Source organism: Arachis hypogaea, chromosome 2 (genome assembly GCF_003086295.3).
Source record: "Arachis hypogaea cultivar Tifrunner chromosome 2, arahy.Tifrunner.gnm2.J5K5, whole genome shotgun sequence".
Taxonomy (NCBI): domain Eukaryota; kingdom Viridiplantae; phylum Streptophyta; class Magnoliopsida; order Fabales; family Fabaceae; genus Arachis; species Arachis hypogaea.
The window spans coordinates 31,339,701-31,411,789 of NC_092037.1; the positions used below are offsets into that span (position 1 = coordinate 31,339,701).

General features: G+C 34.2%; 1 protein-coding gene, 1 long non-coding RNA gene and 1 pseudogene across 8 annotated transcripts; 2 read left to right on the forward strand and 1 right to left on the reverse strand.

Moving 5' to 3' along the window:
• Positions 1-16,483: 16,483 nt before the first annotated feature.
• LOC140178954 (uncharacterized) lies at positions 16,484-20,751 on the forward strand. The gene is made up of 4 exons (XR_011872118.1): positions 16,484-16,875; positions 19,167-19,329; positions 19,710-19,799; positions 20,613-20,751. It is a non-coding gene; the product is annotated as an uncharacterized lncRNA (long non-coding RNA).
• Positions 20,752-38,549: 17,798 nt separating this feature from the next.
• On the forward strand, positions 38,550-49,888 carry LOC112718860 (uncharacterized; annotated as a pseudogene).
• A 10,922-nt stretch (positions 49,889-60,810) lies between these two features.
• On the reverse strand, positions 60,811-67,139 carry LOC112742330 (probable pectate lyase 4). Of its 7 annotated transcripts, none has more exons than XM_025791575.2 (9): positions 66,674-67,139; positions 65,215-65,566; positions 64,504-64,714; positions 64,316-64,384; positions 63,540-63,954; positions 62,632-62,983; positions 62,189-62,399; positions 62,008-62,076; positions 60,811-61,134 (listed from the first exon to the last, which is right to left on the reverse strand). In XM_025791575.2, the coding sequence occupies exons 1-9, from the start codon at positions 66,948-66,950 to the stop codon at positions 60,910-60,912; spliced, it is 2,181 nt and encodes a 726-aa protein (XP_025647360.1). In that variant the 5' UTR covers positions 66,951-67,139; the 3' UTR covers positions 60,811-60,909. The 7 variants fall into 7 exon arrangements, with proteins under 7 accessions (XP_025647360.1, XP_025647366.1, XP_025647354.1 ...); XM_025791581.3 differs by having other exon boundaries at positions 62,008-62,045; positions 66,665-67,053; XM_025791569.3 differs by having other exon boundaries at positions 66,665-67,051.
• Positions 67,140-72,089: the final 4,950 nt, after the last annotated feature.

Genomic DNA, 72,089 nt, shown 5'->3' on the forward strand with positions numbered 1-72,089 from the left:
ACCAAACCCAAAATGCAGAATTATTAGGGATGGAAACTAGAGCTTGAGTTTCAATTTCTTACCAACAAAGCTTAGCTAGAAATTAAGAGCTTGACGAGAGTTTCACATGGTCGCAAATGGCTTCTCATTCGGAGCTCCATAGCTCAAGATATGGCCAAATGAAGAAGAAAGTGAATAGTACCCTCTGTTCTTCTCTCATGCTTGAATTCTCACTCTTTCTTGGGGGAGAAATGAGCTGAATTCTCATTAAATGCCCTTATATATGTTGGACCTTGGGCTCAGTTTGGGTCCGGTCCAACCCGTTAGTATTTTTGGTTTATTTTGCCCGCTTTGGGCCAAAACCTTTAAGATTAGTGCCTGATTTTACATTCTAAATTATTTCTTTTCTTTTAAAATAATAAATTAAATTTTAAAAATTTTATTTTTCTCAAAACACGGTACTGGACATACTAGAGCCAGTATTGCCGGCTTAAGCACCGGTACACATTTTTACAAAAATCTTTCACAAAAGATACATTTTTCCACTCAGAAAAAAATTTTTGAATTCAAATTTCTCCTTTATACTTTCAAAATATCATTTCTATATTTTCGAACCTATTCCGAGTAGTTAAAGCTATTATTTTATTAAAACGGTTTAAAGTGAAAACTTCGGTTCTTACAACTACAATTTTGTCTATTTCTTCTATGGAATTAACTTTTATTTAGTAATGAATTTGCGACTATCTATTCAGTAGCTGAAAAACGTTCTGATGAATTAGCAACCGTTGTGTTTGCCTCACTGATCTGCGACTTGTAATTAGCGAGAAAAGCATTAGTTGTTAGGCGGTAGCTAATCCATCACAAATTATATTTTGTCAGATTAGCTATAATTTTACGACTCTTTTTGTAGTAGCTAATCGGTCATATTCTTGTAGTACAAGAAATAGTTGTGTCAAAAATTATGATTTGAGCTATGTTGCAAAAAGAGGTGCAAATGTTAGAAACCGGTTCATTAAAAGAAATGCATCTTTTTCAAAAACAGAAAATTTTCATAACCTTAATCAATTTCAGCATCATAATATTAGTCACTTTCAGCATCATGCAATAAAAAATCATTGTTCTAATTGCAATAAAAATGGTCATTCTTCCCCCTTAATATTTTATTGACAAAAGAATTGTGGAAAATAAAATATACAAGGATGTTTGTGATTTTAATGAAACTTGAGCAACCAAGATGGATTAACTTCAAAGGATCCAAACTTGTTTGGATATCTAAGGCCACTTAAGAATGATTGCAGATTTGCCTAGCGTCCAAGAGGAAGAAAGATCTATGGTACGTGGATAGCGAATGTTCTAAGCACATGATGGAGAAGTCTACCTTCTTTGTCTGTCTCAACAACTATGATGGTAACTTTGTGACCTTTGGAGATGACGGTAAAGAAAAAATAATTATAATTGGAAAAGTGGGCAAAATCTTTCTACCTTCATTGATAATATTTTCTTAGTTGATGGACTAAAACTTAATCTTTTGAGCATAAGTCAACTGTGCAAACTTGGTTATTTAGTTATTTTCAAAAAATTAGAATGCCAAGTTGTGTGTGAAAAATCAAATGAAGTGTTGTTTTTAGCTAAACGGTATAATAATGTGTATGGACTCACTCTTGATGAATTAAAGAGCCAAAATGTAGCTTGTTTTCACTCAAAATATTCTAAAAAGTGGCTATGGCACAAAGGATTGGGTCATGCTAGCATATTTCAGATTAACAAGATTGTTAAAAGGGATTTAGTGAAAGGTCTTCCTAAAATCAGATTTGACAAAGACATCACTTGTGATGCATATTAAATGGGAAAACAAACAAAGAGCTCTTTTAAACCAAAGGAAGACTAGTGCACGAAATTGTGATAATCAACAATGGCACCAACAGACTTGGTGCTCTCAAACGTGAATCACACTTTGTCACAATTCTGCACAACTAATTAGCAAGTGCACTGGGTCATCCAAGTAATACCTTACGTGAGTAAGGGTCGATCCCACGGAGATTATTGGTATGAAGTAAGCTATAGTCATCTTGTAAATCTCAGTCAGGCGGATTCAAATGGTTATAATGGTTTTTGAAAATATAAAGATAAATAAAGCATAAAATAAAGATAGAGATACTTATGTAAATCATTGGTAGGAATTTCGGATAAGTGTATGGAGATGCTATGTCCCTTCTGAATCTCTGCTTTCCTACTGCTTTAATCCAAACATTCTTACTCCTTTCCATGGCAAGCTGTATGTTCGGGTTTCACCGGCGTCAATGGCTACCTCCCGTCCTCTCAGTGAAAATGGTTCAAATGCTCTGTCACAGCACGTCTAATCATTTGTCGGTTCTCGATCATGTTGGAATAGAATCCAGTGATTCTTTTGCATCTATCACTACGCCCAACACTCGCGAGTTTGAAGCTCGTCACAGTCATCCCATCTCAGATCCTACTCGGAATACCACAGACAAGGTTTAGACTTTTCAGATCTTAGGAATGGCTGCCAATAATTCTAGCTTATACCACGAAGATTCTGATTAAGGAATTCAAGAGATACTCATTCAATCGAAAGTAGAACGGAGGTGGTTGTTAGGCATGCATTCATAGGTTGAGAATGGTGATGAGTGTCACGGATCATCATATTCATCAGGTTGAAGTGCGAATGAATATCTTAGAATAAGAATAAGCGTGAAGTGAATAGAAGACAGTAGTAATTGCATTAATACTTGAGGTACAGCAGAGCTCCACACCTTAATCTATGGTGTGTAGAAACGCCACCGTTGAAAATACATAAGTGATAAGGTCTAGGCATGGCTGAATGGCCAGCCCCTCTAAATGGCATATGAATTCAAAAAACAGGGAAAAAGACTTATGGTCTAAGAGACACATAATACAATAGTAAAAAGTTCTATTTATACTAAACTAGTTAATAGGGTTTACAGAAATAAGTCTAAGTGCAGAAATCCACTTCCGGGGCCTACTTTGGTGTGTGCTTAGGCTAAGCTTGAGCTTTACACGTGCAGAGGCTTCTTTTGGGGTTAAACGCCAAGTTGTAACGTGTTTTTGACGTTTAACTCTGGTTTGTGATGTGTTTTTAGCGTTTTACTCCAGAATGCAGCATGGAACTGGCGTTGAACGCCAATTTGCATTGTCTAATCTCGAATAAATTATGGACTATTATATATTTTTGGAAAGCCCTTGATGTATACTTTCCAATGCAATTGAGAGCGCTCCATTTGGCATTTTGTAGCTCCAGAAAATCCATTTTGAGTGCAGGGAGGTCAGAATCCAACAGCATCAGCAGTCCTTTATCAGCCTCCTATCAGATTTTTGCTCATGTCCCTCAATTTCAGCCAGAAAATACCTGAAATCATAGAAAAACACAAAACTCATAGTAAAGTCCAAAAATATGAATTTTGCATAAAAACTAAAAAAAATATCCCTAAAAGTAGCTAGATTCTACTAAAAACTACCTAAAAATAATGCCAAAAAGCGTATAAATTATCCGCTCATCAAAGACATTTCTACTAAAAGACCCCTTGAATTGCTACATATTGATCTCTTTGATCCAACTATAACTCAAAGTTTGAGTGATAAATATCATGGTTTAGTGATTGTGGATGACTATACAAGATTTGGTTGAATTCTTTTTCTAGCACACAAAAATGATGCTTTTTCAACCTTTGAAGTATTTTGCAAAAGAATTCAAAATGAAAAGGATTTAAAGATTGCCTCTATTAGAAGCGATCATGGTAAAGAGTTTGAAAATCAATTTTTTGAATCCTTTTGTGATGAACTTGAAATTTCACATAATTTTTTTGGTCCAAGAATACTACAACAAAATGGTTTTGTTGAGAGAAGGAATCGAAGTCTTCAAGAAATGGCAAGGGCCATGTTATGTGAAAGTGAAGTTCCTAAGATTCTTTGATGTTAACAGAGGAGAATTAGTCCTTCAATTGAATGGGGACTACCTTGTGTTTAAAGCTCAAGGACCCTCCTCTGCAACCATGGAGAGCAAGCATGAAAAGCTTCTCTCAGTACAGAGTCAAAAAGAGCCCCCACAGTCAAACTCTAAGTTTGGTGTTGGGAGGCCACAACCAAACTCTAAGTTTGGTGTTGAGAAGCCCCCTAATTCAAACTCTAAGTTTGGTGTTGGGAGGCCCTCATCATGCTCTGAATATCTGTGAGGCTCCATGAGAGCCCACTGTCAAGCTAATGACACTAAAGAAGCACTTGTTGGGAGGCAACCCAATTTTTATATATCTAATTTTAATTTTATTTTATTGTTATTTTGTGTTTTATTAGGTTCATGATCATGTGGAGTCACGAAAAAATTATTAAAATTAAAAACAGAATCAGAAACAGCAGAAGAAAAATCACACCCTGGAGGAAGGACTTACCGGCGTTTAAACGCCAGTAAGGTGCATCTGGCTGGCGTTCAACGCCAGAACAAAGCATGTTTCTGGCGCTGAACGCCAGAAACAAGCAACATCCTGGCGTTTGAATGCCAGGAATGTGCCTTGAGGAAAGCTGGCGGTGAACGCCAGTAATAAGCATGGAACTGGCGTTCAACGCCAGAAACATGCTGCACATGGGTGTTGAACGCCCAGAGTGTGCATCACTTCGGTGTTTAAATGCCAGAATGGTGTGCAAAGGTATTTTACATGCCTAATTGGTGCAGGGATGTAAATCCTTGACACCTCAGGATCTGTGGACCCCACAGGATCATCTCAGGACCTGTGGACCCCATAGGATCCCCACCTAACATATTCTCCCCTCTTCTCAACATTCATCCTCTCTTTCTAATAAACACACTCCCCAAAAAACCATTCACCACTCACATCCATCCACTCTTCCCCATAAACCCCACCTACCTTCAAAATTCAAAAATCTTTCCCACCCAAACCCACCCTAAATGGCCGAAACTCCACCCACTTCCCTCCCTATATATACCCTTCCATTCTACTCCATTTTTACACAACACAAACCCCCTCTTCTACACCTTGGCCGAAACACATTCCCTCACCCTCCTCCATATTTTCTTCTTCTTCCTCTTCTTTTCTTTTTTCTCTTGCTCGACAGCGAGCAATATTTTAAGTTTGGTGTGGTCAAAGCATAATCTTTTTGTTTTTCCATTACCATCAATGGCACCTAAGGCCGGAGAATCCTCTAGAAAAGGAAAAAGGAAGACAAAAGCTTCCACCTTCGAGTCATGGGAGATGGAAAGATTCATCTCCAAAAGCCATCGAGACCACTTCTATGACGTTGTGGCAAAGAAGAAGGTGATCCCTGAGGTCCCTTTCAAGCTCAAGAAAAATGAGTATCCGGAGATCCGACATGAGATCCGAAAAAGAGGTTGGGAAGTCCTAACCAACCCCATGCAATAAGTCGGAATCTTAATGGTTCAAGAGTTCTATGCCAATGCATGGATTACTAGGAACCATGATCAAAGTGTGAATCCGAGTCCAAAGAATTATCTCACAATGGTTCGAGGGAAATACTTAGATTTTAGTCCGGAAAATGTGAGGTTGGCATTCCACTTGCCCATGATGCAAGGAGATGAACGCCCCTACACTAGAAGGGTCAACTTTAATCAAAGGTTGGACCAAGTCCTTATGGACATATGTGTGGAAGGAGCTCAATAGAAAAGAGACTCCAAAGGCAAGCCAGTTCAACTGAGAAGACTGGACCTCAAGCCTGTAGCTAGAGGATGGTTGGAGTTCATTCAACGCTCCATCATTCCCACTAGCAACCGATCTGAAGTTACTGTGGATCGGGCCATCATGATTCATAGCATCATGATTGGAGAGGAAGTAGAAGTTCATGAAGTCATCTCCCATGAAATCTACAAAATAGCCGATAAGCCTTCCAACACGGCAAGGCTAGCTTTTCCTCACCTTATTTGCCATCTATGTTACTCAGCTGGAGTTATCATAGAAGGAGACATCCTCATTGAAGAGGATAAGCCCATCACCAAGAAGAGGATGGAGCAAGCAAGAGAGACCCTCCACGGATCTCAAGAGATGCATGAGGAAGCTCATCATCAAGAAATCCCTGAGATGCCTCAAGGGATGCACTTTCCTCCCAACAACTATTGGGAACAACTCAACACTTCCCTAGAAGATTTAAGCTACAATGTGGAACAACTAAGGGTGGAACATCATGAGCACTCCATCATTCTCCATGAAATAAGAGAAGATCAAAGAGCAATGAGGGAGGAGCAACAAAGGCAAGGAAAGGACATAGAAGAGCTTAAGGACATTGTTGGTCCTTCAAGAAGAAGACGCCACTAAGGTGGATTCATTCCTTGTTCTTATTTCTTTCTGCTTTTCGGTTTTTATGTTATGTTCATTTATGTTTTGTGTCTCTACTTCATGATCATTAGTAGTAGTAACTATGTCTTAAAGCTATGAATAACTCCATGAATCCTTCACCTCTCTTAAATGAAAAATGTTTTAATTCAAAAGAACAAGAAGTACATGAATTTCGAATTTATCCTTGAATTTAGTCTAATTATATTGATGTGGTGACAATACTTTTTGTTTTCTGAATGAATGCTTGAACAGTGCATATGTTTGATCTTGTTGTTTATGAATGTTAAAATTGTTGGCTCTTGAAAGAATGATGAACAAAGAGAAATGTTATTGATGATTTAAAAAATCATAAAATTAATTCTTGAAGCAAGAAAAAGCAGTGAAAAATCAAAGGCTTGCAAAAAAAAAGCAAGCAGAAAAAGCCAATAGCCCTTAAAACCAAAAGGCAAGGGTAAAAAGGATCCAAGGATTTGAGCATCAACGGATAGGAGGGCCCAAGGAAATTAAAATCCAGGCCTAAGCGGCTAAATCAAGCTGTCCCTAACCATGTGCTTGTGTCATGAAGGTCCAAGTGAAAAGCTTGAGACTGAGTGGTTAAAGTCGTGATCCAAAGCAAAAAGAGTGTGCTTAAGAGCTCTGGATACCTCTAACTAAGGACTCTAGCAAAGCTGAGTCACAATCTGAAAAGGTTCACCCAGTCATGTGTCTGTGGCATTTATGTATCCGATGGTAATACTGGAAAACAAAGTGCTTAGGGCCACGGCCAAGACTCATAAGTAGCTGTGTTCAAGAATCAACATACTTAACTAGGAAAGTCAATAACACTATCCAAAATTCTAAGTTCCTAGAGAAGCCAATCATTCTAAACTTCAAAGGAAAAAGTGAGATGCCAAAACTGTTCAGAAGCAAAAAGCTACAAGTCCCGCTCATCTAATTATAATTAATATTCATTGATATTCTGAAATTTATAGTATATTATCTTCTTTTTATCCTATTTGATTTTCAGTTGCTCGGGGACAAGCAACAATTTAAGTTTGGTGTTGTGATGAGTGGATAATTTATACGCTTTTTGGCATTGTTTTTAGGTAGTTTTTAGTAAGTTCAAGCTACTTTTAGGGATGTTTTCATTAGTTTTTATGTTAAATTCATATTTCTGGACTTTACTATAAGTTTGTGTGTTTTTCTGTGATTTCAGGTAATTTCTGGCTGAAATTGAGGGATTTGAGCAAAACTTTGATAAGGAGGCTGACAAAGGACTGCTGATGCTGTTGGAATCTGACCTCCCTGCACTCAAAATGGATTTTCTGGAGCTACAGAACTTTAAATGGCGCACTCTCAACGGCGTTGGAAAGTAGACATCCAGAGCTTTTCAGCAATATATAATAGTTCATACTTTATTTGGGAATTGACGAAGTAAACTGGCGTTGATGTTGCTGTCTGGAGTAAAACGCCAGAAACACGTCACGACCCGGAGTTGAACGCCCAAAACACGTTACAACTTGGCGTTCAACTCCAAGAGAAGACTCAGCTCGTGGATAGATCAAGCTCAGCCCAAACACACACCAAGTGGGCCCCGGAAGTGGATTTATGCATCAATTACTTACTCATGTAAACCCTAGTAGCTAGTCTAGTATAAATAGGATAATTTACTATTGTATTAGACATCTTTGGTCTCAGTTTTATTTTATTCTTCATCTAAGGAGACTATTGATCACATTTTGGGGGGGGAGGCTGGCCATTCGGCCATGCCTGAACCTTTCACTTATGTATTTTCAACAGTGGAGTTTCTACACACCATAGATTAAGGGTGTGGAGCTCTGTTGCACCTCGAGTTTTAATGCAATTACTACTGTTTCTATTCAATTCTCTTTATTCCTATTCTAAGATATTCGTTGCACTTCAACTTGATGAATGTGATGATCCGTGACACTCATCATCATTCTCACCTATGAACGCACGTGATTGACAACCACTTCCGTTCTACCTTAGGCCGGGCGCATATCTCTTGGATTCCTTAATCAGAATCTTCGTGGTATAAGCTAGACTGATGGCGGCATTCATGGGAATCCGGAAAGTCTAACCTTGTCTGTGGTATTCCGAGTAGGATTCCGGGATTGAATGACTGTGACGAGCTTCAAACTCCTGAAGGCTGGGCATTAGTGACAGACGCAAAAGAATCAAGGAATTCTATTCCAACCTGATTGAGAACCGACAGATGATTAGCCGTGCTGTGACAGAGCATTTGGACCTTTTTCACTGAGAGGATGGGATGTAGCCATTGACAATGGTGATGCCCTACATACAGCTTGCCATGGAAAGGAGTAAGAAGGATTGAAGGAAGAAGTAGGAAAGTAGAAAAAGAAAGGGCACAGTATCTCCATACGCTTATCTGAAATTCCCACCATTAATTTACATAAGTATTTCTATCCTATGTTATTTATCTTTATTTCCTGCTTATTATTTATTATTTTTCGAAAATCCATAATCAATTATAATCCGCCTGACTGAGATTTACAAGATGACCATAGCTTGCTTCATACCAACAATCTCTGTGGGATCGACCCTTACTCACGTAAGGTTTATTACTTGGACGACCCAGTACACTTGCTGGTTAGTTGAATGGAGTTGTGTCCACACATAGCAAAGAGCCATTATAATTATTTCATACAACAACAAAGAGTACAACATTGATGATCACAATTTCGTCCACCATGCTCCATTCAGAAAGCATGTCAGACGGACACTTTCTGATCAATTGTTTGTATCTTTTCCAAGCTTCATAGAGGGATTCACCTTCCTTCTGTCTGAAAGTTTGGACTTCCACTCTAAGCTTACTCAATTTTTGAAGTGAAAAGAACTTTGCCAAGAAGGCATTGACTAGCTTTTTCCAAGAGTTCAGGCTTTCTTTAGGTTGTGAGTCCAACCATATCCAAGCTCTGTCTCTTACAGCAAAAGGGAATAGCATAAGTCTGTAGACCTCAGGGTCAACCCCATTAGTCTTGACAGTGTCACAGATTTGCAAGAACTCAGCTAAAAACTGATGAGGATCTTCTAATAGAAGTCCATGGAACTTGCAATTCTGTTGCATTAGAGAAACTAATTGAGGCTTAAGCTCAAAGTTGCTTGCTCCAATGGCAGGGATAGAGATGCTTCTCCCATAGAAGTCGGGAGTAGGTGCAGTAAAGTCACTCAGCACCTTCCTTGCATTGTTGGCATTGTTGTTGTTTTCAGCTGCCATGTCTTCTTCTTTGAAGAATTCTGTTAGGTCCTCTACAGAGAGTTGTGCTTTAGCTTCTCTTAGCTTTCGCTTCAAGGTCCTTTCAGGTTCAGGGTCAGCCTCAACAAGAATGCTTTTGTCCTTGCTCCTGCTCATATGAAAGAGAAGAGAACAAGAAAATATGGAATCCTCTATGTCACAGTATAGAGATTCCTTGAGGTGTCAGAGGAAAAGAAAAATAGAAGGAAGAGGTAGAAGAATTCGAACTTATCAAGATAGAGTTCGAATTGTGCATTGAGGAGGAGTGTTAATCCATAAATAGAAGGATGTGAGAAGAGGGGAAGAAATTTTCGAAAATTAAAGTGAAAGATTTTAAAATGATTTTCGAAAATTAAAGTTGGGAAAGAAATAAAGTGATTTTGAAAAAGATTTTGAAATTAGAAATAAAAAAGATATGATTGAAAACTATTTTAAAAAAATGTGATTAAAAAGATATGATTGAGAAACAATTTAAAAAGATTTGATTTTTAAAATTAATGACTTGGCTAACAAGAAAATATATGATTCAAATATTAAACCTTCCTCAACAGAAAAGGCAACATACTTGAAATGTTGAATCAAATCATTAATTGTTAGCAAGTATTTTTGAAAAATGGAAAGAAATTGATTTTGAAAATATATGATTGAAAAGATATGATTTGAAAAAGATTTGATTTTGAAAAATTATGAAAACTTGAAAAAAAATTTTGCATTAAAAACAAAATCTTCCCTCTTGTGCCATCCTGGCGTTAAACGCCCAAAATGGTATCCATTCTGGCGTTTAACGCCCAAAATGCTACCCTTTTGGGCATTAAACGCCCAGCCAGGCACCTTGGCTGGCGTTTAAACGCCAGTTTTCCTTCTTCACTGGGCGTTTTGAACGCCCAGCTTTTTCTGTGTAATTCTTCTGCTGTATGTTCTGAATCTTCAATTCTCTGTATTATTGACTTGAAAAGACACAATTTAAAATTTTTTTTGAAGTTTTAATGATGGGGAATAATCAAAATGCAACCAAAATCAAATAAACAATGCATGCAAGACACCAAACTTAGAAGTTTGTATACTACTGACACTAACAAATTGAGAATGCATATGAGAAACAACAAAACACACAAAACAAGAGAATTTAAAGATCAGAGCAAGTAAATCATCAAGAACAACTTGAAGATCAATGAAGATACATGAATTAATTCAAAAAATGCAAGAAGAATAGAAGCATGCAATTGACACCAAACTTAAAATGAGACACTAGACTCAACAAGAAACATAAAATATTTTTTGGTTTTTTTTATGATTTTGTAATTTTTTTTTTGGATTTTTCGAAAATTATATGGAAAAGAAAATAAAGAGATTCAAAATTTTTAATAAGAATTCCAGGAATCATGCAATGTTAGTCTAAAGCTTTAGTCTAAAGAAATTAGACATGGCTAGCCAAGCTTCAGCAGGACATTACATTCAAGAGCTAAATTGATGAAGATCAATCAGCTTTGGTGATGATAAGAACATCATCTTGAAACTCTAGAATTCATTCTTAAAAATTCTGAAGAAAAATACATAATCTAAGCAACAAGATGAACCGTCAGTTGTCCAAACTCAAACAATCCCTGGCAATGGCGCCAAAAACTTGGTGCATGAAATTGTGATCATCAATGGCGCCATTAACATGGTACGCTCAATTGCAATCTCAACTCTTTATCACAACTTCGCACAACTAACCAGCAAGTGCACTGGGTCGTCCAAGTAATAAACCTTACGCGAGTAAGGGTCGATCCCACGGAGATTGTTGGTATGAAGCAAGCTATGGTCATCTTGTAAATCTCAGTCAGGCAGATTCAAATGGTTATGGGTGATTTATGAATAAAGCATAAAATAAAGATAGAGATACTTATGTAATTCATTGGTGAGAATTTCAGATAAGCGTATGGAGATGCTTTGTCCCTTCCGTCTCTCTGCTTTCCTACTGTCTTCATCCAATCCTTCTTACTCCTTTCTATGGCAAGTTGTATGTTGGGCATCACCATTGTCAGTGGCTACAGTCCCGTCCTCTCAGTGAAAATGTTCAATGCGCTCTGTCACAGCACGGCTAATCATCTGTCGGTTCTCAATCAGGTTGGAATAGAATCTAGTGATTCTTTTGCGTCTGTCACTAACGCCCAGCCTTCAGGAGTTTGAAACTCGTCACAGTCATTCAATCCTTGAATCCTACTCAGAATACCACAAACGAGGTTTAGACCTTCCGGATTTTCTTGAATACCGCCATCAATTCTAGCTTATACCACGAAGATTCTGATTAAGGAATCCAAGAGATAAACATTCAAGCCTTGTTTGCTTGTAGAACGGAAGTGGTTGTCAAGCATGCGTTCATAAGTGAGAATGATGATGAGCGCCACATAATCATCACATTCATCATGTTCTTGGGTGTGAATGAATATCTTAGAACAAGAATGAGCTGAATTGAATAGAAGAACAATAGTAATTGCATTAACACTCGAGGTACAGCAGAGCTCCACACCTTAATCTATGGTGTGTAGAAACTCCACCGTTGAAAATACATAAGAACAAGGTCTAGGCATGGCCGAATGGCCAGCCTCCCAAAGAGGGTTCAATCATAAAAACATGATCAAAAGATCTAAAGTGATCAAAAGATGTCAAATACAATAGCAAAAGGTCCTATTTGTAGAGAACTAGTAGCTTAGGGTTTACAAAGATGAGTAAATGACATAAAAATCCACTTCCGGGCCCATTTGGTGTGTGCTTGGGCTGAGCATTGAAGCTTTCATGTGTAGAGACTTTTTTTTGGAGTCAAACGCCAGCTTTTGTGCCAGTTTGGGCGTTTAACTCCCATTCTTGTGCTAGTTCCGGCGTTTTACGCCAGAATTCTTGAGCTAACTTGGAACGCCTGTTTGGGCCATCAAATCTCGGGTAAAGTATGAACTATTATATATTGCTGAAAAGCCCAGGATGTCTACTTTCCAACGCAGTTGAGAGCGCGCCAATTGAGCTTCTGTAGCTCCAGAAAATCCACTTCGAGTGTAGGGAGGTCAGAATCCAACAGCATCTGCAGTCCTTTTCAGCCTCTGAATAAGATTTTTGCTCAGGTCCCTCAATTTCAACCAGAAAATACCTAAAATCACAGAAAAATACACAAACTCATAGTAAAGTCCTAAAAAGTGAATTTTAACTAAAAACTAATAAAAATATAATAAAAACTAACTAAAACATACTAAAAACATACTAAAAACAATACCAAAAAGCGTACAAATTATCCGCTCATCAACATCCAAACCATATCATAATCACACAACTCAAACACAATTAATCAAGATTAAATTCGTCAAACTCTACCTGGTTTTGCTGCTCCAAATTCGGTTATACTTTCAGATTGTCCTTAAGCACTTTTTCCTCCTAAAACACATCAAGAACAACTTTGAATCCATAAAACCTCAACTGACCAAACCTTAATCAACATGTTAGGAAGGAATTCCTCACCTTATAAGTGCTGGGAATTGAAGATTCTTGAGTCACAAGTCAAGCTAAGCAAGAGATCTAAGGAAGAACATCAAGAAAACACATGTTTAAGCATGTTTCCTTGAAAACTGAATTGAAGAGGGAGGGAGACAGTCATCTCACCTTATTTTCAGCCATGATATGTTACATGGTTATGTAGAAAAATAAGAGAGGATCATTTTGGTGAAATAGGAGTTTTAATTTGAATTTTAGTTCAGAAGAAATCAAGCTTTAAAGATTTAAGTGTCATGAAAGTTTCTCTCTTTTCTCTCTTATAATTTTCAGCCAAAATGAAGAAATGAGACAGCCTTGGAGTATCTTGGGGGTATAAGGTGAGTTGTGATTGGTTGGCTTGCAGATGGATTAAAATAATATTAAAATATCTCATATGTATAACTACTAAAACTAGATGTATCGGAACACTCGTAAAAATAACTATAAAAATTATTTTCTGAGCTACTAGCATAAACGACACTAGTAACATATTTATTATGAGAATAGAGCATGTATTATGAGGCATTAGCATTACTAAAGTCATCAGAGAGTGCTGGTGCTAAGCTGCACCAGTAAACTGTGAATCCGGTTAAATCGATTTCCTGTTTTTAACTAAAACAGACCAGGTAAACTTATAATATCATTCAAGAATTTTCTAATACTAATATAATGATAATATTATACTATTATCTCTCTTCTTTCATGAATCGTGTCTGGTTCGTCAAACAGAGACTATTTACAAAAACTAAAATCAAAACTCCTAATCGATATGGTTAAAAAACAAGGTTCTTCGTGACTACGCGTCGAGCTTGCCTCAAAAGAGGTCCTAGCTTAAAGATGACATAATGACAATGGGGATTGAAATGCTTGATGATATAGCAGAGGTTCTCTTCTTACTGATCTTTCGGAGAAATCTGTATTTTCAGAAAAGATCTCAGATACTCGAAAATCGGGGTTGTTACACGTAGCCACACAACGTCCTGCAGGGTGATGGTGCACTCACTCCATAGCAGGTGGAACGGGTGCGTCTTCAGACACCAGTGCTCTACGAATATCGTGATCAACAAGTTGTCAAAGACGAAGTCCTTGAGAGGCACTGTGTCGTCGAAGCCAGCCTCCTTCAAATATGGGACGATGGCGTCCGGTGGTGCGAGTGTGTGACTCACTCGCCGACAAAGAAGTAGGCGAGACCTCTGACAAAAAATAAATGATCACAATTAAAAATATAAAGTCCCAATGAGCATTGATATAACAAATTGAGTTAACTATTATATATATTTAGTTAACAAAAATTTACAAATATGCATAGTTATCAGAACCAAACTGGTAATTGACCCAGTCATATGACGGGGTCACTGGGTCATTAGTTCAACCGATGAGTCACTAATTTACTCGGTTGACTCAGTCATAATTAAATAAAAATATAAAATTATAGAATTAAAATTAAAATTAAAAGTTAAATTCATATTTTCAAAAATATATTAATAACAATCAAATATGAATCCTTAGATATAATTTATGGTACAAAGAGAGATAATAAATTAGTCCTTAGTACAAAATACTTTCTCAATTTAAATGAACAAGTGAAAAAATAAAAGATAATATAATCAATATCAATATATTTATATATCATGTGCCATTACTTGTTTGGTATACACGTCAATCCATGCTTAGAAGGATAAAAAAAATAAAAATTCATTCAGAGTTTGTTATATATTAATTTTTTTGTCACTTAAATTATTAAGAAACAAAGTAGTGCAATGACAAGGAAAGTGTGTTGCATACAAGTTGTCTTCGGTTCAAATCTCATTGTCCACATTTTTTGAGATGTAGTGGACAGGAGCATCCTATGATGGTCCGGCGGCGCGCGGGTGTATCGTGAACTCGTGGACTCATGCCAGTCAACTACATCCTAAAGCGTGAATCATTTGGTTTTCAATGAATTTGACCATCGTTGACCAATTCAAATATAAGTCAGGTCTAATTTATTAACCGAATCGACCAACCCACCAGTTAACCGATTTTTTAGTCAAATCGGCCGATCCAATCCAGTTCTAATAACTATGCAAATATGTACTAGCTGGATTTATTTAAATAGAACCTTTTATGTTAATAGTTACTAAGTTAACTAATAAACATCTCCTCAATATATTAATTAAAATAAAAATATTTACTAAAGTAATTAATAATCTAATTAACAAAATTTTACTTAATAATTTAATTTAGGTAAATATAAAATTACATAATTATTTACTTAAAAAATAATTTTTACTTGGATAGTTAATGACTAAATTAATAAATTAAAAAACATATAATTAATAAATTAACTTCAAAAAAAATATCTACCACAACATTTAATATTTAAATTAATAATTATGTATTTAATAACTTAATTATAAAAAATGAAAACAACATTCCTAAAATCATACTCTATCAGTGACCTGTTGTTAATATCTATTTAGCCACCTAAATCATGAATTGTATACTAATTCTTGCCAAGTATCCTAACCATGGCTATACATATATGCGATAACATAAACATGAAGATAATAAAATTAACCGCAAAGTCGGCTGTCCTGACAACGTGCCATATCGCGTTTAGTCGATTGATGTTCAAATCACGTACATCTGTGCACGCCATCTTAGAGTCACTCAACAATATGGTCAGAAAAGGATAGACGAGAGAAAAAAGTGGTCGAAAGGTTGGAAATAGGACCCGGAACGTTGCTATCAACGACATGTATAGGCCGCGCCCAAACTTATCTCGTTTACACGAGATAAGACATGTTACATATTTTTGTAATTATTTTTAAAATTATTTATTTCAATAAATAAAATATTTTCTTATTTATTTAAAAAAATCCCATATTCTCATATTTACTTACTTGCCAAGATTCACTTCTCCAAATTTCCTGTGGTCTCGTGTCTCGCTCTGTCTAACATCAGAACGGTAGTCCACTTTTTTGTCCAGCTTTACTCCCATTTCTTCACTATGGCTGATACTACGTCTTCTCTCTCCACCGTCGTTGTAGCTATGTAATGTCTTTTGATATCTTGATTTCTAATTAATTGATTATTAAATATTAATTACTTGTTTTATGAATTAGTTCAATTTTTAAATTTCTATCATTTTTTATATTAGTTTTGGTCATAGCTATGAAAATTGAACTAACTGATCGTTTCAATTGAATAATTAGTCGAAAACTAATTACCAGGTCGGTTTGATTAACTTGATAAACTGTCTGACAAAAAATTAATAAAAAAAATCGGTCAATTCGATAATTAATCGATAAACCGTCAGGACCAATCGGTTTTTAAAGGATATCCGGTTCGGATACCCCCATCCAAACGGCGCCGTTTTTTAAAAAAAAAACCCTACATGGCTACCCTCGCAACCCAGTCCCTGTGCCAGTTCCACCCCTCTCGGCCTCCCTCTCTGAAACTGAAGAAAGTTTGAAATTGAAAGGAAACAAACCCTAGCCAACGCAGCCCCCACAGCCCCGCATCGTTGTCATCGCCGAACCCTTCTCTCCCTTCTCTCTCCGTCGCCCTCTTTGTGTCTCTGTCACTGCTTCTCGCCGTGGTTCGTCGTCGCCGCTTCTCTGCTCCTCGTCGTGGGTCGTTTTCGCCGCTTCTCCGCTCCTCATTGTGGGTCGTCGCTGCTTCTCCCTTCCTCGCCGGCGTCGTTTCTGCTTCTATGCTCCTCACCGTGTCTCGCCGTCGTTGCTTCTCTTTTTCGTGTATTGTCTCGCAGTCGCAGTTTATCTCCATAGCCAAAATTTTCAAAATTTCAACCCTCAGGTCTCAAGTCTCAGACTAACTCTCTCTGACTCTATCTCTCTGACTCTATTCCTCCGAAATTTGAAATTTATTCTGAATATGCATACGATGCATTTTTGATGATTCTGAGTTTTTAGATATTAATTTTTTGAATTTTTATTTGAACTCTGTCGCTGATGAGTTATAAATTCAATTGTTTAATTTATTAATTCTGCTGAGATTGATTTTTAAATCCAATCTGTTGTACTTGTTATTTTGGTGAATTGTTGTTTTGCTGTTATTGATCCAAAATAGAAACATTGCCACAATTTTATATTGAGTTGTTTATGCTGATTTTTTCTGATTTTGGATTGGTGATGCTGGTGGCTGATTTTCTGATTCTGAATTGTTGATGGTGCTATGGTGCATGCTTCATTGCATTGTGCTGGACTGCTGAAATTTGTCTGATTTTGAGATTTTTATGGTTTGATTCTGATTGCTTCGCTGCATTGTGTTTATGCTGGCATTTTTTTGTGGATGCTGTTTTTCTTTTTTTTTTTTTTTATATTTTGTTGTTGATTATTTGTGAACTTTTAATTATAAATTATGAAAAATTGTAAAATGTTAAAATTTATCAGCTTAAAAATTATTAAATTTAAATATTTAAAATTATATATATTAAATTCTTTATAATTTCATCATATATTTAATTAAACTGGTTAAAGTCCGGTTGAACCTTTGAACCATTGAACCAGTCACTCTACAGGTTCATTGACTGGTTCGGTTCTCACAACCTTGGTTCTGGTGTTTTGCCTCTTTATGAGGTGAAAATACAGTTTGTGATTAAGCTTGATTCATAGAGCCTTAATTTGCTGGTGTATGATTAAACCTTGTTAGTTTATTTAAGGATAAAATAATTAACATTCTGGAGTCTTAATTAACATTCTGGAGTCTTCGGAATTGTCAATATTTGAAGAAAATTGTCAAGTCTTGTTACATTTTTCTCCATGTCTGGACAATACAATCAAGTTAAACATAATACTTAACAGGAGTATGAATGGATTAGTTTGGTCCTTGATTTGCTATTGTTATGTAATCTGGTGTTTTGATGAATTCAACTATTGATCTGTCATTTTTGCTTCTGAACCTTGGTTTGCAATTGTTGCATCTGATTCAATCCCATATTTCATACTTGATTTTCAATAATACAAAGGAAAAACTATTTGGATTTCTCACATACTCTTCCAACAACAAAGATCACACCATTCGGGCTATTAAAAAGAAAAAAAATAAGTTTCTCCTTTTTCAGCTTGAAGGACTCTCCTTTTATAGGAAAAGATTTGCATACTTGAAAGAATGTTATATCCTTGTTATTTGGTAATGTTATTGACTGAGAAAGAAAGTTTTACGGTTTTTTGCACCCTTCTTCCCTTCAAGTAGGAAACATTTAATGAAAGAATTTGAAATAATAAGTATATTGCGAAGAAAGAGAGAATTGAGAGTTGCTCAACTCTACTTCCTTTATATAGGCAGATTACTGATCCTTGGTTTGCTATTGTTATGTGATCTGATGGTGCTGATTATTATTGCTTCTGAATGTAATGGTATTTCTGCCCCTCTATATTCGCTGCATCACATTCTCTATTCTGAAGCATCAGTCGCCTTCTTCAACTTTATCACATCATTTTATAGACAATCAATTCACTTACAACTACTTGTTTGTGGTTCAATTCATTAACTCTCAAAGGAGTTGTACAATGCTTTTAGGTAGAAATATTAAAGAAAAATCTTTGCTCAAAGTTAAATTGCAATGATTAACACCACCTACTGCTACTATGAATTCAAAAAAAAAAAATGAATTAGACTAGTTACAAGAACATGAAAGCATGGATTAGGGAACATGGAATTAATGTAAGTTGAAATTGTTTGCAGCAGCCACTGTAGATTAATTACAGGCACATGAAAGCATGGATTATGGAACATGGCAGAATTCACATTTTAGATGAATTCAAACCATAAAGTCTGGAATTTTTTTTTACAAACCTCGACTTCTTGATGGTTCTGATGACTTAACAATTAACATGTAGTTTTGTTCCGAAAAAATAAAGATTGATAACTGCATGAGAAAAGACTGGCCAAATGGAATAGTAAGATATGTTCAAAGTTGATTTTGTGGACAGATCCTAAGTAAATTATATCAATTCTAATAATGTTTGTGCGCACACTGAATTTAACATTCAACACAATATACATAAGAATCAATAGTCATTGATACCTGCAGATAACGCTTATAAGAACCTAATAGCTTAACAACTAATCATTGATACTTGCAGATAATGATTTTGATTGGATTGCCATAAATCTTCTTCAATAGTCGCTTTGCCATTTCTCACAAGTTGAAAAATGAAGTTTCTTGATTGGTACTTGAAGATTGGGGTCGTTTCGGCTCTGGTTGGGGCTTCTATGGAGTTGTTCATGATCAAAACTGGTTTCTGTGTGAGAAACTTCCTTATTGATTATCTTAATACTTGCACTTTCCATTCCTTACTATTATCTTCTTTTCTCATTTTTCTTTTATGTTCATTTTCTCATTCTTATTAATACTGCCATTTTTAACTTATGATGCTCTCATATTCTTGTTAATTTGATTAGTGTGACCTTATGAATCATTGGTTTTGTTATTTGATAAAATTGCATCCGTTGCTACTATTTACAACATAAAACTACAGTGTGTGTCATGAGTTCTTTGACTATGATTTTGTTTAGTAGGTTCTCTGTTTTTTTCAGTTTGTAGAGACTTTCCAAAAGAAGATGATGAAACAGAACATAAATGACATATAAAACTGAGGCTGTGTTTGGTTATTGTCCAAGGATAGTGGGGGAAGGCACATGGAGGGACAAAAGACTATTGGTTGCTCCCAGGATGGCATGGACTTGGGTTGAGTTGAGAGGGAAGAATTGGAACAGTTAATGAAATTGCATTCCCAGTGTGCTTTCTTTCTTTTTTTCCTCCCTTGTATTGTCATTTTGCTCCTTTAAAATATAAACCTTAGAATGCCTCTCTCCCTATAACTAAACACTATGCATAGACACAAATTTGTGTCTCCGTCCCTGCACCCACTGTCCTTGGACATGCCAAATGCAGCCTGAGTTCCACTAGTTTCATTCTTTTCTCAACTAAACCTTGAATGAAAATAGGAAATGAAGGCTTAAACCACTGAGATCTTTAAATTCGAAAAGTATCACTGTCTTCCATGTAAGGAATTTTTGGGAAACACATGGCCAATTTCATGTATTTCTTCGCCTCAAATTTCTTGCATACTCAATGAACTGTATTTTTGCATATGAGCTAGATGTTAGAGATTTTTTTTCTTAGGGAGTGTTTGTGGGCTTTTGATTTTGAAGGGGAAAGGAATGGGAAAGGAGGGAAGGGCTTGAAATTGTAGGTAAAGTGAAGTCCATTTTACTTTTCAGACCCTTACGTTCCTTCCCCACCAAAACCCTTGTATCTGTTCACAATTGTGTGTGTGTGTGTGTGTGTATGTGTATGATGTGTTGTGTGGGCGCCCGTGCATCAAATATATCAAGTGAATGTTTTTCTTATGAATTTGTTGTTGATAGTTGTTTTTCTGAAGGATTTGATTAGATCTTGTGAATTTTAAGCAGTTAAAGGGTATGTGTGGTTGAGGGATAAACTTGGGGTGGTCATCTCCATAACACCATGAAACTATTTAACTTTATTAAAAGAAAATTGATTAATTTTTCTCTGCATCATACAGATGACAAGGTAACTGTTTTGGAGTCAGAAAAGCGAGCCTGGGAGAATTCCCCAGAGGCTCAGGCAGTTAGAGATGCTCTCAATCCTTGGAGACATGTTGAAGCAGAAGGAACAAAAAGGTCTTAACTCAAGTATGAAGCATTTTCTTAAAATTCATGAGTGATTTATCAAGATGTTGAATTAATATATTCTGGAATAAACTCATAGCATTTGAAGTTCCCATCCAGTTGTGGTTGCGGTAACTCCTTTGCCAGCCAACAAGTTGTGGGCAAACTCCGTTGATTGCTCCCTTCAATTTTGTGTTACTGCTATAAGGCTTTTCAGTCTTGGATTAATTCTACTCAGCTCTTGATGATGTTTTGAAAGTTATAGGTAGTACACTACAACACCAAGATGAGTGTAGCGGCATTCTCAATAATAATAAGCCTTGTATCTTAAATTGTGCACCTAATTTACCACTGTGACACAAATCTTCTAATATTGTGAATCTTATGCATTTCATTTGATGTTAAATTTTGCCAATCATTTCATTTTTTTACCCCTTCATATCCTATAGACTTCTTAGAAGGTGATAATTTCAAGAATTAGACCCTAATTCTTATTTCATTTTTCATATTAGGTTGGGAATATGTGTGGTATACTAAGAACAATTTTGTGATGACCTTAATTGCTCAAAGATGAAATTTTAATGGTAGCAATTTTCAGGCCTCAGAAAAAAAGGGATTATAATTATAGTTGGTATTTATTGACGTGGTATTGATTATGTGATTTAGATGGCTAAAGTTTATTCGAGTCTGAAGCTGATTTTCTTTGCCCTTGTTTCCCAATTGTGTTTGTATGCACAAATTCTTATTGTGTATGGGACGTCGCCCTCCAACACGGGAATAATCCTTAGCAAAATATTGTGAAGGGTCTTCTCCAGCATCACATTTTTCTTCTTTTGTCCCTTTCTTTCTAACCACCATACTTTTCTTCCTATGTTGTACTTTTCCTGAAAAGTTGCATATTCATTGAAAAAGAATGAGTTTTATCAAAGGATCTTGCCTGTATAAAATTTTTAAAGATTTTTTATATTCATTGAAAAAGTTGCATGCATCTCTAGTTGGAATAATTTTCATTTATATTTTAAAAATTTTAATTTTGATATACTAACTATAAATAATTTTATCTGGTTTAACTAAATTTGTGAGTAAATATTTTTTAAATAACAAATTTGAAAATTAATTATTTTTAATAATGTTACAACACACAATTGTATGTTTGTGTACAGTTTTTTTATGCTGTGAATGTATGAAAATTAAATTCTATCTTAAATGAATATATTAAGTTGATTTTCAATTATTATTAATTTTAGAATTGTATTTTGGAAGGTGAACTAAACAAACTAAGAGTAGAATTCACAAAAGTAAAGAGTTCTCTTCTCTATAAATGTTGATAAAAAAGAGGAAAAAAGAAAAACCAAAGAAAAAATGAATATCATAACCAATGTAACAAAAACAATTACCTTATTTGATGCATGAATAATTCTAAAAGGTTCGCTAATTATGAAGATGAAGTTTTGTGAGCTATACATGCATGTTGAAATTTCAAGTATCATGCACCGAAATATCGTAAATAACTTAATTAATTATAGGAACAGGTTAAATGAAGAGGCTATAAATGCAAGTAGCCAGTCAAACTTTAATTTGGACAATAGTTGTAAACATAATTAAGGCCATAAGACCTTCACACAATTTAATAAAAGTATATTAATCCATTTTTAATCAATGTAAGAATTTATTATCACGCTTGAAAACTTATATGATATAGTTAAAATACAAAAATAGAGTTGATTTAATGTGTATATGCTTATATTTTATTTTTTTGAGATGATCTTCTTTTCATTTTGGCAATAAGGAATAAAAAATTTAGTCAATACTTAACAACAATATCAACTGAACCTCAATTAATTTACAAATGAACCGAATTTGGTTCAGATTTAAACAAAAACTAACTAATCAACCCCACATGAACAAGTTCAACAAATTTAAGCGAAACGAAATCAAATGAATGTAAACTAAACTAAGAAATGAATTGAATTTTATTAAGGAATAAAAATTTATTCAATACTTAATAGCAGCATCAGGTGAACCCTCACTCAATTTATAAATGAACCGAAATTGGTTTAAATTTGAACGAAATTGAACTAAACAACTCCACATAAACACGTTCAGCAAATTCAAGCGAAACCAAACTAAATGAACCTAAATTAAACTAATAAATAAACCTAAACTTCTTAAGGTATAACAAATTTTGTCAATACTTAATAATAGCATCAAGTAAACCTCAGTTAATTCACAAATAAATCGAATTCGGTTCAGATTTGAACAAAAAGTCATAAAGACTCAATCAGCAAGAAAAACACATTCAATTCATTTCTGCATGCAAATGAACTCAATTATACTTAGAAATGAACTGAATTATTTATCAGAAGTAATAAACTAACAACACGTTTCTATTCGATGCCCTAGTTACAGAGAAAAACAAGAAAAAACTGAATCAGAGAAACTCAATCTACTAAATGAACGAACTCGATCTACTAAACCCTAAACCAAACTAGTAGAAATTAGAGAATTGTGAGAATATGCAAAGGAGAAAATTAAACATAATAACAAGTAGTTTTGTCAGTACCTTGAGGAATCGTTGTTGTTCTTTTTCTGTGTTTTTTGTTGATGATCTCAAACGCATCACCGGATTTTGCAGTAGTTTCCTAGAGAATTTGAAAGAATTTCGAGAGATTTTGATAGAGATTTAAAATTTCTTTGTTGCAGTTTTGAGTTAGAAGAATGAACGGTTTTTCATATTCTAGCGCGAAGAGAGAGGTAACGTGTGGGGTTTGGGCGCATATAACACACTCTCATTAATGAGAGTGGTTTTTTTTGGTATTGAGCCTGTTTGGTTGGACTTGGATGCAAAAATACTTAGATGTGTAGTTGGGCTCTTACTTTTTCATCGCTGATTTTGTAACCATTGGTCTAGCATCCTTTTTTCTCTCAATGTGACCAATGCAATCTATACCACAATGGAGACAAAAATATGAACAATGTCACCTTTAGAAGAAACTAACAAAGATACAACAAATCAGCCACAAACAAAATTACAAACCAAAACAATTCAATAAACTATCTTATCAATGATCTAATCATTGTATTACCTACAGATTGACAGTATCAATTGCTTCAATTTTCGGAAAGGAGATGAATCAGAAAGGATTCAATTGAAAGATCTCACTAGAGAGAGCATTAACGCAAGTTTTCATGGAAAAACTCAGCTTGAACTTGTATGCAGTTGTCCTCACACCTTTCTATTTGCTTGAACAATGAAATTCCTCATTGAGTAAATTCCATATTCATGAATAATAGCCTTAAAAACCACCATATTAACTGTCAAAATAGAGTAATGTATACGATCACCCTTAACAGAACAAAACAAAATTAACATGCATAAAATTCACAAATATAATATCACCATATTTTAGTTTAAGTAGTAGTAGGATACACACCATTTCATCCTGGTGCACCAACTCTAAGCTACATATAGATGTGGAATTCCATGAACTAGGAAGCTTGTATAAATGGATAACTCGAAAAACCAAATTCCAAACTAGTTTGGATGCATTTATGTTTGCAACACGATCAACCTTTTGATTAAAAGCATTAGTTAGAGCCATACCAATGACAGAAGTATTGAAAGCTCTCTCAAACGTGGGATAAAAGATTCAAACTAATAAAGTTATGGTAAAAAACAACTACCAACTTCTAATATATAAAGACCATGCCATCTGTCATATAAGAACAGTTATTCATCTATTTTTGAATTTCACCAAATTGCACAAAAATTAGGACATCCTTTAAAGAAACGAACTAAATTTTACAACGAAATAAATCAGTTGGCAATATGGAGTTAAGCCCACTCAACCAATAAGAGCAAAGTATTGTTCGTTAATCCTATCGTTTTGGGATTGTTGATGTTATAACATGCACTAAACATTAGGGATAAAAGGGGACTTCAGTTGCAATTCATCGTGAACTTTTGGCACTTCTAGCACGCGTCAAAGTGAAATTCATAGTGAACAGTTGCGATTTGTTACCATGTGCCAAGATTTTGGGATGGAGTTCATTGTGTTGCTAGGCTTCTTTATAAAAATAAATAAATTGGAGCCTTGGAAGTTTGTATGAGAGGTGTGAGAGAGAGACCACGTGGAGACCGTGTTGAATTGAAGGTATCTTTTTTTCAAATGAATCTAAACGTCGTTGTTTAATAGGAATTGGTCGGGTATTGGTTCGATTTGACTGGCCAGGAGTTTTTAAACAGTTTTTTCGAGTTAAGCTTCAAAGTGGTCCATGAACTTAATAGTTACCCAAATTCATCCATGAAGTTGCACTTCAAGATCCAAACTCGTCCTTCAAGCTATTTTCGTCCACTTGGCACCATCGAAAAGCTGATCTGGACTCTATCTTGACATGTTGAAAAACCCTAAAACGACTTAGTATTGTATGGGCGTGCAAACGTTGTGAAACAATGCCGTTTCACACTATATTGTAACTCTCCTCTCAAAGTTACATTAACACTTCTTTCTCCCTCTCAAAACACACACAGAAGCATTTCTTCTTTTGTTTATTCCTCAATGGCGATGATGTGATTGGTGTCATTGTAGCTGCTACCTCCGAAAACGACTGCATTCCAACATCAGCTTCATCATCGTCATCATTCAAAGAGTGTGTGCTGAAGATTATTTTCTCCATTAGAGGTAAGCAAAAAGGAAAAGAGGAAGTAGAAATAAGAGATGCTCTGTTTTACCTTAATGTTGTTAATATAATTTTTTTAGTAGTTAAATAGAATTATTTATGGTTGATTGTGTGGGTATGCATATTGATGGTTTGCTATTTTTGCTAGGGTTTCATCGGAACTAGTTTTGTTAGTGACCATGGTAATTTTTTTTTAATCAATGGTTGTTCGTTATGGTTGATAGCCACTTCATCATTTTTATAGCTTGATTCGGATGTTTTAGTGGCATGTGGTTTAGGGTTTATAGATGTTAGGTTGATGATAGAGGGGTTTATATTTTGGTTATAGAGGTTTCAAGGGTGTTGTTAATAGATAATGAGTTTGATCGTTCAATTTTGATTATTGAATTGTCAATTAATATTAATTTTGGTAGTTATAGTAGCTATCATAGGGTTTAATTGGTTTGTTATAGTAGTTATGACATCTATTGTGGTTGGATCTCTTTCTTCATTCTTTTGTACTATACATTGCCTCTAAAATATGGAAAGAAGCCATATTATGAAGTTACTTATATGAATATTAATATTATTTTTTATTTAGTACATGAAAAATTCTATGATAAAGATAAATTTTATGAACGATTGTTTTAACTATGAAATTACAAGCCTGGCTTAAAATGATTTGGAGCATACCATAACATATGTAATGAATTTGAATTAATGTTATTGATAGTAGCATTCTGAATTTGTTGACGATCCCATTGTCCTTCAAAAAAATATGTTGCTTGTCTAAATCCCGCTTAATACATGTTAATATTGCTTCTATAATTATTTGACAGTCAACTCTCCATGTGTGTGTAGTATTTTAGGATAATAGCCTGCCATGATTGATAATGATTTACATATACTAATTCCTATAAATGTCACCATACAATGTTAAGGGATATTGATGGGAGTAAGGCGCATAAGGCTCTGAGGGAGAAGTATGGAGACGAAGGGTATAAGGAAGGTGATGTTATTGGTTTCTATATCATTGTTTTTGGATCTGGGTTCTTGTGTAAAGTATGGTTAGTACTATTGCATCTTTGGTTCATGATACATTATAGATATAATCATGTTTCTTTTTGAATTTCGTAGACTGAATATCTGCTTATTGAAAATTAGGTATGCTTAATTTATCTACTTGTAAGAATTTATTGTACAAATGAATGAATCAACAACAAATTTGAATTTGGAAGATGCAATTTGCTTCTTTTTGTTGAGAAAGATAATAGGTTGGCAAAACCTGTCATCAAAGGGATGTTGAAGTACTGGCCAATAACGAATTGTCAGAAAGAAGTTCTTTTTCTTGGAGCTCTGTCTTGTTGGTTACTATAGTAACAAATCAGATTTTGTAAGTGTTATTGCTTGTGCTGTTATAAATCAAATTCCCTTGCCTATAATATAAATTTTGAATTTCCCTTGTTGTAAGTTGTATTCTAAGTGTTCCATGTTTATAAAAATCACCTGATTCCAAATATCATATTGTATGCAGGAAGTGAGATATCTTTCTTAAAAAAAGACGTGTACCAAGGTGTAGTTTTCAAGGATCGTTTTGGCAGTCGATACTATTTTGCTGCTTCAATGTATACTCTCCCTAATGAATCAAACTGCACGGTCAAGTTCAACTTTGGCCCTGACTGTGAATTCTTTCTCTTGAGGATTTCCAAGATCGACTAATTCCCAAGCCAATGATTGAAGTTCCTTACCATAGTTTTGATAATCGAAGCTACTGAGAAGAAACTGTGAAAAGGTTGATGCCCTTTAAATGAAACTTAAATTCTTTTCTGCATCAAGCTTGATAAATTCTTATGTTGCACATGCACTTCTTTGATTATGCTATCAAAGGGCTGATAAATTCCTATGTAACTACTTGATTAGTGTTAGCATTTAAATGATATTTTATCCTTGGGATGTTGCTTACACTTATGTTGCATCCTTAGGTGGTTGTTGCATGCTAAAAAATATTGTTTGGCTTTGAATATGGAGAAGAGAAGGTAAGAGAAGAGAAGAGAAGATAAGAGAAATTTGGGGATTAGGGTTTTTATGTTTGATTTAGGGACCAAATTGCCACAAAAAAGTTTACTAATCCACGTCAGCTAGCCATTTCCTAGTTAGCGTGTCAGAGATGAGTCCACATCAACTTTCCGATGGCGCCTATTGACGAAAAATGCTTGAAGGATGACTCTGAGGCCCGAAGTGTAATTTTAGGGATGAATATGTGTAATTATTAACTTCAGGGACTACTTTAAGTGTCGAGTGTAACTTCAGGGACCACTTTGAGACTTAACTCCAGTTTTTCCATTAGTGGTTTTCTCTATAGAATCAAATCAGTGATGCCACCAATTTTTCGTTGGACGATCCAATCGGTAATCCAGTCCAATTTTTAGAACTGTAATCTTAGTACAACGTGCCTATTAATACATTAGTAAAATATAAAAACAATATATATAAACTTTACTTTTTCTATCTTTATACAATTTGACAAATAATATATTTTTATTTTATAGAGACTTTTTAGAAACAATAACTGGGCACCAGATTCGATGGTCTCAGAACGTTTGGACCATTAAATGGTCCCATAACAAAACATATTTTTTAAGGCTTTTAATAATTGCTACATAGACCTTATTTAATTTTAATTACAAATTAATTCTTTATATATTATTTAATTATAAAATCTATTTTTTATTTTATAAATTATTATTTTATCATTCATCTATCATGTTTATTAATAATAAAAAATAAAACAATAATAAATTAGATCTTCCATTAATTGAAATAAATATTTTGGCAATCTTAATCAATTGAATTTTATCCTTGATCCGTTACATACGTATAGGGTTGTGAAATCGTGTTTGTTAGAAAATCCATTGATTGGATGCATAAAACAATTGATTGAATATTGGACGACAGTATGGTTTTCCCAAAAATCAATCAATTGTAATTGTTACACATTCGATTGAACCATGTTTAGAATTTGGAGTTTTTCTTATTCAATCGATTGTTCATGTTGCCCAATCGGTTGAAGTCTTCAAAGCAATAAATATTTTCACAATTCAATCGATTGACTTGTGCACTGTATTATATGTTATGCCGTTCTAAATTTTCTTGCTCGTGATTATAAATTATTATTTTATTATTCATCTATCTTATCTTTAAGATTCTATCTTCAATTTTTAAGTTTTTATTTTGATTTAGATACTCTAATATTATCTTTTCTTTAATATTAAGATTATAAATTAGAGAATAATCTATCATCAATTACTCAATCCTATAATTAGAATCATTTATCAATCTCTTTTATCAAATTTTTCATTGTTTTTGTTCATCATTTATCCATCTACTTAATATCCCATTTTTCTTCATTATTTATCCATCTCTTTAATATCTAATATTTGTTCATCATTAATTGAATCACTGTTGCAGCAATCGGCAGAGATCCAATCAATTTCTTTATTGTAGTGTTTAGAAAATAATCCATTATTTTGATTACAAAATCGAGGTTAGTGAATAGAATCTCTAATTTTGTAATTTTTTGTTTCGATTATTTATTCATGAAATTGATTGTGTAATGAAAAAATATATTTTATCTTTTAGTAATTCACATACATTACATTGAGGAATATTAGAAAGTAAATAAAATTTATTATTTTTTATTATTAATTAGATAGCAATATTTAAAAATGTGGATTTAAAATGTATTATTGGATTATTATACTTAAAGAATTTATATAGCTTATATTTTTTTTGTCATTGTGAGTCCTACTATAATGAACGCTCAACGTTTTGATTGTATTTATATAGCCTATATTCCATGGTAAATCGAATTAGATGAATTCGATTTATGAAATTGGTTAAGCGTCATAACAAATCGAATCAATTGACATTTTATCAAATTTTAAATCGAAACAACTAGCTACGAATTATATTATATATGGGTACTCACATTTGAGGACAAAGATGTTCAACAAAAAATATTTTGGGACCAACATAAAATATTACTTAAAATTATAATATTTTAAATATTAAATATTTAACTACCAAGTCTAGCAATTCAAACACTTCTATTGGATATATTTATTTGTGCTTCTTAGAAAAACAAATTAAAAAACAGTAGTAGTTTTTTCAACATTTTTTAATTTCTTTTTAGAATAAAAAAATGTACTAGTATGTAATCATTATGTGTATATATCAACAATTTGTATATATATTATTAAAATGAAAATTTGTTAATGAAAATATCATTGAAAAGATCACATAATTAGTATATTTTATTCAAAATTTATGTAGTTATCTCATTTTATACCAATAAATAAAGAGAATGAGTGCAAATCGAATTTGTTTGCTCAAAATGACATATTTATGTAAGCTTTTTGGATTTAGAACATTGGTGTAATATTGAAAGCTATTTATTTTTTTAGTATTATAGGACGTAGTGTACTAATTTTTTTTATTGTACATTTTTAAGATGTCAGATATATTTATGAACACTGAAATGGATGAGCAATACCAGGAAGACGATGACATTAACTAACAAGAAGAGCTAGTATGTGGCCAAGATATGATATATGAACAATATGAATCCAAACAAGATTTTGGAGACGAATTTACTGTGTGAGTGTATTTTTCTGAAACTGATCCATCAGAGTTACCCTTGATGTGGTTGACTCTGTGCAAGACATTACAATTTTGAATTTCACTGAAAATTATGTGGAAAAAATCGGTAAATATCACTTTTCTACTTTGCAGCTTGCATTTGATTTTTATTTGAAGTACTTAAAGTCTAAGGGCTTTAGTGCAAGGAAGAGTAAAACTTTCAAAAAATAGTATTGGTGAGGTATACAAACAAAAGTTTGTATGTTATCGGCAAGGATTCAGGGAGGATAAGTATTACACGATGAAAAAAAGAAAGAAGGAGCCTAGATTGGAAACAAGAACTGGGTGTGAAGCCCGAATGGATGTTAAATTTATATCTGAAACTCGAAGGTGGCATATTTTTTTATTTCTCTAACGAATACAACCATGATCTATTGGATACAGAATTCAGTGCTATCTTGCCTACCCATAGAAAAATGTCAGAGATAGATATTATGTAAATGATGAACATGCTAAAGTCCAAGATTAGCACTTCACAGAAGTTTGGTCTTCTAGCTAGTCAAGCGGGCGGGTATGAATTTGTTGGCTATGGTCCCAGAGATATGTACAATGAGATTGCTCGGCAAAGGCATTAAGTTCCTGGTGATGCAACATGAGTGTTGAAGTAGTTAGAGGATATGCAGTTGAAGGATCCACAATTATATTTCAAAGCATGTCATGATTCAAGAGGTTTGTTACGTAACTTGTTATGATTTGATGGGATTAGCCAACTAGACTACCAACTCTTTGGGGATGTTATTGCTTTTGATGTGATGTACAAGAAGAACAGGTATAGTTGTCCATTAGTCATATTCAGTGGAGTTAACCACCACAACCAAGGTAGTGAACTCGTAGTTTTTATCTTGATTTGTTAACCTAATTCAGAATCGTAATTCGTTGAATCATAAGACGGAACGTAAACGTGACTCGTAAAATATAAAAATTATGAAAAATTTGATAGCAAAAATTTATTTTACCAATAATAAAATAAATCTCAAATAAACCAAATTACCTAAAAGACTATAACTAATATTATACCATAATAAGTTAAAAGTCACAATTCATAAGTGATAACACAAATTCACAACTCAACTCACAAATCAAAACACAAATTCACAACTCACGAATTTATACGATACCAAAATAACTTCAAATAGCAAATAAACAAACCAAACTAGTAACAATGAACAACTAATTAACTAAAGTCTAAATAAGTCATTAAATAATCTTTCTATTCTTCATTAATCATAAAATCTTTCGCATTATCATCTTCATTTTCAGGAGCAGGAGGAGAAGGTCCTTGGAGAAGTTCTTCAAACTCATCATCATCAAGATAAGGAATTGCTAAAAGATCCTTAGAAGCACCAATAACTTTATTACCATTTGCTCTATCATTCAAATCAGGATCTGGAATTAGAACATCCAAATCTTCTTCTTCTCCATCCTCATCGGCAACAAAAATTATAAAATTATGTTTAATTTCAATTACAACCATTCAAGTTCAACAACAAAGTTCAACAATTCAATCTGAACAAAAACTATTAGAATAACAAAAATTCAAGAATTGTCTTTAATGCCACAACAACAATTCAACTATTCAATTAAAAGAAATACAACAAAAAAATTCAATAAAGAATTTTAAGTAATTCAGAACAAAATAGAGCAAAGCAAATTTTTTTCTAAAGTTCAACAACAAAGTTCAACAATCCAATTTGAAAAAAAATATTAGCATAATAAAAATTTAAGAATTGTCTTCAATGCCACAACAACAATTTAATCATTTAGTTAAAAGAAATTCAACAAAAAAAATTCAATAAAGCATTTTAAGTAATTCAACAAAATAGAGCAAAACAAAATAGAACAATATCTTATCACCTCTCACTTTTTATCTGTTGGTGCAAGTGTGCAACGGAAGGTTTCAGATTGAGTACTCAAAGTTTTCTGTGGAGTACTTTTCTCATCTGTTCTTATTCTCACTGTTTCTTATTTTTCTTTCAATAAAACACAATCAATCTAAATTCTGAACCTCTTATTTGGGCAAAATTGCTTCTCTTTTAGTTTATAGGTTATACTATTTCTTTTTAATTCACATAGTATCCTTTACATTTCACAGCTCATGTCTTTTATGTGTTGATACTTGATAAAAAAAAAAACTCTATCCTAATAGCAGAATTTTTCTTAATGGAATTGCACCTTTAACAAGAAATACTAAATTGGACTTCATTCTTTAATGCAAAATAGAGATGATTGAACTATCCTTAACTAAAAAATAACCAAGGTATATTAAGGAAAAATGAGCCTTGACTTTCACAATACGAGTTTCATGTTCCATATCTAAAATAAACCAACTAAACAAAAAGGAATTCAAAGATTATTTAATAGATAAAGAAAAAACAGCATACACTAATAATATCTTTAGATTACTAAATAATTAAAATTGTATATCTCAAAAGTAGAAAATTTCACATAAAACCATATTCTAAATTGAACAATATAATCAATCTGCAATATAATTGATAAGCCAACAAAGATAGGTAATATCAATTCAACCTGCAACATAATCAATAATAAACAAGCACAACAACAGATTGAGCATTGAAGAGGATAAAAAATTAAAAAAGAGCTTTTAACTTAGCTGAACTACCAGTGAATGAGAGGAGAAGAGCAGCAACAATCCAAATTCCAGAGCTAGAGAACGAGAGATAAAGAGGCAGAGCTAGAGAATTTCTTAAATCACAATCGCAAAGTGACGCTCACACAACCTAGCCACCACTAGTCTGATTCGACAATAACGATAGCAAACCTTACGTCGAGTCGGTGACACTCCAAATTGGGGATTTTGGTCACGCGAAATTCAAACTTTAGAGGGATAGAGAGATAGAGTCAGAGAGAGTCAGAGATTGAGAGACTTGAGAAAGATGAAATTTTACAATTTTTGCCATGGAGATAAACTGTAAAGTGATGAGAAAGGTTAAGAGATTAGGAAATTTACTGCTGGTCTGCTAGGGCTTCCCATCTTCCATAGTCTTCTATTCAGATTGGGCCATTGGGTTGGATTGGGCTGCAATCAGGGCCAAGAAAAAAGCTTCTTCCATCTTGAATGCAACATCATGGCAAAATCAGCAATTCTGGCGGCTCTGCATTTTTGCGCGGCGATTCCATAAGATGCAGGTGAGTTCTGGATGAAAAGCAAAACCGACACGGAGAGAAGATGCAAAAATGTGAAATCGTGTGTTTCCACGAGTTGAAACGCGATTTTGACTACCTTGACCACAACCAAACAATTATTATTACTGCTGCGTTAATTATAGACGAAACTATTGATACATATATTTTGCTTCTACATCAGCTCATGTTTGCAATGAAGGATAAGACCCCGACCTCAATAATAACTGATGGGGCCATGGCGATTAGAAATGCAGTAAGAGATGTATTTTCCGAAGTCAGATATAGATTATGCGCTTGGCACCTTATTTGAAATGCACTAGCAATGTTAAGAATCATTTTTATCTAAATTCAGGAAAATCATGTTGATAAACTACGAGATTTCCGTGTTTAAGCATAAGTGGGTTCAACTTATTGAAGAATTTGGCATTGAGGATAAGCCTTGGGTGAACAACATGTATGAAGAGAAGCATATGTGGGCTACCACATATATGAGGTAAGTTTTTTGCTGGTTTTAGAACTACCACAAGATGTGAATGTTTACACTCAGTTGTGGCAAGGTATGTGGGGTTACGATATAATTTGATAAGTTTTGTAGAGCATTTTCAAAGGTGTGTTGCACACTTGCGCTTTAAAGAATTTAATGCTGATTATGAATCTATACATGGGATGCCCGTCATGCAGACTTGTAGAGCTGCTAGAAAGATTTGCTGCTAAGGTATACACTCATGATTTAAAATATTGTATGAGTAAAATTGGTTGAATGATCAATATTTAAAATATTTGTCAAAGTATAAAAAGTTAGTCGGAGTGAGCTAAGGGACTATATATATATAAGGTAGTAAAATTTCAATTCTATCTATTTTTTAATTTTTAAACTAAGTGAGCAGTCCTAAAAATAATCATGTTATCTTATCTTTAGTTAAAATCAAATACAAATTGAATTTTATCTTGATTTTTATTTTAAAATTTAACCAAGTGAGTTTTAAATTAATATAATTATATCTCATCTATAATTATTTTTAAGACAATAAATACTCAAAATCTAATAATAATAATAATAATAATAATAATAATAATAATAATAATAATAATAATAATAATAATAATAATAATGATGGACGGATCACTAATAGTTAAAGAAAAACAAGAACAAAACAATCAATTAATATTATAAAAAAAAACGTGAGGAATCTAGTGGAATAGAACTATACCTATTCAAGCATTAACCAATCGATTGAATGCATAATTGAAGATACTTCAATCAATTTCATGTAAAAATAATAGATTGAATGCATACTATAGTGGATTTCAAGCATTCTTCAATTGATTGGTTTCCTACTTCAATCGATTGAATGCATATCTCAATTGATTTTAAGAACAATTCAAACAATTTCAAGCCCTTGAAACAGATTTTTTTCATTCTTTGACATATTTCCTTCATTATTCGTGCCTTGGGATGATGCCCCTTGGGTTCGTAATGCCTAGATTAGTGTATAAAAGATCAATTGCTTCCCCTTAACGATTGATAGCTTTAGTTTGCCTGTCTTGACGCTACCTCATCTTAGCAAATTGTCCCTCAATGTATAATCTTATGCTTCACAATTCATCCATCAAATCTCGCATTGTTGGCGAAGGAGGCGGTGATGGTGGGGATTCCTGGGATTGTGCTTGCACCTTAGGGTCTTGTGGTTGTCCTTGCACCTGAGGTTCTTGGGCATCCGGATCTCTTCTCATCTGTCTTAGAGTGTTGTCATCAATCTTAGCTACATTACCCAAAACGATACTTTTCTCTTCACTCAAGTCAATTCCAAGCATTTGAAAATCTTGGTCCATTAGCAAGCATATCCTAAACTAACACTTTTCCTCTCTTCATTTCAAGCATATGATGAACCATAAAATAAGGCCAGCTTATCTCCTTTCCGGTCACCATAGCCATAGTACTATAATATCTTCGTTAAACAAATTTTCATGATTATGTTTTCTTGAAATCAACACGTATGAACACAAATACATCAATATACGCTGCTCATTACCCAAACCACTGCAACTTATATTACCTCTAGCATCCATGTGTGGATCCTCATACTACAGACTCCGCAAACCAACCAATCTATCATATTTATCCCATTTCTCATCTGTCGCAATACCTCCAGTAAATTTTGCCTTGTGATAAACTAAATTCCATTGTTTAGCTAATTGTTCCCAAGTAACTCTATAATACCGTGACCTTAAATCAAACTCAATCAGTAGCATTACTTCCTTATCCTCTTCATCACTTTCAAGAACAATATAATTTAAAGTTCTATAAACAGCCCTAACTAAGTGGGGATAATATTCATCCTTAGTTTGTACAAAAATCAGTCAAGTGCTATGTTTGCAAAGCATTCCAGACCAAATTATAATGTCTATCATGAATGAAATCGGCTATTATATACCTAGGAGGAACAATTGCCCTTGACTCGAACTTCTCCATATAGTTGTTCAATGCCCTCAAAGATGGCAGTCACCTTGCGGTGTAATGGGATGAAGAAACTAGTCTGACATATGCATAACTTTCATCCTCAACACTAGTTCTTTTTGCGTGTTTAGTTCTGGCCATTTTGGGGATATTTGTTCTATGGATTTTGTAAAAATTTGGACGAGGATTAATAATATGTATGTAGTTTGGAATGGCTATTGATGAGATTGGAGAAGATGAAGAGATAAGTTTTCTGGATTTCGAGATAAGAGATGTTATGCAAAAATGGAGTTGTTATGTTTAAAAAAGCGAGGGAGGCTGAACACGGATAGTTATCCAGCTTAATATATTACAGATCAAAATTCAATCGATTGTATTATCATACCAATCATTTGAATACGGAAAAAAACTTTATTCACATCACATTTCAATCGATTGTATTATCATACCAAACGATTGAATTGGAAAATACCATTAATCACGTACAAACTTCAATCGATGGTATTATCATACCAATCAATTTAATTTTAATATATCATTCTAATAGCATAAGTCAATCAATTGGGTAACACAACCAATCGATTGAATTGTGAAAACTCATATTGCTTTGATGATTTCAATCGATTGGGTAACATGAATAATCGATTAAATAAGAAAAAATTCACACGCCTTGAAAAATTCAATCGATTGTATATCAATTCCAATCGATTGAAGTTTAAGAAACTTGAATTTCAATCGATTGTTTTGTGCATCTAGTCGACTAATTTTTTAACAAACACGATTTCACAACCCTATACGTATGTAATGGATCAAGGATAAAATTTTAATTGATTAGGGTTGCCAAAATATTTATTATGATTAATGGAAGATATAATTTATTATTTTGTTTTTGATTATTAATAAATATGATAGATGAATGATAAAATAATAATTTATAAAAACTATGTTTGAAATTAAATAAAAACTATTTAACCGTTATTAAAAAAATTTAAAAAATATGTTTTGTTAAGGAACCATTTAATAATTCAATCATTCTGAGACCATATAACTAAAATACAAACCAAATTCTACTCTCTTTAGTAAAAAAAAAAAACTACTCTCTTTTTTCCTAAAAATGTTTCAAAAATGAAAACCCCAAACCTCGAGTTGAAATCCATTTTGGCCTTTGAAATATTTGGTCAGCCTCAATTTTGATCTCCAAATTTTTAGTTACCCAATTAACACTTCTAAATATTGGATCGTGTCCCACATTTGCTCCTGTAGCTATCTCCGTTAACAGAGATCTGATGTGGCAGGTTAAGTTGACACGGTGTGCATCTACGTGACACCCAACTTGCCAAAATGAATGTGTGATGAGCCAATGATGTTAAAAAAGTTGAATTTACTCAATTTAACCCCTTCGTAGATGATAAAACCCTAATTTGCAGCCATCTTTTCCCAAAACGCTTGAGACTTTGCTGAAGAAATGATGAGTTCAAGAAGCCAAGGAATTTGGTTCAGAGGTGGGTTGGGATGGATGATTTGAGGTGGGTTGGGCTTGAGGTTCAGAGTTGGGTTGAGCTGGAGGTGCAAAGTTTGGCTGGCCTGAGGGTGCATAGTTTGGTTCAGGAGATGTAAAAATATTGTCCAAAATGTGTATTTGAGATATATAAAGATGGATTTGAGGTGGTGTTAGATACAGGGTTTTTTGGATTGGGGGTCATAGGGATCAGTTGTGAAACCTTATCACCTTCACGTTCAGAATTTTCATGCTCAAGGTATACATGCACCACACTTTCATTATTCTTTGCGTGAAATCACATCTCCAACAACTCCTTGTCATGAGAGTGCTCTTAATCCAGTCTTCAAGGGCCTCCCAGGGGCTAGCCACCAGCACTCCTTCAAGTTGTCATATCCAAGAACCTTGTAGTAATTTCTTATTGAGAACACATGCATTGTATTTTTCTCTAGTCCAAACAACTGTTCAATTGGTTTCTGACATACACTACTTCTCCATCTTCTTTCGTCTCAAAACTTCTTCTATGGTGGATGACAATTGTTATATCATCATACATCTATATTGCAAAATAACAAAAATCTCAATAATGATTTCAAAAATAAAGCATACTGGCTTAACTGACTTCAAACTCTAAACAACAAAATAGAGCATCATTGATTTTTAAGCAACAAATTTTTTAAACAGAAGCAACAACACACACATAATAACATTTATCCAAAGACAACAAAAGATACAATTGGCATTCTCTTCTCCAGTAAGGAAAACGAAAAACAAATCCTAGAATCATTCACATGCAACAACTTCTAATGCCCTAGATATAACCAACAACTTGCTTCGACAACAACAATGCAATATAAAAACTGAAACAAAAGTCAAGAACAGAGTATCAAAAAATTTGTAAAAGAAAAAACTTCACTTCCTAACCTGATCTTTGCCGTTTCTTTTCCAGGCAATGCTACTTGTTCAACAACCTTATCCAGCAGTCCAATACACGACGAATGTTATTCTGATTCTCATTTTTCACAGTCAAACATGCGAGAAAAATAAAAAACGTTGGAAAGAAGAATAGAAGAAACAGAGAAGGAAGAAAAAGAATCAAGTTACGTTAGGAAGGAACATAAAATGATGTCGTTTTAGAGTTTCTTACGTGTCAACTTAATGTGCTATATCAAATCTCCTTTAACAAAAATAGCTATAGGGATAAACGTGAAGCACTATCTAACATTTGGAGGTGTTAATTGAGTAACTAAAAATTTAGAGGTTGAAATTAAGGCTGGTCGAAAACTTCAGGAACCCAAAATGGGTTTCATCCCCCCAAACCTCAAATAGAGGTAGGTGGAAATTTATGTATAGGTGTCGTTCATCAAACAGATGTTGCATTCATTCACCGCTTCATTCTTCAGGGTTTCTCTCTTCATGGCTTCCAATTCCAAACCTCAACGTCTTTATCAAAGTAACTAAAACCCCTCTCTCTTTCTCTCTCTCTCTCTCTCTCTCTCTCTCTCATTGAGTCACTAACATTGAAAAATTACACTTTGGGGGGGGTGTTGATTGTGTTAGTTGCAGGTTCCAACGTTCAAGCCTCAGCGGTAAAGAAGGCAAGAACCATGGCTACTGAGTCAGCAATAAAGGCTCGTTTCACAAAATACGTTGAATATCTCAATGACATTGTAATTACTCTTATTGCTTTCACACCTTACTTTAACTATTTTGTTCTTGTTTCATTTGAAGTTTCAATCTTTTTTTAACGATTTGTTGTTTTGGTTTGCTAGAGACTCTAATAGATTTTCAGTAGCCAGTGGAAATTGAGTTGAACTTAGCTGAAGGGTAAACATTGAGGTGCATAAATTTATAATTTATTTTTAGATGATGTATATTTAGAGCATTATGCAGTGTTTAGGAAGTGATTGTGAGGGATCATTGGAAGGTTTAAGTGGTAATTGCGAAGAGGTCGGCTTGACAGCTTTCCGGTTCTTTCATTTCTTCATGAGTTCTCCAACTTTTCATGCTTCTTTCTTCATTCCCTTGATCCAATCTTTGCCTCCCAAACCTTAAATCACTTAACAAACATATCAAGGCATCTAATGGAATCAAGGTGAATTAGATTTAGCTATTTTAAGGCCTAAAAAGCATGTTTTCACTCTTAAACACAATTAAAGGAGAATATACAAAATCATGCTATTTCATTGAATAAATGTGGGTAAAAGGTTATAAAATCCCCTAAAATCAATACAAGATAAACCGTCAAATTGGGGTTTGTCAGTAATATCATGTTATTCATAGCATTTTGTTTTCCAAGCCCCTTGAATTGAAATGGAAATTCTCTCTCCAAACTTTTGCTTGGGAGAGTAGTGCACTGTTTGATCGTTGCATTAGTAATTGGGTTTTGGGATATTAAATTAGAATCATTGGTTGTTGTTGTTTGTTCTTCCCTCCAACACCTCAACTTTGAAACACACTCTAAAGGATTAGTGCTTTGAAGTAGTAGAGTCTGTTTATGTAGGAAACATTGCACATTATAGAAGCTCACCAAAAATGTTATGTTACTAATTTACTTTCTTGAGATTAGTGGTTTTCAATTCATTCGGGATGTTTAGAATTGATAATCTTAGCACAAACTACATAGACCTTTAAGAAAACTGTTTCAATGATGATATCTTGAAACATGCTTTATATTAATTGGAATCATGGAATGTTGAGAAAACATATGGATATTGAGAAGCTGTGCCTATTCTGTTATATGCTGCTCATTGTTAAGTTTGTACTTTGTAGAATGAGAAACGAGAAAGAGTGGTAAAAGCAAGTCGTGACGTAACAATGAACAGCAAAAAAGTAATATTTCAAGTTCATAGGTTATCTTCCGTTTTTCCATTATTCTCTCTCTGTTTATCTCTTGAGTCTTGTGAATGATTGGGGGGATAATTTAGGATCTTCAACTAATTCAAATGCCATCTCAAATCAGCTAAATGACATAAACATGATCTTTATGTGGCCTTTATTTTTATTATCTTTGCCAATGCTTTATTATATACTTCAATTAGTCATCTAAATCACTTTTCATTTTGTTCCCTGAAATTGATGTACTACTATGAGTTTGTTTTGCATTAGCAGTAAGCTTATCTTATTCACATTAAACCTCATATCCATACTTTATACATATCCTTTGTTTTCTGTTTGTTAAACAATTTGTGAATAAAGTCAATATGAAAATATTCTAGCTTAATAAAAACAAAATTATAAGAAATGTGAAATCAAGGTCTACTTGTGATGGTTACTGATTAAATGTTAATCTTTCTGATATTATTGGCAATGCTTTATTTTAATGTCGTAACTAGGATGAGTAAGTATAATAAAGAGGAAGTACTTCAGAAAGCCGAAAAGGATCTAGCAGCTGTGACAGATCAGTACATGTCCCTGCTAGTCAAAGAATTGCAGGGTACCGATTTTTGGAAGCTACGACGAGCATACTTGCCTGGGGTATGCTTAATGTAACTTTTTTTATTGAGGACAAAAATACTTTCATCTGATACATGCCTTTGGTGTTTGCAAATACAAGAGTATGTTGAAGCAACTACTTTCTGCGGTTTTTGTAAAAATGGTATGCTTTTGACGTTTGACGAGATAAACAACACATTGTTACCACTTAGTGATCTATCACTTCAGCCTCTGCAAATAAATATCATTGACTATCTATTAGGGGTGAATGTATTTTTCCATTTTATTTATTATCCATGTCAGTGACTTATTTATTCTATTAATAGAATATTAGTGGATAACACACATACACTAACACCATATAACAATATGTTTCCATTCAAAGAGTTTTACAAGTGTGCTTGATTTTTCTGTAATGAATATAACCAATTATGTTGGCCTTTTTTTAAAATACAGTTATATGATTTTTATTGAACATGAAGTATGCTTAAAATCAGATTGCAATTTTTCTCCAACGTGTATTTTTTAAAGGTGCTGAACATTCTTTTACAGCTTGCAGATTTGATTGGAGAACTGATGCATCTGACTATTGGTAGGATATCAGATAGTGAGCTTGAATTTGCTCAGATGATATGCATATTTGCTCGTCATATATACAGAGTGCTTACATTTGTAGTACCACATATGGATGATAGTCATGATATGAAGACAAAGTTAGAAATAATGCTCCAAAGTGTCATGAAAATAGAGAATGGTAATGTTAGCAACACTGAAAGTTTCATTCTATAAACTTTTATGCCTTAAAGTCTTACTTGAGTCTGAAGATAGTAATATAACAATTGATGGAGAACTAAAAGGTTAAATTACTAAGGGTCATTTGGTTTTTTCATTTATTTTATGTTAGTTCCTTAAAGTTTAGAAGTTTGTAATAAAGTCTTATATTGTATAAAAGTAAGGAAACTTTGGAACAAGGGTTAAGTTGTCTGATGATTGGATTTTTGATGGTTTAGAATTTCACAAATGAATTCTTGTTGCAAGTATAGTTCCTAAACCAAGCAATAATCTTTTCATACAAAAAGTTGTTTGTCACTAAAACAAACCCCTAAATTTATAAACCGAAGTATTCAAACCTCGGGTCGTTCTCCCTAGGAATTACAATAAAGTACCTTGTTATTGGTTAGAAATGTGTTTTGGGGTTTTGGATAAGAAGCATGAAAAGTAAATGGCAATGAAAATAAACTAACAACTATAAAAGGCTCTTGGCAATGTATGAAAATTAGAAGTCCTATCCTAGTTATCCTTCTCAATTGTGATGAGAATTGTTCATTGCTACCACTTAGTTAACCCTTACTAAATAAAGGAAAGTCAAGTGGATGAATTGACTTGAGCCACAAGTTCTAGCCAACTCCCAAGGAAGGACTAGCTTTAGTGCACTCCAAACCAATTAGCAATCTCTCCAATTATCAATCAACAAAGGAATTAGATAACTCAAGTGTCACTAATTACTCTACCTAGGCCAAGAGGAACAAAATCTACACTATATCTAGAAGAGACATTTCAACAAACACATAAAAGGCAATAAAAGTAAACAACATAAATTGCAAGAATTAAAGAGAGATCTAACTACAAAGGCAAGAGATCAACAATAGAAAAGCAAAGAAGACACATTTAGTATGAATTACCTCTTATTGATATTTGGAAGAATGTAGAAGGAACAATACTAGATCTACAGCAAAATATAAGAACAACATAAAGGGAATTACAATAAAAGAGTAGAAGAAGATGAATGTAGCAACAAAGAATTGAGAAGTAGAAGTAGAAGAATGAATGAATGAAAACCTAGATCTAAGAACTAAACCTAATCCTAATCCTAATTCTAGAGAGAAGTGAGAGCTTCTCTCTCTAGAAACTACTTCTAAACTAAACTAATGAGTGTAAAAATGAACTAATCTCCTTTTGCTCTTCAATCCTTGGCTTTAAATAGCAGTTTAGGCACCAAAGTTGGTTGGAATTGGGCCCCACAACCCTTGAGAATTCGTTGGTCACGTTTTCATTAAAAAATCATAAACCAGCACCGACGCGTACGCGCACAGCACGCGTACGCGTCCATGGGGTGATTCGCAAGGTGCGCGCAAGCGCCAGGTGCGCGCGCGCGTCCATGGGCGAGTTCAACTTCTTTGACTTTTCATGATTTCTCCACTTTGCATGCTTTCCCTCTTCACTCCTTTGATCCATTCCTAGCCTTTTCAATCTGAAATCACTAACAAACATATCAAGGCATCTAGTGGAATCAAAGGGGAATTAGATTTAGCTATTTTAAGTCCTAAAAAGCATATTTTCACATCTAAGCACAAATAAGGAGACAATCACAAAACCATGTTATTTCATTGAATAAATGTGGGTAAAAGGTGATAAAAGCTCTAAAAATCAATACAAGATAAACCGTCAAAACGGGGTTTATTAACCTCCCTACACTTAACCCAAGCATGTCCTCATGCTTAAACCAAGAATGAAGTAAAGGGCATGGCATTTATTCAATGGAACTAACTAAATGCAATCTACCTACATGCAACTATCTAAATGAATGCAATTGCTTGGTCAAAATAAATCAATTCTCAAGAAGCATATATGCACAAGGGCTAAAGGACTAGCAAGTCTAATCCATAATTGAATTGAGTTATTAAATATTTTTACAAACTTGCATGAGAAGAGATGATCGTAGGTGGAAACATGTAATTGAGCCTCAAACCCTCACCGGTAGTGTTTGCACTCTATTCGCTCAAGTGTTTAGGGTTGATTCACTCAATTCTCCCCCTAATCATGCTTTCCAAGATTTGTTCTTCTTCTAACAATCAACATATATTTCATGCATGCATACAAGTATCATGAGGTCTTTTTCTTTGGTTGTAATGGGGCTAGGGTCAAGGTATGATGCATATATGGTTAAGTGAGCTTGAAATTTGAATCTTTGATAAGCTTAAACTTCCCACCTAACCTATGACATCCTATACAATTAAGTTCTAACCTAACTACCCATTTTTCACTTTTTCACATACTCATGTATCCCTTTTCATTTCACAACACTCATGCATTGATTTTATTGAGCTCCACTTTGCTTTAGGGCATTTTGTCCCCTTTTATTTCTTTCTTTTTTTTCTTTTTCTTTCTTTTTTTTTCTTTTTCTATATTTTTTTCCATATTATATTTTTTCTTTTTCTTTTGTTTTTCTCATTTTTTTTCTATATACAAGAATCTCAATGCATAAGGTTTTACAATTGATCAATACATGAGTATGTACCCAATTCCCAATATTTTCAATAACAATACAAAATTACCCTTTTATTCACCCAATGTCCCAAGATTCCCACACTTGAATGGTACTCACACACACTAGCCTAAGCTAATCAAAGATCCAAATAAGGACATTTATTGTCTTCCACTTTAGGCTTGTAATGTGCTAAAATTAAGAACAAGTGGGTTAATCGTAGGCTCAAATTGGCTAACAAAGGAAGATAAAAGGTTGGCTATTTGGATAAGTGAGCTAATGAAATGATGGCCTCAATCATATAAATGCATGAATACACAAAATAATGGACATAAAGAATCAAACAAATCAAAGATCACATTCCTAGAAAGAGAATAATGCACACAAGAAGGAAAATAAGTGGTTATAGGATGTAACCACACCATTAGGCTCAAATCTCACTTGCTTGTGTTCTTAGCTCAAAAATATGATCCACAATATATATATTTCAAGCAAGTTCTATGAAGAGTTTTCACTCAAATCAATTGAGGTGCCCTATAGATAGAAATCTTGAAAAATTTCATTATTTTGACTAAGCTTATTGTGTATACATATGCAAAAATTAAGAAAATGCAAGTAAAAATCCTAAAATCCTAGAATGAAATGCAAAAGTGTTGGGATTAGAATTTTGTCACCCAAAATCGCCGACCGGTCGGACGACCTCCCCACACTTAAAAGTTTGCACCGTCCTTGGTGCACTCAAAGATGAGCAAGGGGGTACGGTGAATCTCCGGATTGCTGCGTGTTCTTAGTCTTGCTTCCGTTATTGCTTGTGGTGCATCATTTGTGAAAAACAAAAATATAACACCATAAGATGGGAAAACAAAAGCAAGGAAGCATAATTGTTGGAATGAGGTAAATCACTAGAATTGAGTGAGTAAATTAGTGTGACATTAAGAAATATTAGGTGTGTGAATTCTAAATTGTGCGGTTTAGAACACACATTAGCATAAAAGTTATGTCACAAAAGAAGCATGCACTTCACTTATCCTAGTGTGCTTGAGATACTTTAAGTAAACTTGTAAGGTAAAACAAGCATTAAAGAAGCATGAAAGCATTCAAGCTAAAACATATGGATGGATATAATCATGAAATACAATGTATTAAGGTAAATGCTCAACATCATCCATCAAGAGATTGCCTAATCAAAGAATACGGTTCAAATCACATGGTGGCCAAATCATGCAATTCAAAAAGAGTTACAAGCTCAAAGGCAATTCTCATCACTTGGTATTCTTCAAAAGATAAGTATGAAAAACTCAAAACCAAGTAGCAAAATATAACCTCAATCATAGAGTCCAATAAAGATTGTCTAAAAAAAACATTCATGCTAAAATAGCATTTAGGTAATAAGGAGGCAAGAATGTGTAGTAAACAAAGTCAATAATCCAACACTTGTAATGAAAAGAGAGAAAATAAAATGAAAACTAAACTAAAACTAACTAATTAACTAACCAACTAACTAATTAACTAACTAAAATAAATGGTTATCCATGGTGTTTGGAAGTGTTGGATGAGGGGTAGGAGAAGGGAAGAAGAAAGGAAAAGGAAAGAAATGGAAAGAGGAGAAGGAGAGAAATGGATGGAAGAAAGGACATCCACGCGTACGCACGCATGGTGCGCGCGTGTCGATGGCTTATTTCGAGAGTGGCGCGTACGCGTCATGTGCGCGTGCACGCAAGTGGTGTTTGTGCCAGAGGCACAACGTTGGCGCGGCGCAGGCACAACTCTCTGGAAAATATATGGAAGGTGAAACTTCTCAGTCCACGCGTACGCGTGCATGGCGCGCGCGCGTGGACGGTCGAAAACACTTGATGCACGCGTACGCGCGCAGTGCGCGTACGCGTGGATGGTGCTCTGTTTTTCAAAAAATTTTTGCTATATTTTTGCACCAATCCAAGCATTCCAAACCTCCAAACAGCTACCAAAATACCATAAAACCTTATTTAACATACTAAACTACCAATTAGACTCATTAAAACAATCAAAACAAGAAATTAAACTAATTCTACCAATATGTACAAAAGAGAAAATGAAAGGATTTTACCATGGTGGGTTGTCTCCCACCTAGCACTTTTGTTTATTGTCCTTAAGTTGGACTTATGGGGAGCTCCTCTCAAGGTGGCTTATGCTTGTACTCATCTTGGAACTTCCACCAATGCTTGAACTTCCAATAAGCTCCATCATTCAAGATTAATATCTCCAAGCTTTGATGAGTTCTTCACAAACCATGGGCTCCCAATGTTGATCCTCATGTGTTCCCGGATCCCATATGTTGTCTTCACACCCATCTCCACGTTGATTATCATTAATCCATGTGGGTGGTGAGCAAGGTGAATTCTCAACAAAGTGACCAAACATCCTTCTAGACCCATGTACTCTAGTTATACACCAACCTTTGCTATCAAGCTTTGGACATGTGACCATAATGAACCTAGAATGATGCTTCCAACCACTAACCATCTCCTTTTTACTCTTAAAGCCACTAATTTTTCTAAGTTCACCATCCGTCTCAAGCAAACCATATTCAAGGGGAATAAAAAAGCTTAAGTATAAGGAATTTACCCACTTGAATGAGAGAATGGATGGTGGTGGCTTGGGGAGAGGTATCTCCAATGTGCTTGCAAGCTCTACTCCCTTGTTTGCTTCTTTGTCAATCTCCACCTCTTCATAAACTTCTTCATTCTCAATCCTTTGTTCATCAACTTCATCTAACTCTTCTCCATCACTCAAATCATAAATGGGAGGTTGAGAGAAATCTACCTCCACATCACTTTTAAGTTCATTGGGAGAAGGTTCTTCAAATTCAAAGGATTCTTCACCAAAAAGATTGGATGCATGATCTTCATCACCAAGGAAACTCAATTCTTGCTTCACTCCTTCCAAGTCTTCATTCAAAAATTGCCTTGGAGGTTGTGCACTCTCCTCCTTAACATCAAATTCACTCTTCTTGGAAGGATTTTCTATGATTTTAGCTTCCTAAGGAAGTTCCGCATCTCCTAAGTCTTCAACCACTTCTTCCTTTTCTTCAATAATCATAGGCTTCTCCAATTGTTCTAATACAAAGTGGCATTCCTCATTTTCCATCAGAGTTTCCAATCTCTCCTTCATGCTATGCTCTTTAATTGATTCTCCACATGTGACCATGGGAGTGCTTTGAGTGCTCAAGCATTGGGAGGATAAAATGCTTACTACCTTGGTCAAGGTAGCCATAAGTTCTAGTGTCTCCCTTTGCATTTCTCCTTGCCCTTGAAGTATAAGGCTAAGGATTTCATCCATTGAGGATTGGAGTGGATAAGAGGGTTCATTGTCTTGGAGAAAGGGTTCATTATAGGAAGGTGGTTCTTCTTGGTAAGGTTGTGGTGTGTATTGAGGTGGTTCTTGGGAGTAGTAATTTTGGAATTGTGGTTCCATGTATGGCTCATATGTTTCAAAAGGTAGTTGGTATGGTGGATAAGGATTAGAGTCATATGGAGGTATTTGGTGAAAAGAGGCTTGTGAGTATAGTTGATGATCATGTTGAGGATATAATTCATAGGCATATGGTGGTGGTTCTTGAAAGTCACAAGGAGATTCACCATAGCCATTTGATTGGTATGCATCATGGAATGGCTCTTCTTCATAGTGCATTGGTGGAGGTTGTTGCCAAGAAGATTGATCATATGCATATGGCTCCTCCCACCTTTGGTTGTCCCATCCTTGATACACATCTCCATTATAGTCCTCATCACCTACAACATAGTTGTAATCACACTCATAGCCAAAATGAAAATTCATAATGGAAAGAGAAAACAAAAATCAAAAGATAATGGAAAATAAGAGAAATAAAATTCTACAACTAGCAAATAAAGCAAAAAGCAAGATATTCACACTATTCACATATGTACAATAACCAATAACATAACACCATTGCAATCCCCGGCAACGGCGCCATTTTGATGATTGGATTTTTGATGGTTTAGAATTTCACAAATGAATTCTTGTTGCAAGTATAGTTCCTAAACCAAGCAATAATCTTTTCATACAAAAAGTTGTTTGTCACTAAAACAAACCCCTAAATTTATAAACCGAAGTATTCAAACCTCGGGTCGTTCTCCCTAGGAATTACAATAAAGTACCTTGTTATTGGTTAGAAATGTGTTTTGGGGTTTTGGATAAGAAGCATTAAAAGTAAATGGCAATGAAAATAAACTAACAACTATAAAAGGCTCTTGGCAAGGTATGAAAATTAGAAGTCCTATCCTAGTTATCCTTCTCAATTGTGATGAGAATTGTTCATTGCTACCACTTAGTTAACCCTTACTAAATAAAGGAAAGTCAAGTGGATGAATTGACTTGAGCCACAAGTTCTAGCCAACTCCCAAGGAAGGACTAGCTTTAGTGCACTCCAAACCAATTAGCAATCTCTCCAATTATCAATCAACAAAGGAATTAGATAACTCAAGTGTCACTAATTACTCTACCTAGGCCAAGAGGAACAAAATCTACACTATATCTAGAAGAGACATTTCAACAAACACATAAAAGGCAATAAAAGTAAACAACATAAATTGCAAGAATTAAAGAGAGATCTAACTACAAAGGCAAGAGATCAACAATAGAAAAGCAAAGAAGACACATTTAGTATGAATTACCTCTTATTGAATTGGAAGAATGTAGAAGGAACAATACTAGATCTATAGCAAAATATAAGAACAACATAAAGGGAATTACAACAAAAGAGTAGAAGAAGATGAATGTAGCAACAAAGAATTGAGAAGTAGAAGTAGAAGAATGAATGAATGAAAACCTAGATCTAAGAACTAAACCTAATCCTAATCCTAATTCTAGAGAGAAGTGAGAGCTTCTCTCTCTAGAAACTACTTCTAAACTAAACTAATGAGTGTAAAAATGAACTAATCTCCTTTTGCTCTTCAATCCTTGGCTTTAAATAGCAGTTTAGGCGCCAAAGTTGGTTGGAATTGGGCCCCACAACCCTTGAGAATTCGTTGGTCACGTTTTCATTAAAAAATCATAAACCAGCACCGACGCGTACGCGCACAGCACGCATACGCGTCTATGGGGTGATTCGCAAGGTGCGCGCAAGCGCCCATGGGCGAGTTCAACTTCTTTGACTTTTCATGATTTCTCCACTTTGCATGCTTTCCCTCTTCACTCCTTTGATCCATTCCTAGCCTTTTCAATCTGAAATCACTAACAAACATATCAAGGCATCTAGTGGAATCAAAGGGGAATTAGATTTAACTATTTTAAGTCCTAAAAAGCATGTTTTCACATCAAAGCACAAATAAGGAGACAATCACAAAACCATGCTATTTCATTGAATAAATGTGGGTAAAAGGTGATAAAAGCTCTAAAAATCAATACAAGATAAACCGTCAAAACGGGGTTTATCATTGTCTCTATGTGATTTCAAGGTCACTAGTTTAAGTTGTGGAATCAACCACCTGTTGCAATTATCAGGATAAGCTGCCGATATTATTCTCTTTGGTGTTGCCCTTTTATAGGGTCCTATAATTTAAACATTTATAGTGTAGTATAGAACTTGTTTATAAATTTTAATGTATTGGGATATTATAAAATAATGAAATAAGTGCTCTGTTGTCATAAGTGCTTGATGTTATTCCTGCGTTCATGTAATTGATGCTTATAAGAAGTGTATCTTCTTAATTTTTATAACTGTATTTACATCATTTGAAGTCGTTCTTGCCCTTTAATTATGATGCTTGCATGAATGATGATAATGATGATTCCTACCTATGCATTCTCTACTCATATAATGTGCTTTTTAGTTTGTCTTGAAAATGTTTCAAGTCTTCTAATGTATTCAACTTTCACCTGATCTTGCTAACAAATGTTTGTTAATGTATCTTGCTTTAGTGTTCATGTGAGAGGATTAGAGTATATTCCACTTTTTGGATCTGACGACCTGGGTTCTTTCTTGGTTAGAGTCGCAGATATCGAACTATGAGGTATGTTCATTCTTCTCTCGCATTCCTCCTTCATTTAAGTTGCCAATTTTCTATAACAATTTCCAATGAAGCGGGAGTTTCCATATAACAGTAATCCATTGAATGCTTAATTTGTCAACGTTGATATCACAGAATCAATATAAGCAATATTGGCGATGAAATTTTGAAGTTCGTTCTTATCAAACATGGCATGACCGGTTGTGCCATTTTACTAGTAAAGTTTGAGCTTATCGCATAATATTAGTGTTAGCTTATGCTAGATCTGTTTTGTCAATTTTTAGCAAATTGAGAGTGGTTCGATATCTAGTGATTTGGAAGCGAAACCTACTCCTCTGTGAGTACAAAATAAAAATAAATCTAAAAGATAAACAAAATAAACTTTGAAAATAAATTGATTGGAATTGAAAGAAATTGCATTGAATTTAAATAAAGCAGAAAATTGCCTTCGACAAGATTAAAAGACTTTGAATTCGAAAACAAAGTGCTAATCTAAAAAGAAATCAGAAAGAGTAAATTTGATTGAAAGATAAATTTGCAGAGAAAGTAAAGATTACAAAAAATGTAAATGTAATTTAAAAACAATGGAAGGAATCCTACAGAAAAATGACTCGGATGCAGACTCGGAAAGTCCTTGGGATGTGAGTGTGTCCGAGTGTTTTTCTGAAGCAAAGTTCCAACCCTTTCTTCATTGATCTTTCATCTATTTATAAGAATTTTTGACTAATCAGATTCAAGAATAACTCCCACGTATGCTAATTTTCAAGTAACTGTTCTCGCTCCTTTTTCCTAATATGAGTAACCGCTAAAAACAACATTCGAAACTTTAACTCTTTGACTAAGCACCCCGACCAGCTCCTCGACTGAATACGTCGACTGGCTCTCGCTTCACATTCTTTGACAAAACCCTTCTCGATACAAACTTTATTCTTTGAAATACAAACTCAATAGATTTTGAATATAGTATTTCTCGAAATTCAATACTTCTGATCAACAAATTTCCTTTTTAGGATTAATGTGTTTTTCGATATCATTTTAAAATGAAACACTTAATCCTATCTGCTCTAACTTTTCCACTATAATCAATTAATTTGTTATAAATGAAATTTATTAATTTTCATTTATTTGTTCCCACTCTGACATGTTTCCCACTACTATCCGTTTCTCTTCCTTCCATTTCACCTTCTCAAAGAAGTTTCCTAATTTCAAATTTTAAAAATACGAAATATGAAATGGCAGCGCACCTCCTTCAATTTTACTTAACAAAATTTCTACCGTTACTCAACATTAACTTCCTCTCTCCCAACTTTCACCTTTCTTTTTAAACACTTTTCACAATTTCTGAACCTTCCTACGAAAACTTTTCCCCTCTGTAAACAAATCAGTCACCAGAACTCCCTTCGCGCACTCATCAATGGCTTCTTCTGCTCTAAAAACCTTATCTGTCCAAGACAAAGGCAAAGACCCCATAACTGAAACCTTTAAACAATCTGATTTGCAGGTTTTGAATCTATTCAATGATATCATCATTGAAGATCCCAAGAATTTGCCTAAAGATAAAAGGATTCTTATACCCCTTCACTGCCGATGAGAAAACTTGTTGTTTCATCGGTCCTTTACAAACCCTAGAGCATACTAAAAAGAATGCCCAGGTCTTTTCTAGTGCCGACGAAGAAGATTTGCTCATAAAACCAGACCTTTTTATTGCCCCCTTCATCGATCATAAAAAACCCATCAGAAACAACCCAAAAATACCCCCTGTGGAGCTGATTTCCTTGCCTGGTATCAATGCCTCGAACCATCAAAAGGTATCGCTTGGAGGGCACAAGGTATCTATGACCTCCTTCATCTCTCTCATTTCACACCTACCACACATAATTGGATGATTGGGGCTGTACTGAGTTCTGGAATAAAACCACCAATAACTTTCATCTTTTTGTGGAATGGTGAGGCTTACACTATTCGATGTTGCCGCCATAAACTCTCGATTCACCTTTTCGAGAGATCAGAGAGACCATACATTCTTCACAAAAGACACCAAGTCCAATAAAACCAACTGAACCATATTCTTCTCAAGGTCCTGACCTTTCGAAAGAGACTCTCGTATTGCCCCCGAAATTCAAGATGCTCACTTGGCTAATTTAGTAGCTGTCTTGACCAAAATCACTCAAGAAGAAATTCCTGCCTCGGTCCAATTACTAAAGATCTACCAACATCAAATCTCAACTCTAAAACTCTCGAGCAATTGACTTCTCTTCTTAGGCTGTTAACCCACATTGCTGACGAATCGGTTACAAAACATGATTTGAATAGCCTGTTATCTAACATCTTGAGTTCTCTTGCATTTTCAGGTTCCACCTGAATTCTCCTCCATAGTGAGAAGATTTACCAGAGTTTCCAACAACTTTGCCATTGCTCAAGACAGAATAAAAGAAGATAAAGAAATAATAGCCAGGATCGAAACGGAATCGAAAGAAGTGGGCATTGTCTACCAGTCAATCCAAAAGTCATATAAAGAATTTTGATCAAAGAATTGCCCAAGCTACTAGCACTCAAGCCTCTTTCGACAAAAGAAAAGAAGCATTCAAAAGAGAACTGGCCAGAATTCAAGAGAAAGAAGCTGAGTTGGCAGGGCCTTATGCTGCAGCACAGCAAAAGAAACAAGATCTTTTCAAAGAACTTTGCAAAGTAGAAACTAAACAAAAAGAGATAAGGAGAAGATATGATAGGGCACAAAATGAAGAGCATGATGAAGTCGAAGATTATTCTGCCCTCAATAGTGAAAGAGCTCAACTTCGAATGGAACTGGAGGAGCTATTAGCTCCTCACTTGCCCAAATTTTGATATATTGTTCGAACTGAATTTTTATTTCATCTGTACTTTTCTCTAAACACTACTTCCTATACATCAACATTGTTTCAAGTATTTTTCATTTATCGATTTCACTATATTGCCAGAATCAATATCTTTAATATAATATGCGTTCCAGGAATACAAGTCAATTACCTGAAAAGGTCTTTCCCAATTACGGGATCATTTACCGAAAAATTTCGATTTCTTTTTCATTGGTAAAATAACTTTTAAAACCAAATCTACCACACAAAAACATTTCTTTTACTTGACGATTATAACTTCGAGCAATATTACTCTTCTGATAAATCATATTCTCAAGTGCCAAAATACGTTGTTGATTTAAATCATTCAACTTATACATTGCATTCCAATAATCTTCAATTGGTAAATTATCTTGCCATATTACTCTTAAAGTATTAAGATTAATCTTTAATGGCAACACTGCATCATGGCCATACACCAATTTATAAGGAGATGTATTCGTTGACCCTCTAGGTAAATTTCGATAATCCCACAATACTTGGCTCAAAGTTTCATGTCGAATTCGAGGTTTTTGACCGATTTGTTTCTTAATCAATTTATCAATATTTTATTTGCTGTCTCAATCTGATCATTCACTTGTGCATAATATATATGGAGTTGAAGTTATCATAGTAATGTTTCTCGAGTCAGCAAAATTTTTAATACGTTGACCAGTAAACATAGTTCCCTGATCAGTACTCAAAGTTTGAGGAATTCAAAATCGATGAATTATGTATTCCTCTATGAAGTCAATAATTTCTTTTTGCCCTGCCTCTATTAGAGGAATAGCTTCAACCCATTTGTAAAATAATCAATTTCCACTAGAATAAATTTATGATTTTTCGCAGAAAGTGGGTATATTATTTCGATCAGGTCCAAAGCCCAACCTCGAAAAGGCCATGGCTTAATAATTGAGTGTAATTCGGAGGCTGGAATCTGTTATATTACTCCATGTCGCTGGCACTTTTGACATGCTTTTGCATAATCGATATAGTCTTTGATTGTAGAAGGCCAACACACTCGATCTCGTCGAAGTACCCATTTCATTTTCATTCCAACTTGATGGGCAACACATATTCCTCTATGGACTTCTCCAAGAGCAATATCTTTGTCCGATTGACTTAAACACCTGGAAAGGCTACCATCGATTCTTTTTTTGTACAATTCATCAGCCATCAACACAAAATTCATTACTTTTAATTTAATTTTTCGATCCACCCGAATATTGGAATTTTTCAAATATTCAGCAATTGGTTTTCTCCAATCGTCATCATCCCATTCGTCCCAAATCAAAGCCTCTCTTTCTTTAATGGGTACCAGAATTTGACAAACTTTGCCAATTTCTCCAGCGTCTCAGGGAGTATTTTATATCTCGATGCGATTTGGGCCAACTCATTTGCAATCTCATTTCGAACTCTTGGAATGTGAACCAGAGACACTTTTCGAAAAGACACTAACAACTCCCATACTATTGATAAATACTTTTGTAACTTTTCGTTATTACTTAAACTCTTTAGATAGCTGCTTCAAAACCACCTGGGAATTGCCAAAGATTTAAGCATCCAATGCTCCTTTACCAACCAAAATTTCTAAATCTAATATCAAGGCCTCATATTTGGCGACATTATTCGAAAAATGATATTTTAATTCAAAAAGAAATTCTGATGGGGATTCTTCCGGAGAAATTATCAAAATTCCAATTCCGGCACCATTTTTGTGTTTCGAACCATCAAAATACACTTTCCAACAATCGGAAGCTACATCGACTATATTTGCCCCATGGTCATTGAGATTGTTCGGTCGATCGACTAGGATATCTGCAATGACATGACCTTTCATAGCCTTGGCTGGCACATATTGCAAATCAAACTCTGTTAAAGCAAGCATCCACTTTCCTGACCGACCTCTTAACATAAGATAAGATAACATATACTTTATCAAATATGTCTGTGCAATTACTTTCACAGTTTTAGCAACCATATACCATTTCAACTTTGTACAGGCATAGTACAAAGACAAACACAACTTCTCAATAAGAGAATATTTTGTCTTGATATCGGTTAGTACTCTACTTAAATAATAAATAGCTCTCTCACGTCCCTCCTCATCATCCTGAGCTAACGTGCATCCAATAGTACTAGTAGATGCTGCAATATGCAACTTTAAAGGCTCATGAGAACGGACCGTTGCCATCACTGGTGCTTTGAACATGTAAGCTTTGACTGATTCCAACGCTTTTTGATGACCTTCTGTCCATTCAAATTGAGACTCATCTTTTAGCTTAACCAAAGATGCAAAGATTCGAGTTCGACCAGAAAGACTCGATATGAATCGTCGAAGGTAATTAACCTTCCTAAGAAAAGATTGTGCTTCCTTTTTTTCAAAGGATTCATTTTCAACCATTTTTTTTGTATTGTAATAAATGCCTGCCTTAAATGATCGAAGTATTGTTTTATCGAATTCGATTTAACCATAACATCATCAATATAAACTTCCATGAACCGATAAATTCATGAAAAATAGTATTTATGGCGCGTTGGTATGTTGCACCAATAATTTTTAAACTAAAAGACATTACTACCCATTCGTATGTCCCTAATGCCCCAGGACATCGAAAGGTAGTTTTCAATACATCATCCTTAGCAATAAAAATTTGATTATGTCTCGAATAACTGTCCAAAAAACTTAAGATTTCAATGTCTGCTACAGAATCGATCAACATATCTATTGTGGACATAAAGTATTTATCTTTTGGAGTAGCATTGTTTATAAAATTAAATTTGGATTGTTTTGATTTTTTAATTTTTTTCATACACAATCACCCCATACATTGTGACATACACAGCCACACCATGGCATTGCATGCCTATCTCTGCCTATGTCCCTCTCAACGTCGCTCTTCTCCTTTGTTCACTCATACTCATACATACGTGCTCTTGTACCAGCCGTTGAGACAGATTATAGAAGCTTACTAATTGAAAAAAAAAATTGAAAAAAAAATTCAATACTTGTATAGATCAACTATTTAGTATTTATCCTATATAAATCGCTTAGCATGATTCCCGAAAAATTTTTAGTATCATTGTTAAAATATCAATTACATATGTAGATACAACTCTAGTTTTATTTCGATATATAACTTACAAGCACTAAAAGGTCGTTATCAAACTAATTTTCTTTATGTATGTATAGCATAACTTCCTGGGGATGTAGAGCAGGGAAATATATATATATATATATATATATATATATATATATATATATATATATATATATAAATAAAAGAAATACTAAGGAACCATCAGAGTATATTAGTTTTGGCCATCACATTTAATTATTAATTTAATTTCTTTAATTTAGTAATTCAACAAGATATTTTATTTCACATTTTTAAATATTAATAGTTAATTAGTGGTCAAAAATAATAAATTTTGATATTGAGAAGATCTACTCCCTTTGTATATACATACGAATTTAGTTTTAATGCATTATAAAACAGTTTTACATCTATTATATATATTATGTATTCTATTACATATTACAAATTTTACAACCAAAATATGTCACATATCACTCTCTCATTACAATTGAAATCAAATCTTTTCCTGCAAAATTAAAGAACTCTCCCCTCTTCTCTTCTCTCTTCCTTTCTATTTTATCTCATTTCTTCACTCACTCTATCTCTCTTATATATCATTATCAATGACTAATTATAAATTTGACAATTTAAATATACATGACATTCTCTAATTGCATTCATTAAATTAAAATTAAAATTTTAATATTAAAACTGAAATATAGCTATATTATGTAACACTCTACTACACTGAGTTTTACGCTTAAGTCGTAGGACAAAGGTAGTGTGGTGTTACAGACCTCTATTCCATAAAATAAATACATATAATAGTGAAAAGAGATAATATACTAGGAGCCTTGAAAAACAGGTAAACAAAAATCGCAAAATAAAAAACGCAACGCTCAAGGAATAGGATTACTTGCGTGCTAAGAAACCTAGAAGATAAGGATAAGAATAAGTAACAAAGTAAAAGAAGGCCAAGAATACAACATAATTAGTTCCTGATTTAGCCTACGAAGCCAAGGCTGGTCGGAGAATATATATATATATATATATATATATATATATATATATATATATATATATATATATATATATATATATACAAAGTACAAAATAGGATCCTATCTCTCCCACAACCTCTATGAGGAACAAAATAACAAGTTTTCTTGGAGAGCACACTAGGTACATAGGTACATATATACATATAAACAGAAAATCCCAAAATAACCCATGGACTACTCCGCTTCAAGGATCCAGACACCTAGCAAGGAGCCTCTCAACCTGCATCTGAAAATAACAACACAGTATGGGATGAGAACCGGAGGTTCTCAGCATAGTAAAGGTGCCATGCGTATGATAAATAAGGTCCTGGGAATGCCAGAGGCAATCCTAGAACTCCGTCATACAATTATAAAACTTAATTTCTAAGCAAAAGCCATAATTAGGGGTAAACAATCTAAGCATTTCTAAACTTACTCAAATTCAAACCTAACATAACCACCAACCCTTTTCACCCTTCCTTCGTTCCTCCGTCATCCATAAATGATGCAGAGACAAGCAACCAAATACATTCACGCACACGTAAGAAGCAGATAGTGCAAATAACAAGTATAGTAAGTAGCGGAATATATATTTTCAATTAGGCAATCTCAGATAATGCATAGCAATCAAAAGAAGCAAATGCACATGATGCATGCCTGTCCTATGGCTGATGAGGTTCATCTGTCGGTTATCCAGCTAACCTGACAAGTTCGAAAACCTTAGATTGTCCCTCGTCGCACATCCTCATGAGTCTATGCATAGATTACATATTCATTTATCATTTACTCACTCAATGGTGGCTATCCATACCCGGAAATTTATACGTGCCCGGTCATCCTTACGACGTAGGGTCAACAGAATATCGAGATTCAACCTGGAACACATGGTGGCAAGCCATGGTTCTTACCCAGGAAAACTCGTATCTCAGATATCATTCATAAGCCATTTCATAGTCATAATCATTATTTAATCATTCATCAAAGCCATGGTATATAAACTCCGTTCATTAACCACTTCCCTTTTCACATTTCTCATCATATTTACCTCTTTCTTCACTCCCAAGTTACCTCAAACTCCTAACTTCTTCTATTCACTAAACCTACTAGTAGGATCTAGGATTAATAGGGCAAAAATAGGGGGTTTAGGGTTTAAAATCATGTTTAGAACAGAAAAGCATATGTGCTAGAAAACAGGGCGTGTGCGTACACACACATGTGCATGCGCATAGCTAAAAAAGAAAGCAGAACGTGTGCGTGTGCACAGATGTGTGCGTGCGCACACATCACTAAGTGTGCATGTGCCTCACCTGTGTTAGCGCCACCAACAGAAGGCCTACCTTGGTGTGTGCGTGCGCACAGAGGCGTGTGTACACACAAGTAAAATTTTTCTTCTGTTGGGTGCATGCACACATCTGGTTCTGCTGCAATGTTCAAAAATCCAGTTTTTCGCACCAAATTTTCGGCATCCATAACTTCCTCTACAGAATTCGGTTTTCTGCAAACTTTATATCAATCTCAAGCTTATTAGATACTCTTAATTTAAAATAAATCTCATCTTTATTTAGAATTTGTAGAGAAAGATATAGACTACCAAAGTTCATAAAAATTCACATTTTACCAAAACATACCAAACACCATTTTTCACCAATTTCTCATTCCCTACCCACAAAACCTGCACATTTACAGCATATCAAGCCTTATTCCATTATCACCAACCACTAGCACATCAATGTTCATACCATTCCATAAAATCCATACAATAATCCAAATATTCACCATTTTAACCACAAGCTTCAATCTTTAAACATTCTTTAACTACCTCCTTTAATTCATTAATGACAACTCATAAATTATCATTGACTTAACCAACAAGCTATAATTACCAAATTCCATTTACATACATCAACATCATCATCAACCCTCCATTAATAATTTCAAGAACACATATTCAGCAACACCAACAACTCATGCCCATAAAATCCACACAAGCTCAATAATTAATTTATCCAACATCATCACAAAGCTAATCATTTAACCATTTTAACTTAGCCTATGATTCTGTAGCCTAAGTTTTTATAAAACCTTATATGTTAAACGCACAAAACTTAAATCATACCTTGGCCGATCACTTTATTCAATCCAAGGCAGCCCCAGAATCACAACCACAACCAATGCTTATATATAAACTTAATTCACATCTAATACACATATATGTTCCAAATTCAGCTTTTACATAATAAAATAAAAATTGACTAGGGTTTAGGTTGTTCTTACCGTACCCATACGCATAACAACTCAAGCCCAATAAGTTTCGGAAGCTAAATCGAACATAAAACACCAAATTGGACAAGATTTTATCACAGGGATTCAATTTCACTATAAGAAAGGGGATATAGATTCTAAAACAAAAATAGAGCTTTTCGATGAAATTGATTTGACAGAAATGTAGAGCTTAATGCACTGGACGCGTGGCCGCGAACGGTGCGGCGATCGGAGCTCAAATGGGGAAGTTATGGTGGAAGAAAGATTTGATGAGGGTTATGCAGTTTCCCCTTCCTCCCCAATCTGTTTGGTGTCGTGTGCATGAAATGGGGAAGAAGAAGCTACTGTTCTTTTTAAGTTATGGGTCAGGTTGGACCCACGGGCTTGGTTTGGGCCTCAGTTCAATCGGTTTAGTCTTTTCGGTTTAATTTTGGGCCAATTTTTTTTAAATTGGTATCAAAATTCTCGTTTTGAAGAGCTCTATCCTATTTTGATATTAGTTTTACATTTTTAATTTTTCTAATTAAAATCCAATTTATTAACTAATTATTTATCGATTTTAGCGGGGTTTACATATTATATATTATATTTATATATTGCTAACTAATTTAATAACTAAAATGTATCACATGACACTCTCATATTAAAATTTAGAGAAATATTTTCTTTCAAAATTAGTAAACATCTTTCTTATATTCTCATAACTACCTCTCTCTTTTCTATTTTTCTCTATCCTTTCCACTCTATATATAATTTATAATTCATATTTTATATTAGTAATTTAGCAAATCAAAATGTGTCACCAGATATTTTTTCATTATAATTAAAATAAATTTTTTTCTTAGCTTCCAAAATTAACAAACTCTCTCTCATTCTTCTTTTTTATCTTTCTCTCTCTTTTCTCCTATACTCTATTTTTCTCTACCTTTCTATTCTACAAAAAAAATAAAATTAACAACATAATATAATTTAAATAAAAAATATTATTATATGCATATTTTTTATTTAGTATTAAATTTTTACTATTTATCTTTCTAATATATATTTTCACTTCTTTTTCTTCAAATATTTATTACATATAATTTTAAAAAAAATACTAATATTATGATTAAAAATTAGAATCAAAATTCAATTATTTTAAAAAAATTTAAGTTAATTTTTTATAACTATCAATATAAATTTTTTTATGCTAATATCTAATTATATTTTTATATATATAGAAAAAATATTATTTTAAAATAACAACCATAAAAATTAATTATTTTTATTTGTGCAACAAACTTAACACCTAATCAAATATAAAAGTATACATGTTAAATTCTTTCAAATTTTAGATAACGAATGTTAAAATTAATTATTAGTAAAAAATTAAACTTTCGTATGAAAATAATAACTAAAAAATTATTATTTAATTTTGTTTTTATTTACGGAGACCCTGGTCTTCTTAGCCGACGGGAACTTTGGTCCCTTACGACTATTTTATAAAAGTAGTTTAATGCTATGAATTTTTTGTATCATAACCTATAATATTAGGATCAACGTAATTTTAAAAAATTTATATTCCCATAATAATATCAGGTAAATATACTAGTATACATCTAATTACGTAACGCCACATAAAAAAATAATTTTGCGTGAATAGTCATCCAAAAGAACGGATACTATTGAGTGACTGTGCAAACTATTTTATATTTTATACTGTTAGTGCATCAAAATTAATCTCTCTCTTTCAATATATATATATAATCCTCTATTCTGGTCGAAGTGATTAATCTTCTGGCCTGGCAATAGATTGCCATCCAGTGAAGTACTGAAGAACCTGTTTTAGATTATCTGAAGAAGGTTCCATTGTCCAAGTGGGATAATATTCACTTGGATGAAAAATGTTACTTCCATCATTGTTCTCTGTCATTAGCCCTGATTGTGCTCCATTTATAAACATGTCTCCTTCAGAAATTATGCGGCCACTTGCTTCTTCTCCCTTGTCTGCTGCCTGTTGCAATTTCTCAATTTAGCCTTATTACCAAGATGAGAAGGCACCGAAAATAATTGAGTTAAAACCCCCAAAATGTTCTCAGAAATTGGACGTGTGCACCAAAAAGAACTCCAAGATCCCTGATTGCATCATATTAGTCCTCAAGATTGAAAAAATTGCACCACGTCAATTCCTTATCCCTTTTCTAGCAAGTTACTCCTCACACCATTAGTAAAGTGGCACAAATTCTTCCATGCTAAACTATACAAAACTACGTCGTTTTAGTTTTTGTGTCAAAAATGTTTGATGAAATGAACCGCAAAACATCTCCACCCCCAAATATGGCCTATGGTTCATTAAAGTCAAACAATATTGTTTCATCTAACATTTAGGGTCAAAACTAAAGCGATGTGGTTTCATTTAGTCTAGCATGGATGGGTCTATGCAAGTCACTAACAACATGAGTAACTTGATGGAAAGAGGTAAGAGACTAACGTGGTGTAAGTTTTTCAATCTGAGGGACTGTTATGCTGCAATTGTGATCTCAAAGACTTTTTTGGTGCATGCAGCCAATCTCAAGAATCACTTTGAAGTTTAACTCAAAATAATTCATATAATAATTTGTAAGTATAATTTTGATATAAGTTAAAATGTAAAATATTTTATATCACCAACATGAATATCTATTTAAAACATTTTTCTACATTGATTGTGCATAAAAAGTTAAGTTTTGATTGTGATGCACTATCAATGCTAAACGTTTTTTCAGGTGCTCTCGCCATTTTTCTAAGATCATTTGAAAATATATTTGTTAAAAGATAAGAGCTATACCATATTTTCCAGTTCAACCTAAAACATTACCTGGTCACCAAACATAAGAATCAAACATACCTTTTCAGAAAGATACTTAAATGCCACCTTCTTCTGCCCTGCTTCATAGATATTATGTTGTGAGAATATCTGGCATCAACAAACAATGTAAAATTTTCAAGTTATAACTAGCTAATTTGTATGTCATTCAAGAAACTAAATCAAATCTATGTGCAATTCCAAACAACAAACACATAATCACCTGTGATTCCACACTTGCACAAACAGCATATATACCCCAGTTTCTGCTATAATTATTGTAAAGATGTACGTTTGCAAATCTAACACGAGGATGCCTCTGTCGAGTCTCATCGAAAAAGCAGTGGTGAATGGTGACCCTTATGCACCTATCCCCAACATGCGAGGGATCTGCTCCGATGAGAATTGTTTTGTTGTGCTTAGAAAAATGACACCTGAATATGTTGGAGGAACACTTCTTCAGTGGAGAGTATAAAGGCCGGATATAAGAGACATAAGGATCTAGTTGATTCTAGAAAGGATCTAATTACAAATTTTTATCAAATATAAGGATCTAAATGACAAACTTTAAACTGTAAGGACCTAATTTAAAAAATTGGTGAAACCATAGAGATTAACAGAGTACTTAAACAAATGAACAGCCCGAATAAAAGTACTACATCTCACCTTGAAATGGTAATATCCGTGCTTTCTCTAGTGATGTCTATGAGTCCATCATCGAAATCACTGAGGCTGCAACGATCTATCCATATGTGCTTCGAATTAGGCTTGATCTGAATGGCATCACTATCAGGCCCTCTGCCTCCTTCAAACTCTAAATTACAAATTATTACATGCTCACATTCCTTCAGCCGCAATCCTTTTCCGGTGAGTTTAATCCTTCGGCCCCGGCCATCGATGGTCTTATAAGATGATACACTCAAAAATGTAGACAGATGAATTGTGCCTGAAACTTGAAATACAATCCACAAAGGATCTTTTCTGCGACATGCGTCACGCAGCGACCCCGGTCCATCATCTGCAATCAAGAACCATGACATTATCCACAAACCAGCTCAAATAATTCACTCTCTTTCCCTTAAAATTTGTGAAATGAGTGAGTTGCACAAGTTGTAATTTTCTTAACAAGAACCTATTGATTGAATGGAATAAAGTAATAGGAATTGTTTAATCATGCCAACATTAATAAGCATTCTTACAAACAAATTCTCATAATATCTATGATCTCTAGAATTTTATATTTAGGCATTATAGTTTCCTTTCTATAATCTTCAGCATAAACTCAACTCTGATTTATCTAGTTTTAAATCATTCATTTTTAAGCTTGTCAATGCTGTATGATATCAATTTCTGAAAGTAAAATCATAAATTTAAAGAAAAAGATGCACACCGGCAATCAGCCTATAGAAGAATATAAAGGCGAATTACCAACTTAATCGTTGAGTTTTGTGAGTGTAAATTTTATTCCATTATACAATTCTTCCCTTGCCTTCCTCCTTTTCCCATCAAATCATAACTCACAAAACATATCAGTTTCAAAGCCCAAAAGAAACATAGCACATTAGGTAACTAACCTGCTAGAGTTGTTACATGATAAAGGGGACCACGGAGGCCACCAATGGCAGAGTGTCCAAATCCCTCGGCCGAGCCAGCAAGTGCTCGGAGGGAGGAGTCCACTCGTGCATAAGGCAAACTGGCTACAATGCTGTGAGTTTGGAATGGATAAATAGGTACTGCTTCATCATGTGCACCGTGTTCAACCGTTTGGTCTAATGGCCTCGCCATAGATTGCCATCCAGTGCAATGCTGAAGAACCTGTTTTAGATCATGTGAAGGAGGTTCCACCGTCCATGCCGGATAGTGTTCCCTAGGATGAAAATTGTTGCATTCAAGATTGTTAGATGCTATTAGCCCTGATTGTGTTCCATTTATAAACAAATCTCCTTCGGATATTATGCGGCCACTTGCTTCTGCTCCCTTGTCTGCTGCCTGTGATGATTTAACCAATAAAGTTTTGTTTCCAAGATACATAGCCAGCACAAATAAATTCCGTATTACAGTTCACCAGGCATGTTAAGTAATCAATCTAATAAGTTTGAACAAAAATGGTCGCAGGTAGTGCTAGTTTATGATAGTCAATTTTCAACGAGTAATGTCACTAACAACTTAAACATGTGTAGATCAATTCTTTATGAACTGGTTTTTTCATGCTTTCTTGCTATTTCACAAGATCATTAGCAAATTTATTCAAAGATAAAAGCTATTGAATATTGCAAACAATATTTGTATTTCCAATTCAACTTAAACACCAAAGCATTACTTGGCCTCAGAACATATGAACTGGACAAACCTTCTCAGAAAGGTACTTGAATGCTACCTTCTTCTGCCCTGCTTCATAAATATTATGTTGCGAGAATATCTGGTATCAACATACAATTTAAAGTAAAAATTTATAATAGATAATTTGGTAAATCGTTCAAGACTTGTTTTAACATTTAACCTAAGAAAATCCAATTAATAAAAAACATAATCAATCACCTGGGACTCCACACTCGCACAAGCAGCATATATGCCCCAGTTTCTGGTATAATTGTTATACAGATGAACTTTTGCAAATCGAACGCGAGGATGCCTCTGTCGAGTCCCATCGAAGAAGCAATGATGAATGGTGACCCTTATGCATCTATCACCAACATGTGAGGGATCTGCTCCAATGAGAATTGTTTTGTCATGCTTAGAAAAATGACACCTGAAGATGTTAGAGAAACACCTCTTCAACTTCAGAATATAAAAAAGGCCAAATAAATTTAAGATACTTTACCTTTTGCTTAAAATTTTAGTAAATATTGTTAGAAATATAACCATTTATACTGCCTTCTCCTATCAGTTTAAGCTTTTGGGAGAAGTAGTATCATGGTATCAGAGTTCTGTGAACCTCAAAAGAGACTCTTAAGTCTTATTTAAGGGGACGTGTTAGAGATATAACCATTCATGTTACCCTCCTCCTATCAGCTTAAACTTTTGAAAAAAGTGATATCATGACATCTAGAATACATTGGACGGACTTTAGCTAATCCGGCTTGAGTTGAGTCAAGACACTAGATAGGTTAAAACTCTCTAAGAGCCAGATTTTCCATCCAAGAGATTCAAATCGGGGACTTTGATTAAGAGGAACACAATTACGAAACCACTTGAACTATCTAAACATTTCTAAACAAAGAAACCTAGACTACAAGAATTTCATCTCACCTTGAAATTGTAATATCTGTGCTTTCTCTGGTGATGTCTATCAGCCCATCTTCGAAATCACTGAGAGTACAACGATCTATCCATATGTGCTTTGAGTTAGGCTTGATTTGAATGGCATCAACATCAGGCCCTCTGCCTCCTTCAAACTCTAAATTGCACACTATTACATGCTCGCATTCCTTCAGCCGCAACCCTTTACCGGTGAGTTTAATCCTTTGGCCCCGGCTGTCAATGGTCTTGTAAGATGATACATTCAAATACGATGACAGATGAATTGTGCCTGAAACCTCAAATACAATCCATAATGGTTCTTTTCTACGACATGCATCGCGTAGTGATCCTGGTCCATCATCTGCAGTGACAAGAAATATGTGATTACTTGCACACCAAGTCACCTATTGTTCTGCAGTTCGGATTGACAATCTTACCCAACCGAATTAGATCGAGTTGGATACTCACATTTGCATATATATGGTTAATTAACTAGTATGCGATTAAAAGATGAGGATAAAGTATTAAAATTATTCTAGATTTTTGAATACGTTGCAAAAATATCTCTAAAAATAAAAAATATTTTTAAAATATTTTAAAACATGATGAAAATACTATATATATATTCTCAAAAAATATTTAAAACTTAAATTTTTATGTAATTTTTTGCAAGTATAATTATAAAGAATAAGACGTTTTTTATCTTTAAAATTTAATAATTTTCTACTAAATAATTTTTTTAATTTATTTTTGTTAATAATAAAAAAATCAAAAGAAAAAAGTTTTATCTGTTTTTTATGTACTTTTAAATAATTATTCAAATATTTTTATAAAATTTTAGATTAAATATATAAATAATTTATTAAATATAAAATTTATTTGTACTCAAAAAAATAATATTTTCTTGATTATTTGTGAGTTTTTTTATAATATTTTAAAAATATTTTTATCATTATAAAAAAATAAAAAATTATTTTTATTAGCATCTTACAAATAATTTTGGTACGATCTCTGTTTTTGGTATGATTTAACATCTGATCACTTTGATTGTTCATCCTAAGAAGATATAAGTCACCAAAAAATTCCTAAGAAGATATAAAAAGCCATCTGACACTGATAATTATTTCGAAAGAACAATTAGGCTGTCGAATAAAATATTCAATTCGACCACTGAGTTCTGTGCAAAAAAAACAACATTAACTTTTTTAATCACAGGAACTAATCAATCTCATAAAAGTAAAGTTTAAGGACTGGATTAGATATTTTTTTGATTAAAGAACTCATTCATTTTTGAGGTAATTGTTAGGAGCTATTTTGAGTTTTTCTCTAAAAAATACTGTCAGAAGTACTCCAATGAAAACAGCTAAAAAGCAGACAAAATTTAATCTAGCAGCTAAATTAAATATAAGAAGCATCAATTAAGGAAAAGACAAATTAACCCTGGGAATTGGAATATTACGAAAGAAACCTGCGAGATTAGTGACATGGTATAGCGGACCATGGAGGCCGCCGATGGCGAAGCGTCCGAAGCCTTCGGCCTTGGCAGCGAGTTCTCGGAGCGTGGTGTCCACGCGCCCGTAAGGCAAAGAAATCTTGCTGCTCACCATCGTCCTATTACAGTGTTGTTGTTTTGGATAATGATGAGCACCATATCTATAGTGTGGAGGAGTAGCAATAGAAGAAGAAGAGTTATTGTTTTGAGAGAGGGAGTTACGGTGTTTGCGATGTGAGTGAGAGTTACCCATTCATGATCATGTTTCTGTTTGGTTTTGTTATTAATTTTGGATGGAAAAGGAAAGTGGGAAACTGAAAAATGAACAGTGAATGATGAATCATAGGCTTTTAAGTTCTAACGAATCTATGGTGGCCACCAATCTCTACCTTTTCCTGTCGCTGTTATCTCGCTGCCGACACCTACGTCACTAAATTGAAAATTAAGCTTATTGTTTTGAAAAACATTTCTTATTTTGGTTTTCCTTTTTATTTTCAAATTTTTATATTTAAAAAAAAATTAATACATTATCAGTTGCAATTTTAAAAAAAAATATAGGTAAAAAACAAGAATACTAAATAATGTGAATAATAAATATGTTCGAATGTTCAATTAAATAGATATGCAGATAATTATATTTATTATTTTTAGTTAAATGATTATTTTTTTATTCGATTTATTTTATTTTGTAAATATTATTGCAATTATTTATATATTTTTCCACCTGCACCATTATCTACGTTAATTCAGTTTATCAGAAATAAAATTAAAATAAAAAAAAGAAACAAACAAGACCTTACTTTAGTTATTGTTGGAACAAACCTTGTAAAGCATCACATGTTTATGATGTGTAAATTATGTTGCATCTGAATTGAAGTAGATCTACAAATATAAGATGTGTTCATTGAACCCAAGTTCTTAAAGAGTGGTGTGCTAGCCACGGCTGGGATATGAATGAAGTTCTTTAATATATTAATGCAATCTGAGATATATACATATATTCTCCGCTAAGTGTTTAATTTCTTATTTTGTTGCCAAATAAATGCAATTTTCTATTATTTTTTAATTATTTTGTTTTATAATTATTTAATTGATATTTCTATAAATAAAATAATATTATCAAGATTATAAGCATATATTATCATAATTTGATATATTTCATAATTTTTTAAATTAACAGAGGATAAAAATTGGAAAAAGATTATGACACTAACTAAATTATTTCTTTTAAAACTTGATTTCATAAAAATATCTCAAATTTTCTTTTCATTTAATTGTCAAAAGTTAATATATTAATTTTCATTAATCGGGTTTTGACAAGATTCATTAATCAAAACAATAAAGATAAAAAAATAAAAAAGAAAATTTTTTAGATCAGTAATGAAAAATTTGGCTTGTTTAAATAATATAGAATTTTAATGTTAAGTGATTAAATTTAATCTCTTTTTATATTGTTGAGCCTAGTTTGATTTTGGATTAATTAATGATGACAAACATTTAATTGGGTTGAAAAGCCCAATATGGTTTAATGTGTGTTTTAGTGTGGCAGGCCCAAATGCATAAGCTTATGTTGCCACAGCCCAAGAAGACAAGTTTCAGACATTCAAAGAACTAATACTCCTCATAGCACCGTTCAGAAATTAAATAGCTATGTGTTTGCAAAAGAAAAAGGGCAGTTGTCTACATCATGAATAAAACAAGACAGCTCGAAGAAATTGGAGTAAACAACACACCAAGGACAGCTAGTAGACTCTCACCTCTCCAAGGACAAACGGTAAAGCAAATTTCAGTAAAGGAAGAGCAAAACACAAAATTTGCCAAGCAGCAGAGATAGTGGGTGAAGCTCTTCGTATGGCAGAGATCATGGAGCAAGATGCAAAAGTAGAGCACGCCAAGGAAGGAAGAAACACCAAGGATAGCAGAGGTAGTGGTCAAGCTCCTTGGACAGCAGAGGTAGTGGAACAAGATGAAGAAAGGACTGCATGCCAGCTAGGACAGCTCCAACGAGCAGCTGGTACAAGAAAATGGAAGGGGCAAAGATGAAGGAAATGTTGAAGATATATAAGAAGTTTCATTCCATCTTTTGAAGATAAGAAAGAGAGCACACACACTCAGAGCACCATCTCTAAAACAGAGCTGTAATCTCTTTCTTCTACTCAAGCTTAATTCTGATCTTTGTGTTGTGGTTGTCCTGCGTTATTTTCTTTTTTGAGAAAAGGCAAATATGTGAGGTTCAAAAGTCAAGAGAGAAAAGGCAAGAGTGATGCAAAATAGCCACTTTTTCTTCTGATGTAATTTGGGTATATGAACTAGGATTAGTTCTCCTTGCCTAGTTGGGATAGCACTGGGTGAAGTCTGAATCTGTTTGATTCCCCTTCCAAGTTGGGACAGCACTTTGGGTTGCTAAGCTATGGGAAGAAAGCTTAGGGGTAGATACTAGTTGAATTAGGAATTAATTCAATAGTATTGGTGTATGTAACCTGAGAATTATAGTGACAATTCCACCATGGTTTGTGGTGGAGACTGGACGTAGGATTCATGGTACTAAAAATCCGAACCAGGATACATGTTGGCCTCCTTTCTCTCTTCTCTGCTCTTTTAATGTTCTGCGTATGAGATAATTTCAAATAATCTCCTGCAACTTAAGCTTCCACTGCAACAGAGTTTGAAATTCTAAAAATTAAAGCTAACTTGATTCAACCCCCCTTCTCAAGTTAATCTAGAACCATCAATTGGTATCAAGAGCAAGGTCTCAAGGAGTCAAGCTTCACAGCTTGGAGTAAATATCCATGGCCAACAACATGAATCCCAACATCATGGCTTTCACTCTCACTGAAGGGCAGTCTAATAATAGACCTCCCTATTTCAATGGCAGCAACTACTCTTAGTGGAAAGAGAGAATGAGAATCTTTGTGCAGTCAATCGACTACAACATCTGGAAGATCATCCTCAATGGACCAGACGTTCCCACCAAACAGAATGTTGATGGAGAAGTTGTGGCTAAAGAAGACAACGAGTGGACAGAGGAAGAAAAGAAGAAGGTTGAACTCAATGCCAAGGCAATCAACCTGATGCACTGTGCACTCATTTTTGAAGAGTTCAGAAAAGTGTCAAGGTGTAAAACCGCTAAAGAAATATGGGACAAGCTCAAACTCACTCATGAAGGCACCAAGCAAGTGAGGGAGACCAGAATTGACATGTTGATGAAGGAGTATGAAATGTTCAGCATAAAGGAGGATGAGAGCATCGATCAAATGTTCGAAAGGTTCTCAATAATCATCAACAATCTGGATGCCATGGGAAGGAGCTACTCTGAAGAAACCTTAGTGAGGAAGATCTTGAGGAGTCTCACAAAAAAATGGGAAGTAAAAAGCACAGCCATCTCTGAAAGGAATGATTTGATCAAAATCACCTATGATGAGCTTAGAGGCAAGCTGCTGGCCTATGAAACCACTCACATGTCTCAAGACAAAGATAACAAAAAGAAAAGTATAGCACTAAAATCAATAATGACAGCCCAAGAAGAAGAATCTGATGACAGTTTCTCAGATGAAGAAATGGTGCTCTTTGCAAGAAAAATGAGAAGACTACTGAGATTCAAAAGCAAAGGCAAAAGAAGCTCCTCATCCAAAGATGTCAAAAAAGATCAAATCAAGTTCACATGCCATCACTGCAAGGAACATGGTCACTTCAAGTCAGATTGCCCTCAACTTAAGAATGGCAAAAAATTCAAAAAGGACAAAAAGAAGGTGATGATGGCAACATGGGAAGACTTGGAGAACGACACCAGCTCAGAGAGCTCAGATCAAGAAGCTCAACTATGTTTGATGGCGGACCATGATGATGAAAATGAGGTAGATCTCTCTGACTTATCTATTGATGAACTGCACTATATTATCAAAGACATCTCTGTCAATTCCAAGAAACTCTTGGACAAGTATGCAAAATGCAAGAAAGAAAATGAGGAAGGGATATGATCAAGAGGATATGATCAAGAGGAAGGGATTGATTTCGATGGATCCATAGTCCGAAACAAAGCTAGATTGGTTGCTCAAGGATATGATCAAGAGGAAGGGATTGATTTCGATGAATCTTTTGCACCTGTAGCTCGAATGGAAGCCATCCGATTGCTCCTAACATATGCTGCTCACTGTGGTTTCAAGCTATTTCAAATGGACGTAAAGTGTGCTTTCCTCAATGGCATAATAGATAGAGATGTTTATGTGGCTCAACCACCTGGGTTTGAAAACAAAACTTTTCCTAACCATGTTTTCAAACTAGCTAAAGCCTTGTATGGTTTAAGACAAGCTCCTAGAGCTTGGTATGAGAGGCTTAGCTCATTTTTATTGAAAAACAACTTTCAAAGAGGAGCCACTAACACCACTTTATTTATTAGAAATTATCATGATCATTTTATTCTTGTGCAGGTTTATGTTGATATCATATTTGGTTCGGCTAATGTGGATTTGTGTGCAGATTTTGCTAAGCTTATGACCAATGAATTTGATATGAGCATGATGGAAGAGCTCAATTTCTTTCTAGGCTTGCAAATCAAGCAAACTGCAGAAGGCATATTCATCCATCAAGAAAAATATGCAAAGAAACTTGTCAAGAAGTTTGGGCTGGACTGTGCTAAGCCAATGGGAACCCCCATGCATCCTAATATCAAGCTTGATAAGGATGACCATGGTAGAGATGTTGATGAAACACGCTATAGAGGGATGATTGGATCTTTGATGTATCTAACTTCCTCAAGGCCTAATATAATCTAAAGTGTTGGAGTTTGCTCACAGTTTCAATCAAAGCCTAAGGAGTCCCATCTCTCAGCTGTCAAAAGGATCATCCGATATGTGCTTGCTACCACTAACTATGGTTTATGGTTTCCTAAGACTGATTCTTTTCAATTAGTGGGTTTCTGTGATGCAGATTTTGCTGGGGATAGGATTGATAGAAGAAGCACAAGTGACATGTGCTGCTTTCTTGGAAAATCCCTCATTGTTTGGTCTAGCAAGAAGCAAGCTATTGTGGCGCTTTCAACAGCCAAAGCTGAGTATATTGCAACCTCCTCTTGTTGTTCTCAATAATTACGGCAGAAAACTCAACTAGCTGACTATAAACTGAATGTATCTAATATTCCATTATTTTGTGATAACATGAGTGCTATTAACATTTCCAAAAACCCTGTTTTACACTTTAGAACAAAGCACATTGAAGTTCGTTTTCATTCGATAAGAGAACATGTGCAAAATGAAAATTTAGATATTCAGTTTGTTAATTCTGAAGGTCAGCTAGCTGATATATTCACCAAACCATTGATAGAGGAGAGGTTCTGCAAGTTACGAACTGAACTGGGCATTCTTGCTTCATCCTTGTTTTCTTAATGATTCTGATA

Excerpts from the sequence above, each read along its gene's own strand:
- LOC112742330 (XM_025791569.3), bottom strand. The coding sequence starts at position 66,950 with ATGGGTAACTCTCACTCACATCGCAAACACCGTAACTCCCTCTCTCAA. Across the intron at positions 64,385-64,503 it reads GTGCGAGTGTGGAGTCCCAG|ATATTCTCGCAACATAATAT; the intron begins GTGATTGATTAT and ends TGTTGATACCAG. Across the intron at positions 62,077-62,188 it reads GTGCAAGTGTGGAATCACAG|ATATTCTCACAACATAATAT; the intron begins GTGATTATGTGT and ends TGTTGATGCCAG.